The sequence below is a fragment of the Muscardinus avellanarius genome, assembly GCF_963383645.1.
Source record: "Muscardinus avellanarius genome assembly, chromosome: 1".
Taxonomy (NCBI): Eukaryota; Metazoa; Chordata; class Mammalia; order Rodentia; family Gliridae; genus Muscardinus; species Muscardinus avellanarius.
Window position 1 is genome coordinate 182,402,393 of NC_137786.1, and position 72,089 is coordinate 182,474,481.

General features: G+C 39.6%; 5 protein-coding genes across 5 annotated transcripts; 1 reads left to right on the top strand and 4 right to left on the bottom strand.

Moving 5' to 3' along the window:
- Positions 1-267: 267 nt before the first annotated feature.
- Positions 268-1,248, top strand: LOC308260971 (olfactory receptor 2AG1; the record flags this gene model as incomplete). The annotated part of the gene is made up of 1 exon (XM_080692663.1): positions 268-1,248. Exon 1 carries the CDS (start codon positions 301-303, stop codon positions 1,246-1,248), a length of 948 nt encoding a protein of 315 aa, XP_080548789.1. The 5' UTR covers positions 268-300.
- Positions 1,249-7,516: 6,268 nt separating this feature from the next.
- Positions 7,517-8,440, bottom strand: LOC308267965 (olfactory receptor 2D3-like; the record flags this gene model as incomplete). Its single annotated transcript, XM_080702936.1, has 1 exon — positions 7,517-8,440. The coding sequence occupies one exon, from the start codon at positions 8,438-8,440 to the stop codon at positions 7,517-7,519; it is 924 nt and encodes a 307-aa protein (XP_080559062.1).
- A 21,579-nt stretch (positions 8,441-30,019) lies between these two features.
- On the bottom strand, positions 30,020-30,943 carry LOC308267954 (olfactory receptor 2D3-like; the record flags this gene model as incomplete). The annotated part of the gene is made up of 1 exon (XM_080702926.1): positions 30,020-30,943. The coding sequence occupies one exon, from the start codon at positions 30,941-30,943 to the stop codon at positions 30,020-30,022; it is 924 nt and encodes a 307-aa protein (XP_080559052.1).
- A 5,135-nt stretch (positions 30,944-36,078) lies between these two features.
- LOC308267949 (olfactory receptor 2D3-like) lies at positions 36,079-37,002 on the bottom strand (the record flags this gene model as incomplete). Its single annotated transcript, XM_080702917.1, has 1 exon — positions 36,079-37,002. One exon carries the CDS (start codon positions 37,000-37,002, stop codon positions 36,079-36,081), a length of 924 nt encoding a protein of 307 aa, XP_080559043.1.
- A 23,366-nt stretch (positions 37,003-60,368) lies between these two features.
- LOC308267941 (olfactory receptor 6B9) lies at positions 60,369-61,325 on the bottom strand (the record flags this gene model as incomplete). Its single annotated transcript, XM_080702902.1, has 1 exon — positions 60,369-61,325. The coding sequence occupies one exon, from the start codon at positions 61,323-61,325 to the stop codon at positions 60,369-60,371; it is 957 nt and encodes a 318-aa protein (XP_080559028.1).
- Positions 61,326-72,089: the final 10,764 nt, after the last annotated feature.

Below are 72,089 nucleotides of genomic sequence, written 5' to 3' on the forward strand. Positions count from 1 at the left end.
GTTTATTCGCTTAAAGAAGGTAGATTTCTGGGGAAGAGAGGTGCTGAGCCATTTTCTTTAAAGGAGGAAGTCAGCCAATAAACTTGGGAATTTGTGAGTAGATGCATCTTTTATCAAGATACAAATAAAGGTCAAATTCAGAGACCAAAAGGCAAACCCATTTATTAGTGGGAAACGTATTCTTATTGAATTCATACTGACTCTCCTAAGGTGCCTCTGATGTTTTAAAACTAGGGTCCATTTTAGTAAAACTTCACTAAGAATCCATCTGGCTCTAGGCAACGAAAGCAACCACGCAGAATGGAGCACTGGAACTCCTCCGTGGGAAGGGGCTTCATCCTGGTGGGGATTCTGAATGACAGTGGGTCTCCTGAACTGCTCTGTGCCACAATCACAGCCCTGTACATGCTGGCCCTGGCCAGCAATGGTCTGCTGCTCCTGGTCATCACCATGGATGTCCGGCTGCACGTGCCCATGTACCTCCTGCTCGGGCAGCTCTCTCTCATGGACCTCCTGTTCACATCAGTGGTCACTCCCAAGGCCCTCGTGGATTATCTGCGCAGAGAGAACAGCATCTCCTTTGGCGGCTGTGCCCTTCAGATGTTCCTGGCGCTGACACTGGGTGGTGCCGAGGACCTCCTGCTGGCCTTCATGGCCTATGACAGGTATGTGGCCATTTGTCATCCTCTGAACTACATGATCTTCATGAGGCCAAGGGTCTGCTGGTTCATGGTGGCCACGTCCTGGATCCTGGCATCCCTGAGTGCCCTAGGATATACTGTGTATACCATGAACTATCCCTTCTGCAAATTCCAGATCAGGCATCTACTCTGTGAAATCCCACCTTTGCTGAAGTTGGCCTGTGAAGATACCTCCAGATATGAGCTCATGGTTTACGTGATGGGTGTGAGCTTCCTGATTCCCCCTCTTATTGCCATCCTAGCGTCCTACTCGCTGATTCTGTTCACAGTGCTCCACATGCCCTCAACTGAGGGGAGGAAGAAAGCCCTCGTCACCTGCTCTTCCCATCTGACTGTGGTGGGCATGTTTTATGGGGCTGCCACGTTCATGTACGTCTTGCCCAGTTCCTTCCACAGCCCCAAACAAGACAACATTATCTCTGTTTTCTACACAATTGTCACCCCAGCCCTCAACCCCCTCATCTATAGCCTGAGGAACAAGGAGGTCATGGGAGCCCTGAGGAGGGTCCTGGGAAAACACATGTGGCCAACACATTCCACTGTCTAATTGGTCTGATATATACTTTCCAAAATTCACTTTTCCTTAAAGTCAAGAATGACTATTGTGCTATGAATCATATACTAATAGTAAAACCAATATAATGAAGAACATATCTTTTAATAGAGAAGCATAGGAATATAATTGCACTAGTCAAATTCTCCTTAAATCTTCTCTCCATGAACAATTTTATAGGTTATGAATCATTTTATTTGAAATTAGTACCTACTTCCTTTATAATTTAATCTCCATTTCCCCATGTAGCTACTTAGTTAAGAGGTTCTATGGGGTATCACTAACTTGTATACGACCTCCAAGCTTTTTAGTCCATCTTAAGAACCAGCGAAAATAGTTTCAAGTGGGTGGCCTAAGTAAGGCTCATGTATCAATGGGAGATAAGTCTTGAATTTTACACAAATTTTAGACCAAATAATCAATTTTAAAGATCATATAAACTAATAGTCTTGTCTAATGCCCCAGTGCTAGTAGTTTGTAGTTTGCATGTACTTACATGTTCTTGTTTTTCCTCTTTCTAAGAATCAGCTGTTATAGATGTTAAACAGGTATGTGTTTGTGTGTGTGTGTGTTTGAGGGGTTGATTTGTTCATTTGTCTATCTGTGTGTATTTGTATTCGACATGGGGATATTTAGCAGTGCTTAAAAATCAAATATTAAAGAAGTCAATAAAGTAGAAAAAAAGTGAGGGCATTCCATAAGCAAGAGGCATGGTAAACATTTGTGCTTTTTCTTGTTAATAATAAAAACTGAGCTGGGCGTGATGGCGCATGCTTGTAATCCCAGAATTTGGGAGGCGGAAACTGGAGGATTGCAGTTTAAGGACAGTTTCAGCTACTTAGTAAGGACCTTTGCAACTCAGTGAGACACGGTTTCAAAAAAAAATAAATAAATAGGACTAGGGTGTACCTCAGAGGTAGAATGTCCCTGGGCTCCATCCCGAGTACTGAAAAATAAAAAAAATAAAAAAATAAAAATAAAATCTAAAGGAAAAAAAGCCAGTGCATTTCCATTTTTCTAAGCCTGTCTTGAAATGTTCCAACAATTAAAGAGGACCCATATGCTTAGCATGTGTACCTGGTTTAAATATTATACAATCTGTACATTATAATTTGTACATGTATCAAAATATCACATGTTGCCCTACAAATATGTATGCTTTATGTATCAGTCAAAAATAGAGGTTTGAAAAAAAAGAGGGGACAATTCATTTTCTTGGTAGTGTAAGTATACTGCACTACTATTTGTTTCTTTATAAGTCTTAAAATGTTTAGAATATTTAGAATGTAAGCTATGGAAAAAGCTGTGGATTGAGTTTTGAAGCTTAAAAATATCATGGCTGATCCTTAGTAACACTATTTGGGGAAAATATTATTTGTGGAAATTAGATAACTTTTTCTGTTTTATTTTTCCAAAAACAAAATAGCACTAAAAATCTTTTTAAGTTGATCTCATAGAAGTTGAAGATAAAAAAGTTGTTTCCTTAGGCCAGGGAGAGTTGAAGGTGGAGGGAAGAGAGGAAGAAATATTGATCAATGGCTACTGAGTTACAGCTGGGAGCAAGAAGTTCTGATTTCATAGTAGGGTCACTACATATGATGAGAACATACCGTGCATTCCCAAAAGCTGGAAGAAAGGATTTTGAAAGTGTTCAACCATAAGGAAAAGAGAAGTGAGGAGATAATATGTTTAACTTAATTTCAATATTATCCAAGGTATGCATGTATAAAAACATGATATGATACCCCATTAATATTTACAAATTTTGTTTTTTTGTATCAATTAAAAATAAATAAAAATTAGTTATTTTAAAAAAATTATTTTTGTGGCACAGGGTCATTCTAACTCCTAGCTATACCCCTAGTGCCATTTTCTTTTTATTTTGAAAAGGCGTCTTGGCAGGTTAATGAGAGTCTCACTACTTGTTGATACTATCCTCAACTGCAATCCTCCCGTCTCAGCCTCCCAAGTATTGGGATTAAAAGCATTTGACACTATGCCCAGCTTCTTTTTAAAATGTCATAAAATCAATATACTAATAGGCAAAACTTATGTAGTCTTCTTACCCAGAAATAACCAAATATACTTAGATTAATTAACTTTCACTTTTAATACAGTTAAAACTGATTTTATATGTTCATGTAGAACAGAATTTTTTCACCTAGTAGTAAACAGAGATTATTTTTCCCTTGTGTGGCAGTACTATAGGGCAGTATAGGGTCAGTTGTTAAAGCACAGAGGTTAGAATTCAATTTTGTTCACTTATTTTTACAACTTTGAACATGCTACTTCATCTTTTTGAAACTAAGTCTTAAGTCTTAGAAACTGCAAATTGACACTGGTAATAAGACTTATTTCATAGTATTGGGAGGATTAAGTTAGTGAGAATAAATATAAGACATTTAGTGAAGTTTCTGGTATATATTAATTATTTCATAAATCATACATTATTAAATTGCCCTGAAAATGCTGAGTAGTGATGTATTATATCATCTGGATATCTTGTCCTGTAATTTGCTATTTCATCACCATTAAATATGTAAAGTTTCATGTGTGTTTCCATGTTCATTAAATCAGCAATGTCAATATCTTGGGGCTGATGTTTTTTCTTCAGAAAACTTCTTATAAGTCGAATTGTGTAAGGTCAAAAGCAATTCAAAATGCTTGATATTAAAGGGTAAGTTGTTTTTAAATGTTAAGCAGGTACATCAAGTTTTATGTATAAAAGTTAATTTATTAGATATAACATTTAAGTTGATTAATTTGCCTAATTAGTTTATATTTTTATTGGAGTTCTTTACAACTTCAAATTTGAAGACACAGATACTTTATTATACTTATGGTAATAACTTTTTATAATTTGTTATTTGATACTTTAATAGCTCTGTAATGGGTATTTCAAGCAGGAGATATTAAACGTATTTGCATAGTAAAACATTTCCTTCTAATGATTTTACAATTAAAGTGTAATTTTATATTACTTCTTTGGGTAACAATTTATAAATTTTATTTTTTCTCACTCATTTTATAATTTTAAATTATAAAAACTTAATTTACATTGTTTTTCATTAATTTGTCCTACTTCCTTCATCACAGTTTATGTTCTATTAAGCTATATTTTGGCTATTTCCTCAGTTATAGCATCTTTCTCCCTTTTATTCTTTCTGAAGACTTGATTCTATTCTCTACATTTTTAAAAGCCTACTGGCAATATGATTGTTAGTATATTAAACTTATAAATTAATTTGTATCTGGCCATTTTCACAATAGTCAGCCTCACTTCCCAGAACGTGAACTATACTATGCTTTCCAAACTCAGTCTTGTTCCCTCTTGTTAAGTAAATGGCTTATATTACACCTTCAGCCCCATATGATTACCACATCCTAAACTTCAATTAGGACAGAGAACTCAACCACAGACCTCCTTATCTTTCCCTCTTTGAATCTTCCATCCACCTGCATCTGTGTTTATACTGTCTTCCTTCATTATAATTGTCTACCAAAGGCTGACCTCCACTAGCACCCTGGGTCTGAATCTCACTGCCCTTCCCCAAAGAATCTCTTCCTTCTAAAACCCTTTCTTCCATTGTCCTGGATCATAACCCTAAGACTAAAAATGTATTAAGACAACCTTATCATAGAGGACCCTTTCCATAACTCGACTCATTTCAGCTATTGTCACTTTTTTTTATCCAGCTTGTCTTCATAGGAAAAAAAATCATATAAGGAGTTTCTATATCCACATTCTCCTCTGCTGATCTATTACTCATATCTTAACTCACTCCCCAGCAAGCTGTTCTCGTCTATGGATTTGTTCCTTGTCAAAGTCATCACTGAGGTGCTCTCTAGAGTAACTACTTCCGATGTCTTCCTTCAGCTTTTCCATAGCATTGACACAAGTTGACAGCTCTCTTCATTTTGAAACTTCCCTTCTCTTGGCTTTCAGACGCCATGAATTTCTGGTTTCTCCCTTTCCTTATTTCACTTTCTTTACCTTTTGGATCCATTTCTCTTTACAAATGTGAAAGTTCTTCATGATTCTAATATTAACTTTCATTTGTCCTCACTCAAGACTCTCTTCCCGAGTAATTTCATTTGATTTTATAAGTTTAAATACTGTCTATGTGCTGTTGACACCCAAAAACCTGACCACATGCATATATTACAGGTTTGTATATCCAATCAACTATTTTCCATGTCTAATGGGAATTTCAAAAGTAACCAAAAACACCATGTTGATTCAACCCTCTGCCAATTTTCTCTTTCCTCATTTTGTCCCATCTAAATCAATAACATCACCAGCCATGCAATTGACTGTACTAAAATGTTAAATATAAGCATTGTTTTTGCCAGGTGTGGTGGCACACGCTTGTAATCCCTGCACTTGGGAGGCAGAGACAGGAGGATCACTCAGGTTTGAAGCCAGCCTCTCTGGCTTAAGAGATCCTGTTTCCAAATAAAAAATATAAAATAGGTCTGAGAGTATAGCCCAGAGGTAGAAGGGTTTCCAGGAACCACCAATCAATCAATAAATCAATAAATAAATAAATAGCATTGTTTACTCCTTTGCCTTACTGACTCAACTTGCAAATCCTATCTGCTTCACCTATACAAGAGATTCCACATATGTAGACTTCTCTTGGACTCCCCTACATTTGTGCCTCAGCCCAAGTCATCATAATCCATTGCCTGTTGCTCAACAATACCTTCCTATAATAGGTCCTTCTCTTTTCTCTCATGCCCTGCTGTCATCAGTTTTCTCTCAGGTGCACAGACTGACCTCCATGAATAACAAATCCTCAGATCATGTCACTCCTCACAGGAGTGTACACAGTCTTGCTTCTGCCTCTCCTTCATCCACGTCTCATACCTGGCCCCTCTTCAGCCTCACTGAATTGAGCTTCGTGCTGCCTGTTGTTCAGTTCAATTGTTCCTAATTCATCACAATCCTCATAGCCTGTGATGCTTTTTTGTCAAATCTACATGGCTTACTACTTCTTATCATTTAATCTCACCCTAAATGTTAACTTGCCAGCCAGGAATGGTGGTACATGCCTACAATTCCCCGGTATTGTCCATGACTGCTTTTCTGATATCACAGCAGGGTTAAGTAGTTGTTATGGAAACCCTTTGACCCACAGAGCATAAAATATTTGCTATCTGGCACTTTACAGAAAAAGTTTGTGGGTCCTTATGTTAAAAAAAAAAACCTACTAGAAATAGAAGACAGTGTAGGAGATAATTCTTACTCCTTTACGGTAAAGATAGTCTTTCTTTAAAAAAAAAATACAATCTATATATTCCTCCACACCAGTATTCCCCATCTTTCAACCATACCTCCCTTTCTTACTATATTCTTATTTTCTATCAGTGTTCTTATAAATCCTTGCAGCGTCCTCATGAATCCTCTCCTCTTCAACATTTTTTCATAATTTCATTCAGGGCAGATTCGTTAGTATTAAATTCAAGGCCCTGTTCAAAATAGAGTTTTGTCTTTTCAGCCTTCTATTTTGCTATTTTACTACTATACATGTATCCTTAAAGTATCTACCATTTGTTATCCCCTAAACATGTTCTCTTTTCCAGGTCGGAATTATTAAATTTAGAATTGATGGTCATATTATAAATGTAGCCCCATGAAGATATTTTATTTTATTTCTATATACTTAGCTCTTAGAAATATACCTGAGGTATATAAAATATATTCAAAGATATTTTTATAAATGCATGCAAGCTGTAAAGAAAATAAATCAGTTTGTGAAAGCATACTTTCATATTTGTGATGTTTGTTTATATAGTTCTTTGTTTGCTTTTTGACATGTAGTTATAGGCCTACTTGTTTTAGTTTCCTTTTTAAATTATATGAACTTGAGTAAATGACTGTGTTGGCTCCCATATTTATGTTGTTTTCACTCTCCTTCCCTTATATTTTCCATTATTTTCTTCCTCCCTTTTTCCTCCCTTTTTCTTTTTCCTTTTTCCCTCTTTGCATCCTTCTTCTCATTTCATGTTTCTTTTCCTTCCTTTCCATTTGAGCTCTTTCCCATTTTTATCAAGATGCTTTGCTTGGCATTTATTTTATTTTATTTTAATTGGCAAATGATAATTGCTTATTTTCTAGTTTGCTGAAGGGGTTTGAGAAAAAATATGGAAAACAGAAGAAATAAGAAAGTAGAAAAATGAGATGAGAGTGGAAAAAATTTCAAGAAGATCCCTTCTCTTCACATTCCTGAAATGTCAGCCATCACCGTCTCCAAAAAGATTATTTTGCAGTGACCCTCCTGAGAGCTCCTTTGACATCCTTGTTCCTCAGGCTGTAAATGATGGGGTTCAGCATAGGTGTCACTGCAGAATAGAAAACAGAGATCACTTTATCCCTCTCACTCATTAGCTTGGAGTTTGGACGCATGTAAGCAAATATTGCAGAGCCATAGAAAAGAACAACTACAATAAGATGGGAGCCACAGGTGGAGAAGACCTTGAGCCTCCCCTCCCCAGAATGCATCTGGATTACAGTGGAGATGATATTCCAGTAGGAGACGAGGATGAGGGAGACAGGAGCTAGGAGGATCACCACGCCCATTGCAAAGATGGCCATTTCTGTGCTGTAAGTGTCTGCTGTAGCTAGCTTCAGGAGGGCAGGAGGTTCACAGAAAAAATGGTTGATAACATTGCTTCCTTGGTAGGGAAGACGCAATGTGAATGTGGTATCCACCAGTGACACAAATGCCCCACTAGCCCAGGAGCCTGCAGCCAGCTGAACACACACTTGATGTGTCATGATGGTGGAGTAGTGCAGGGGCTTGCAGACAGCCACATATCGATCATAGGACATCACCGCCAGCAGTGCACACTCTGTACACCCAACAAGAAGTAAAACAATGATCTGTGTTGAGCACCCAGCAAAGGAAATGATTTTCTTCTTTGCCAGGAAGTGGACAAGCACCTGGGGCACAGTGGTAGTAGAAAAACAGAGATCAGCAAAGGACAAGTTTCTAAGAAAAAAATACATAGGCTTGTGGAGCCTGGAGTCTATGTGAATGAGCACGACCATCAGCAGGTTTCCCAGCACGGTCAGCAGGTAGAGGACCAGGAACAGAAAGAAGAGCAGGACTTGTGTCTGTGGATCTTGTGAGAGGCCCAGGAAGACAAATTCTGTCACAGAAGTCTGGTTCTTCTTTCCCATGAATGTTTACTCCTGTTTATAGCATGGGAACAAGAAAAGGAATAATCAGTTATTTCAGAAAATCTGAGCAACTTTAGTATATTGCTAATCAATATCCAAAATTGGTCTATTAATTGAAGACTAAGTTTTTGTTTTGTTCATTAAGTCTGAAAATTTAAAGATAACTCTGATTATTTTCTACCCTTGAGAATTTTCATAGTACCAGTGGGGAGAAGTAACTGAGTATGCTGCAGGATCAATTCTGGGTTCGGTAGATGACTTATTCTTGTAGCTTTGCTTACAGTGCATTCTTCCTTATATGTAGGTTTGGAAAACAAACACATTGGTGTGGCTTTAACTTAATTAGATTTTATGCTGTAAACTCTCTGATGATATTTTAAAGCCTATTATTTTTCATATTTACCAAGCTGAATAAAAACTCTAGGTAATAGTTAGAAAAGTAAAGAAAGAAGCTAATAACCCTGTCCTTTGCCAAAATTCTTCTGTCATCCATTTTCAATGTAAAGAAGGTGCTGAGAAACATCAGTGAAGATAAGTGTTCCTTCAGTGGTTTTACTCAGTAACCACCTTTAAATATCCCATAATCTGTATTGTATACTCTTTCATGTCTCTACCATAACACTAATTTTGGCTATCATAACACAGATTTGGCTATCTTAACACTAATTTAATGTATTGGGCGCCCTTCTATTGCTAGGCATTATAAACAGTTTTATTACCTTTACGTTTAAATTATTTTATCGTTAAGACGTGAGGCTCATATTAAATGTAAGGCCATTATTATTTTCAGTAAAGAGATGATGAATAAGGAGTTAAAGGAATCTGGCGCCTCTAAGCCCTCATTATTAATTCTGTATCTGCAATTCCTAACAAAAAATACAATTAAGAGCCAAAAAATAGACTAGATTAAGCAGAAGAAAGAATTTTGGTACTTGGTGACAGGTCCTGTGAATCAACCTAGTGAGCAAAAAAGAAACAGTGAAAAAAAGCATATGGGATATAGTTAAGCAAATATATATTTGCATATGGAAGTAGTAGAGGGAGAAGAGATGAAAAAGGCACAGAAAGTATGTTTAGTGAGATAACAGTTGACAACTTCCCAAGTCCTGGGAAAGATATAAACATATGAACATCTAGATCCACAAAGGTCACACAAAACCCAATTGAACTCAGCCCAAAGAGGTCCACTTCAAGGCACATTATAATCAAGTTTCCAAAAGTCCCATACAGAGAGAATCATACAAGCAGTAGAAGAATAACATCACGTTACGTATAATGTAATCCCTATTAGATCTAATAACATATTTCTCCATTAAAACAAAACAAAATAAAACAAAGAAAGAAAAAAACTTACAGGTCAGGATGGAATAGGGTAATATATTTATTTAGAGTGCTCAAAGGAAAGAAAAAAACAACTTCGGGTCAAGAACACTTTATCTATCACAGCTGTCCATTAGAAATTAAAGAGAAATAATGCTTTTCTCAGGCAAGCAAAGACAGAGGGACCTCATCACCACTAGACCATTCTGTCTTTCTTCTTCATAAACTGGTTATAGTGAAAATCAAACTATCCTCACATCCAGTCCTTGAATGTAAGTCTATAAGATTTTCTACTGCGAAAGTATTAGAGTTAATAATCTAAAACTAATAGAAACAATATAAATCCATGGAAATATAATGGCCATGCATATTTTAAGTTATTTTTCAACATTTTTGAGGGGTTTCTTAAAGAATAATAGAAAGAATTCAATAAATAATGACAGCCAGGTGTGGTGGCACATGCCTGTAATCCCAGTACTTGGAAGGCTGAGATAGGATAATCACAGGTGTGAGATAGGCCTCCACAACCGTGAGACTCTCAATAACCTAGTGAGTCCCTGTTTCAAAATAAAAAGGACTGGAGTATAGGTCAGAGGTATAATGCCTGTGGGTTCATTCCCCAGTATCACACAAAAAAAGAATGAAAAACATTAATTCTGCATAATTTTGCCACACATAAAAAATAAATTAAAAGAAATCAATGCAAACCTTCAATAACTGAAGAAATGTGAGATGTAAAATAAATAATTGAACATACATAAGTGTATATATTAGTATTTCCACAGCTGTGATCCAAAGATATGACAACATAACTTAGAAGAAGGAAGATTTATTTGCTCAGTTTTCTTTGGAGATATTAAAGTTCAGTCCATTTGAGTCCAGGGACCACAGATCTTGGGGCAGAGTGGGGGTGGGAAGTGGCTACAGGGAGACTGCAAAGCTTTGTTCTCACATCATGGAGGCTGGAAGATTCAACTCACGGTGGGTCCAGTGGGTCCCTGAACCCCTCCTGTGGTTATTTCCTCAATCCCACAATGTATAACTGCTATAGACACACTTATACTTGGCAGAATCCTGACATTAGTTCCCTAGTTTGTGGAGTCAGGTAAATTATGGTGAGAAAGGCCAAATGGAAGCCATCAGCACTATCTCTACCTGGAAAAATAGTAAATCAAAAACAGTATCACATACTTGAAGGCTTACCCCCAAATTTCAAAGGAAGGCCTGGGAAGTCAATGCTGCAAGAAAGCCCCTCCCCACAAGATTCAGAAGGGCCAGAAATGTGGACCGACTAAGAGGAAAGGCTGCAGCCTGCAAGACATGGATCCAGGCTGGGAGAGCTAGAGAGGGAGCCATAAGATTAAATACTTGACCTGCTGGATTTTGTTAGTGTTTTGGTCTTATTCCTTCCTTCTATGGCCCCATTCCTCCCCTTTGATGCAAATGTTTACTCTTTGCCATTGTACATTGGACGAATGTAACTTGCTTTTTATTTTGATCTTCATTTTCTTTTACAGGGGCTCACAAGAACAGGAGAGTCTCAGAGGAGACTGAAGTCTGGGACTTTCTGGTGATGCTGGAACTGTGAAGACTTTGGGAACTCCTGGGGATGGAATAATTGCATTTCACATTGTGAAGTGACCACAAGATCTAAGGAGCCAGAGGAGGAATGTAATGGTTTGAAACAGGATACCACCCTAGCCCCCTAGCCCTCACACTGAAAGTGAGCTTGGTTGTAGTCTCGGCAGGGGATAAGTCCACTGTAATATATTTATCTGGCTGGGGGCCCAGGCCAATAGCATGTGGCTGGAGAAGGTGGGTCCCTGGAGCTGCACCACTGAGTATTATATATGGTTCCTCCTTTCCTGGCTTGCCCTCTTGCCCCTGGCCTCCATGATATGAGAACAAAGCCTTGTTCATTCATATTCTCTCTCTCTCTCTCTCTCTCTCTCTCTCTCTCTCTCTCTCTCTCTCTCTCTCTCTCTCTCTCATTTTTTTCTGCTTCCTGTCACTTCCATGCCCTGAGATTTGTGGTCCCTGGCCTCACAGTTTTCCTTGGAGATATCAGGGTTCAGTCTATATGAAGCTTGGAACTGGGGAAGGAGGAACAATTTATAATCCCTACTGGCCTGGGTCACCACCCAGATAAATCCATGACAATAGATTATCCACTGCTGAGACTACCACCAAGTCCCACTTCCAATGTGAGGGTTAGGGGGAACTCTATTTCCAAACCATTACAAGCTTATTCACAATGTAATATCTCGTTATAATTATGAATCCTAATCTAGATCCTATTATTATTGAAAGATTAAGAGACAAAACTAAACTAGCAACATACAGCTACTGTGTTTGATTATTCTCAATTATTTTGACTCTTTGCATTCATTTGTTCTTTGCACACTCACTGGGTTGGAACAGTATTGATAGCAAAATATAAAGTCAAGGCCAAATGTGATAAGGGAGAATGACAGCCTTCCAAGTACATATTATGAAGGACAAAGGCTTTCACAGGTTAATCAGATTATTCTCTGTTTTGTAAAACTTTTTATGATGGAAAGTTTCAACCCTATATAAATTCATAGAGACTAGTACAAAAAACTTTTAAGTACCTAACAATAAGATTCTACTATGTCAATCAATTTTGATCAATAGTTATTTAATTTAATGGAGTTTTATTATAATAAAATCTACTTTATTTTAAAACCCATTTATTAATGAAACTTTGCAAGAAACATTACATTTCATGTAAGTCTGAAATTAGAACCTTTCACCAAAAGTTAAAATTAAAAATATAAAAGTAACCATGTGAGAGGATTCTTAGAAAATAATTCCCATGCCAAAGCAAAATAGTATGTGTACAAGGCTAGTTAATCCATAGGAAAGTCTGTTTACTGTGATTACCTTTGGGAAGTGGGATTCCAGTGGGAACAGGGCAAATGGCTGAGTAGGGACTTTCTCTGTTTTTTATGCCTATGTGTATTATATGAGTCATTTTACAATTTAGCCTACACCTTAAAGTTTAAGTTATTTTAAATAAATAAACCATAAAGAAATTAAAGTAAAATAGAGAAAATATTAATAGTAACAGTAAAAAACAGATTAGTGCAAAAGCAGAAAGACAAATCATGGGTCAGAATAGCAATCATGGCTTTGTAGTATAGTTTAAAGTCAGGTATTATGATTCCTCCTGCATGTTTTTTGTTGCTGAGAACTACTTTGGCTATTTTGTTTTTTTGTTGTTCCAGATGAATTTAAGAACTGATTTTTCTGTATCTGTGAAGAATGATCTTGGTAATTTAATGGGCATTGCATTGAATCTGTAGATCACTTTTGGAAGTATGGCCATTTTATGATATTTATTCTGCCTATCCATGAACATGGAAGATCTGCCAAACTATGCAACCAGCCAAGATGTCCATCAACAGATAAATGGATTACAAAACTGTGGGATATGCACACAAGGGAATTTTACTCAGCTATAAAGAAAAATACAATCACATCATTTACAAGGAAATGGATGGAACTGGAGGACATTATGCTAAGTGAGATTAGTCAGTCACAAAAATGAAGAAATAGGATGCTTTCCCTAATATGCAAAAGCTAGGGAAAAATGGATAACAGGAGGAACTCTAGATGAAGAAGGAGATTCTATAAAGAAACAATAAGGTGACCTAACTGAGATAATAGGAGGGAGGAAGAGGGAAACTCTCTAAAGCACATGATGTACTTAAACAAACATATCAAAGTCAATCAGTAAGCCACTAATGGGAAGGAGGGAGAGGGAGGGAATGGGGTGGGGATTGGGTAAGGGCCAATTGGGTGATGTGTGCATGTATGTCTTCACCATCTTTTATCCCATTAAGATGTATGACTACAATGCACCAATAAACAATTATAAAAAAGAATAGCAACCAGAATTAATAGAGTCTGTCTAAAAGTTACATATTCACTAATATACCTAATAAGACAGAAAAGCACACATTATTCAATAATTCATACTAGGACAATTGACTTTGTATTGCCAAATAAATTTGTCCACATAATTTATCATAGAGAAGACATTATGAAAGAATTCAGAAATCAATTTATTGCCCATGGAAAAACCATACAAATAACCTTAAACATTTAAATTAAGGTGATTATTCATTGATCTTATGAGGAAGAGGACTGACTTTGTCTAACAACAATGGGATAAAGTTTAAAGAAAAGCTATTGAAACATTTTACTACAAAATATTTTAAATATGTAAACAATCACAAAATTAAATTTAAAATAAACAACAATATGGAAAATGGTAATACACAAAGTAGATTAACGATTGATATCTTTAGAATAGTTAGTAAAATAAAGTAGTAAAGAAACAGGTAATTACTATAATATAAAAATATAAATATGAGTTAACAATTTATGTGAAATTTCAATCTCAGGACAACATAACAAAGGCAAATTAAATTAGATGTCTTTAATTCCATATCTTTTACACAATTTTTTTAAAAAGCAAAATATTTGCCAGGAGTGGTGACACACGCTTGTAATCTCCGCGCTTGGGAGGTGGAGACAGGAAGATTGCGCAGGTTCAAAGCCAGCTGTGCTGGCTTAAGAGACCCTGTTTCCAAATAAAAATATAAAAAATAGGTCTGGGAGTGTAGCCCGGAGGTAGAGGGGTTTCCAGGAACCCCAGCACCACTAAAATAAATAAATTAAAATTAAAAAGTATAATATTAAAAACAATAAGGTAACTATTTTTCTGTAAATGTGGTTTTAAGTAATTTATGAGGGGTAATTGCACAATATATAAAATCATGAATATAAAAATATACTTGTGGTATATTTTGGTTTATATGAGGTACATGTCTATAATCCTAGTATTTGGGATGCTGAGGCAGGAGAATTGCAGGTTAAAGGCCAGACTGTAGAACTTGAAAAGTCTTTTCTCAAAATAAAAAGAGCTGGGGATGTAACCTAATGGGTTCAATCCCCAACACCACCAAAAGAAAAAAAAAAACTGTTTAAAAAAATGAAAGGAAGATATACTTTGATAAAGTGAATACAATCTATTTAAAAAAAATAAGTACCATAAAATTTTGTCAAGAGTTATTTTGGCAAAATGATTCAGTGAGGATGTTTATTAAACATTAACTATCATTATAGTGCTTTTTGAAAAAGGCAAACACAGCCCCGAGCTGTGGTTTGTCTTTCTGTGGTTTCAGTTTCCTGTAGTCAACTGCTGTCTAGAAATATTTAGTGGAAATTTCCAGAAATAAGCAATTCAGAATCTTTAAATTACACTACGTTCAGAGTGAGATTTTAAAGTGTTTCTTTTAAGTGAAAAGGTGGAAGTTCTTAACTTGGGAACAAAATCATGTGGTGACATTCCTAAGATCTGTGGTAATAACGAATCTTCCACCTGTGAAATTGAAAAGGAAAAAAAGTGGGCATGTTTTTCTGTCACCTCTAAAACTGAACACTGGCCACAGTGCAGGGTGAGTACTTAAGACAGACAGTGCATTAAATTTGTGGAAGACATAGGTAGGATTCATTACTTTTTGCAGTTTCAAATCCACTGAGGGTCTTGAAAAATATCCTCTGGGTATAAGGAAGAACTAATATATCCTTACATAAATATGGAACATTCAAATGATGAAATACCATGCAGAAACTAGAAAAAAAAATCTGTGTGTGTGTGTGTGTGTGTGTGTGTGTGTGTGTGTGTGTGTGTGTGTATTATTGGAGATCGGAACTAGGGGCTTTCTACCTCTGAGCTACACTCAAGTCCTATGATACTTTTTATTTGCAAACAGGATCTAAGTTACTGAAAGCCTGGCTAAATTTCTGAGAATGGCGTCAAACCTGTAATCCTCCTGTCTCAACTTCCAAGTTCTAGGATTCTAGACATATGTCACCACACCCAGCCCCAAACTTAACTAACTTTTATTTTTGTTTTGCAGTACTGAGGATAGAACCCAGGAAGTTCTACCTCCAAGCCACACTCCCAGCCCACTTTTTTTTTATTCTTTATTACGAAACATGGTCTCACTGAGTTGTAAAGGGCCTCTTTAAGTAGCTGAGACTGTCCGCGAACTGTGATCCTCCTGTCTCGATCTCCCAAATGCCTGGATTACAGCGTGCACCACCACACCCAGCCTCTAATTTTTTATTTCGAAACAGGGTCTCATTAAGTTTCTGAGGATCTTGCTAAGTTGCTAAGGCTGGCCTCGAACCTGTGGTCTTCCTGTCTCAGCCTCTGAAGTACTGGGATTATTGGTGTTCTCCACCACACTAGGTGCAAGTAAAATATTTTATGACATCAAAAAGTGTTTGCAAACCTAGGAACACACCTATAAAATCAGCCAGTAGAGAGGCTGAGAAGGGATTGCAAGTTTGAGGTCAGCCTGGGCAATTTAGTAAAATCTTGTCTCAAAATAAAATAGAAAAAAGGGCTGGAGATCTAGCTCAGTGATAGAGCTTCCTTGGATTAAATATCCAATACCATACTAAAATAAAATAAAAGGTGCAAAATATTTATGATAGAAAAAGTAGGTTCTAAAATAATTTACACTATAATTCTTATTTCATTATTTGTCTCCCCCAAGTTGCATATCTGTATTTTTCTCTCTAAGGTTTACATACTTGTATTTTTGAGTGGTGGGACTACAGTTTGTGGGGTTTTTGTCATCTATTTGTTTTATTTGTGTTTCCATAGCTTCCAAATGTTCTATGACAAAAATACATTGGTTAGTAACCAGAAAGTAAAAATATCTATCAACAAAATTTTTGTAATTCAGATCCTGCTTACATCTTCTCTGTCGTATCTTCCCTTTTTCTTGTCTCTGACTAGTAAGCTCTTGTGGTGTTACCTCATTTAATTTTCTGTGTGATTTTTTTTCTTTTTGGTAATATCATCGGTTCATTCTATGTAGATAAGGATAATAAGCTTGATGGTGATAACATTAATTTTCCACTATGCAATAGCTGTGATTGGAGCCAAGGCCCCAAGATCTCAGCCTCACCCACTTGTTCACTACACAAAAGGTTTTGTCTCTTGTAATATCTAATATTGTTGAAATAATAATTTGTAGTATGAATAGAGGAAGAGTGAAGTCAAGCCAACTTTCATTTTGCTGTACACTAATAGAGACACTCACTGCCTTTTGTGAAACTAAATTTCTTGTTTTCTCTGTTTTTTCACTTGTGAAATCTCTTGGAATTTGTCTTTTTGGTGCCAGCTTATTTCTTTTTATATACTTTTATTGGCACATTGTGATTATACATTATAGCGAGATTCAAAGTGAAACATTCATGTATGCATCACTTGGTGTATCTCTCTCTGCATTTTACTCTGCTCCACCTTCTTTCTTCCTGTACTTATTTGAACTGCTGCTTTCTTCAGTCTTCTTTTTTACCTCCCCCTCTTCCTCCTTCAAATGCCTTCCACTATTTTACTGGTCTCTCTTAATTTATTTGAAGTCCTTCTGTTTTCTATTATCTCTCTAGCTTTTACATATGCGAGAAACCATGATCTTCAAATTTCTGAGACTGAGAGATCCCAGAAATTATGCTGAGAAAATATTAATATTTACTCTTATCAATTACTATTCATATTAATTGTCTAGTTTCATAATTTTCCTGAAAATGACATAAATTTGTTATTATTTTGTGGCTGGGTTAAATTTTATTGTGGGTATATACCATGTTTTCTTTATCCATTCATCTGTGAACAGACACAACCAATTTGGTTTCATTCTACAGATGCAAGATTGGTTCAACATATGTGTATCAGTAATTGTAAATCACCAGGCGCGATGGCACATGCTTGTAATCCCAGCATTTGGGAGGCTGAGAGCAGAGGATCGCAGTTTGCGGACAGCCTCAGCTACTTAGTGGGGCCCTTCGCAACTCAGTGAGACCCTATTTTTTAAAAAAATAAAAAGACTGAAAAAATAGGGCTGGGGGTGTCGCTCAGTGGTACTGTGCCCCTGGGTTCCATCCTTAGTCCTGCAAAAAAATTGTAAATCATCACATAAACAGAACCAAGGACAATAATGCATGATCATCTCAAGATGCAAAAAAAACATTCACAAAATCAACAATTCATATTAAAATCACTGAAGAAATTAGGGATAGAAAGTAGTTACCTCAATGTCATAAATGTAACACATGATAATCCAAAAACCAACATCATACTGAATGAAAAAAATACTGAATGTATTTCCTCTAAAATCAGGGACCAGACAAAGATGTCCACTATCACCACTCCTATTCAAGATAGTACTTGAAATTTTAGCTAGAGCAGTTAGCTTATTTCACTCAATGACCTCTAGGTCTATCCATGTTTTAAAAATTTCAGGATTTCCTTTTTTATTTAAAAAAAAAAACAGTATTTCACTATGGTTCTCCATCCCCTAACCTCAGGAGATACATTTTTAAATGGATGCCTGAAACCATGAACCTTATACATGTGTTTTATTTCTATATGTACATACATATTATAAACTTTAATTTAGAAAATTGTCCTGGGGAGAGTCAATAATAGTAACTAATATTAAAATAACACATCACAATACACTATTCTAGAAGTAATGTGAATGTAGTCTCTGTCTGCACATATTTTACTGCAATATAATACTATAAACATTTAACTGCAATGTACTGACATTTCACCAGCAATTTACCAAGGGTAATTGAACCCCCAAAAGCAAAACAAGGGGGACTACTGTATGTTCATGATGATGCCCTCACACTAACATATTCACTTTCTTAGAGAAATTTGAGTGAGAACTAGGCTGCTAAGACTTTCATCTCTGACTTGGGAGTGGCAAGATCTTGACTTAAAAAACCGCTGGTTTTCATCAACTTATTCAAGTTTATCACCAAGTTGAAGAGAACTCATGAACTCACTGACAGCCACATCAAGCAAGGTGAGTTCAATTCTTTTCAAGACAGGGAAAGGGCTGCACACTGGCACATGCAGATCAGCATGCACACACAGCCTGTGTGGCCATTCCAGTAAGTTTGAATCAGTAAGTTTCTGACCACAGCTCTAGGATGGAGATTCAGGTTCCATCCTGGTCCTGTTAGCTCTGAATGCCCAAACCCAGGTAGATAAGTAGAATGGGGCAGGGCTGAAAGCGTTTCACTGAGACAGTAAGAGGTGTAAGGGAATCTGCTAGCAGCTTCTGATGCCAAAGGAGTGATAGTGGGTGTCCATAGCCCAGGGAGTCATTCTGGTGCCCTCGATCAGGAGCTTGAGAATGTTCAGAAGAGATGCAGATAGGATTAATGAAGAACACATATTCTCTCTAGAAGCCCGGTGGCAGAGAAGCAAGAGAGTGAGAGGCAAAGCTCTCCTGCTTCATGAAAAGAGCAAAATTCAGAATCCTTAGAAAGGTCCCTCCCCACCCCCAGCATCTCACCCACTCTCACCTGGAACATTTACAGGTGTAAACACAGGAAATAAGTGCAGTGATGAGAAGAGCAGGAAGATGGTTTCTGTAGACTGCTACTCTTTCTCCTAACAGACAACTTCCAATGTAGTTTCCTGAAGATGCTGAGGTTGGGGCATCATCATTAGGCTATGAGTTTTATTCTATCTCAACACAAGGTATACCGGTTTTTAAAGGACACAGTTCCAAATCCACGAAGAAACTAGCTTGGAGGAGTCTCCTGAAGGAAGTCTTCAAAACTAAGGTCCTAAGAGCAATTATAATCATGATATTCCCTGGAGTAGTCATTGTTGTTAATATTTTTTAACTTTTCTACAATAAGAGGTCCCTGGAGCATTTTCAAATTATCATCACAAACCAGAATCTCATCTGATATCAAGTATGACACTGAGGCTCTTTGAAACACCATAGGTCTTTATAAGGTCTCCAAGTTCTTTTAATATTTATTTATTTATTTATTTATTTATTTATTTATTTATTTATTATTTTTCTAGTACTGGGGTTTGAACCAGGGCCACTCAACCACTAAGATAGACACCCCAGCCCTAGTTATTTTGAGACAGTGTCTTTTTAAGTTGTTTCGGCTGGCCCAGAACTTGTCATCCTCCTGTCTCAGCCTCCCAAGTAACTGAAATTACAGTTAGGTAATCAGTGTACCCAGTTCATTGTCTAAATTTTTGAAGTAGAGTTTTTTATAATGGAGATAAGGTAAAATACAAATGACATAAGTATATTCTGCATCATCTGGATGATGTCTCCCAAATTAACAATTGCAGAGGATTTCACAACCTTTATGTGCATTTATATTCAGAATGCTATAATCATCTTCCACTAAAGAAAAAAATGCAAAAAACTAGAGATAGGGGTATAGTCCAAAAGGTCCCAACAGTTTACATGAAGGCTTCCCTGCAGCTATTGCAATTCATGAAATCATTGTGGAAGCAAAAGCAGCACACAACATAGGCCCATATGAACAAGCCCAAAGGAGAAGTCTTGGTTTCTCCGCCCATCTCATCCTTTTGAGTCTTTCCCAACATCCATCGCGCTCTCAGGCAAATGACTTAGCATAGATATTTCATCTTCTTTTCCTCCTGTATGTTGTATCTATTTTTCACCTGTACATCATTTTAATCTGTTTGCCCTATCATCTGTTTTAGTGTCTTCCCTGCCTCTCCATTTCTACAACCCTAGCTAAGACCCTCATCTCTTCTCTGGGCTAGAGCTCTATCCCACTGATTGATTTTCTTGTGTCTATGCTTGCCCTTTTACCATTCTTTTTTTTTTTTTTTGTATGTGTGTGGTATTGGGGTTTCTGGAAACCTTTTAACCTCCAGGCTACACTCCCAGACCTATTTTTTATATTTTTATTTGGAAACAGGGTCTCAAGCCAGCTAGGCTGGCTTTGAACCTGTGCGATCCTCCTATCTCTGCCTCCCAAGTTTTTTCATTTTTTATTATTTATTCAACTTGCAAAGTGACTTTTCAAAACATCATGCTATGGATGGCTTTCTATCAAACCTAAAGTAAAACAAACCACCTTTTTAGGACTCCAAATGCTGCTTAAGGATTGAATTGTGTCCAAAATGGATTATGTCCACCTGGGAGCTCTGAATGTGACCCACTTGGAATGAAGGTCTTTGCAGATATAGTTAAAGGGAATTCCTGAGGTGGGGTCATCCTGGATTAAGATGGGCCCCAAATCCAATGGCAAGCATCCTTATAAAAATAGAAGAACACAGACACAGATAAGATCATGTGAAGGTGGAAATGGAGATTGGAATTGTGCTGGCACAAACCAGGGCACCCGAGGAGACAGCAAACCTGTAAGAAAAAGGGAGGCTACTTCTCTTGCAATTTACTGACACCTTAATTTGGGACCTCTGGCCTCCAGAATCATGAGAGTATAAATTTCTGTTTTTTTAAACTACATATTACTTGGTAATTTGCCATGGCAGTCATGGAAACTGGCACAAAAGCCAGAATGAGTTATCCCCTATCCTTTATCTGTTTCTACTATATCTTTTGCTACCACTCTTTTATCTCTCATTAACCTCCAAACACAGCTTCTCTCCATCAGTCTTCAACATCATGTTCTTTTCTTGGACTCTCTTCTACCAAGTATCTCATTAGTTGTTCTTTTCTCAACTTTATTATCACAGTATAAACGCTCATTTCTGGAAGATGTCTATTAAGGATAAAATAGACATTCCTAATCAACCACTTAAAAATGCAACCCATTATTCTTTGAGTGAGTTATTTACTTTATTTATTTATTTATTTATTTATTTATTTATTTATTTGTGGTACTGGAGGTGGAACCCTTCTCTGGGCTACACTCCCAGACCTATTTTATATTTTTATTTGGAAACAGGGTCTCTTAAGCCAGCTTCGAACCTGCACAATCCTCCTGTCTCCGCCTCCCAATTGCGGGGATTATAAGCACCATAACGAGTTTATTTTCTTATAGCATTTATTGACATCACTTCTGTGTCCTTTTAAATTATTTCTTGTCACCCTTTTCTGAAAGGGGGGATAGGTTTTATGAAGGTCATTCATTGCTATGTATTCAAAATCTAGAAGAGCTCTCAATAAGTGTTTAATTAATGGACAAGTTAGATATTCAGTGACTAAATGAACCCAAATTCACTGTGCTACTGAAATCAATATCATGAGAATAAAGCCTATCTGGTGATTTGTCTGTGGAGTAGTGGTGCCACAGAGGTTCCTGGCATGGCACCTTTGATACAGGAAGTATCCTTTTCAATTTTGCTTTTCCTTAGCTAACAATTGTCCTGAGGGAAGCAGTATTTCAGATATCAGAGATATTGACTAAATTATGAGATCCAAAACCTCGTTTTCTAGGCCAGCAGCTCCCTCATATGTTGTGAATTGGCTATGGCACTCGTTTGGAACTCCATAGAAAAGAAAAAGATGTTCATTCTCCCGGTGAAAAATAAGTCTTCTAGCAGGGTGATCAAAGTGTGCACTGCTGATCATGATCATCATGTGATTTCTGACAACTTAAGAAGTATTTGGAAAGTGGATGTTATGTGAAGTGAGATGAGCCAGTCACAGATAGTGAAGGATCATATATTTTCTTTTACATGCAGAAGCTGGGGAATAATCTGGATACAAAAGGAACTTTAGATAATGGGGAGAAACCTAGTGGAGCAAGGGAGATGGTTTGGGGGAGCTAGGGAAGAGAGGGAGAATTAATGAAGGAAGCACTTTCACTGACATTATGAACATAGGTGAAAATACCAATGCCTGTACCAAATTGGGAAGAGGCTTCAAAATGTATTAATGTACCAGTATTAGGAAAGATTTTCAGTTTTTCAAATATATTTTTGGTAGTAAAGAAGCCAGGAGCTTCAGAGAAAGGGACTGCAGGATTCCAGGCATCAAGGAAGATTAGCAAGATAACAGAGATAGTTTCAGGGCCTTTTCCATTATAAAGTTAAGATTTCCCAAGGAAGTGGAAGGATGCCATAAATCTTCAGAAGATCCCAGACTTCGATAATCATGAGAGGATGCCATAAGCGATGATCAATTAACACATTTGGGGGCTTAGGGAAACAGGGCAGACCTGCAGGAAGGAATCCCCCAAATCAAAGACTGGCCCTAGAGGGGGGCGGATCTTTGTGGGTTAGGAGACTGACTATAAGAATACTCTGTGTCCAGAAATCTTAGGTGAATTCGTTCAACACCCCCCCCCAATCTATGTAATTTTGTCCTGATAGTCTCCTTTGGGTATCTTTCCTAGTCCGTTTCTACTAGTGGAGAACAAATCAAGTATTATTTCGTAGAGCCACTTTTATGCAATGGTAGTTGTCTTCAAATAAGCTATTGCCTTTACTTTGATCTCCACAGTTATTTTTCTTTATTATATCTTCAAATGCTCCTTTTCATTGATTTGAGCCTGTTATTTCTATATTTATGATATCTTGTCAGTAGATTGTCAGATCTTTCTTTTAAGAAAAACAGTTTTACTCATCTTGTGATGTTTGGGCATAGTGCTTACATAGAATAGCCATTTAATGAATATAGAAGAAAATAAGCTGAGAAATAAAGCAAAGAAAGGAAAGAATGAGGACATTAAGAGTGAGCTATGCTATCAATCACAATGTCACAAATACTATTTATTTATTTATTTATTTATTTATTTATTTATTGATTGGTGGTATGGGGTTCCTGGAAACCCTTCTACCTCCAGGCTACACTGCCCACAATATTGAGGGCACATCCTCCCTACTTAGTCTACTCAAACACATATAAAAATCTCTGGATGTATCTTTCACAGACACACCCAACAGCAATACTTTATAACTCTCTAAAATCTAGTCAGTTGACTGGGTTTCTTTTTTCTTTTCTTTTTTTTTTTTTTTGTTTTGTTTTGGTGGCACTGGGGTTCCTGGAGGCCCTTCTACCTCTGGGCTACACTCTCAGATCGATTTTTTTTTTTTTTACATAGGGTCTTTTAAGCCAGCGTGGCTGGCTTTGAACCTGCGCAATCCTCCTGTCTCCGCCTCCCAAGCACGGGGATTACAAGCGTGCACCACCACGCCCAGCAATTGGGTTTCTTAATCTGTCACAATAGTGTTACAGTTGAATGTATCTCCTCCAAAATTTTGTTGAATCTTATTGGCTAATGTGATGATATTAAGAGGTGTGACCTTTAAGAGCTTACTAGACCATGAGGGCTCCTCGCTCACGAATGAGATTAAAGCCCTTGTAGAAGAGGCTCTACACAGTGTTTGGTGTGCTTGTCTTCCTGTCTTCTGCTGTACTAGTATCGGGAAGAGGTCCCAAAATGTATTAATGTACCAGTATTGGGAAAGATTGCCAATGTTAAAAATATACCGTTTGTACTAAAGAAAGCCAGGATTGTCAGGAAGAAAGGTCTTTTTACTTCTCTAAAGAGAAGTAAACAAGAAGCCAGGAGCCAGGGAAAGGGTTCTTTACATTTCTAAAGAGAGACAAGCTGCCTCAAGGATGGGAGGAAATCCCAGATCCCAGAGAAGAAATTTAACACATCTTGGGAGTGTAACAAAAGGTGTGGAGGTTTGTGCCCCAAGACAGGGCTGCCCCCCCCTCCCCAGCCTTCGAAGGGGCAGATCCGGCTGGGATGGAGACAGCAGAAAACTGGGCTAAGAGATAGGGCAACATATCTACATATCAAAGGACCTGCCACAGACTTGGTCAGGATAAGAACACTCAGCATTCTGTGGTTTTTGGTAAATTCACTTGAATTGCCCCCCTGTGCCATTCTCTAGATGGCACAGGGCCGTAATTATCTCCTGTATTTCTATCTTTTTAATAAACTTCTTTAAATCTTCAGCAAGAGTTCGGGCTAATGTGTATCTATACTTAGCTCAGGACAAGGATCCGTGGTTTTTCTGTTTTTCTGTTTGTGTGGTTGTGTTGGGGGAATTATTTCTCCCCTCACATACCGAACATATTTCACCGCAACACTGCCATGTGAAGATATCTCACTCATACCTTCTAGAGGAGGCTGCCACAAGACACAGAGAGGCTCCTTACCAGACAGAACAATTGCTGATGTCTTTATCTTTGATTTCTAGCCTCTAGAACTACAAGAAATATATAACTGTTGTTTTAAATTACCCAGTGTATGGTATTTTGTAATAGCAACAGAAAAACTGTGGAGGTGTGCTGCCTTCACTTTGATTTTAGATGAAGCTGCAGACAATCTTAGGCCCAACAGAATTGTGGTCATGGGGCAGGAGTGGGGTCACTACTGGGACTCTAGTACTGTGCAGCCTGCAGTGTATACTGTACAGCCCTGTGGTGGGGCACATGGTGTTGGTTTGAGCACAATTTGGTCAAGATAGTACAGAAACTAAGAGTGAATGTTCATAATTATTTATGGAAACTTTACACTGCTGTGATAATCAAGTACATTGTACCAGTATTGGGAAGAGGTTTCAAAATGTATTAATGTACCAGTATTGGGAAAGATTTCCAATTTTAAAAATATATCTTTGGTAGTAAAGAAAGCCAGGAGTCTCAGGAAAAAGGGACTTTTTACATTTCTAAAGAGAAGTAAAGAAAGCTAGGAGTGCCAGGGAAAAGCGCTTCTTTACGTTTCTGAAGAGAGACAAACTGCCTCAAGGATGGGAGGAAATCCCAGATCCCAGATAAGCAACTTAACACATTTTGGGAGTATAACAAAAAGTGTGGGGTCTGTGCCAGAGACAGAGCTGCTGGAGACAGAGCTTCCCCCCGCCCCAGCCTCAGAGCAGATACTTGGGCTAGGGCAGCATATCTACATATCAAAGGACCTGCCCCAGACTTGGTCTGGATAAGAACACTCAGCATGCAGGGACTTTTCGTGAATTCACTTGAATTGCCCCCCTGTGCCATTTCTGAATGGCATGGGGCTTTAACTGTCTTCTGTATTTCTATCTTTTTAATAAACTTCTTTAAGTGTCCGAGCTATGTATACTTATCCTTAGCTCAGGACAAGAACCCGCAGTTTTTCTGTGTGTGTGGTTGTGCTGGGGGAATTTTTTCTCCCCTCACACACCAAACATGTTTCACTGTAACATACATTACAAGTGGATTTGTCTTGTTGAACAGAAAATGGATGCATTTGGCTTTTGTTGAGCCTGTGTAGTGAGTTGTGTGATGTCAGCTCATCACGCACAATGGGATAGTGTACTGGACCACAGCAGATTTAAATAAAAGTAACAAAAACTGGCTTCTCATTACCAATGTGTAAGAGTGCTGTGAGAAACATCCCCCTCCCCTTATAGAAATAAGATATTAGAATATAGAAATAAGTTAGAGTAAACTTGTGAGTCCCTGCCTTGATAACTGCTTGCTCAAGTTCTTGCTTCTGTAAACAGGCTTGCTTATACTTGCTCATGCCCCATTTGCTTTTATAGTAAAAGTTGTTTTAATCTAAGAACCTGGTTTGTTGTTAGGAATTGTTTTAAGGTCAGATTTGTCTTTTAATATCCTTGTTTTGATGTTAAAGAGTTGTTTTGTTTTTTTTTAAATTTGAAGTGCTTTTGAAGTATTTTGAAGTGTTTAGAGTGTAAAACTATTTTCTTTCTTAAAAGTGAGTTCTAAGCCTGTCAGCGCCTTATCTATAAGCAAACATCTGGCTTTTACAGCCCGGGCTAGAGGTTACCATAGTAACCGAGCACATACCCTGCATAAGAGAGATAGTCATTCCTTGGCGGGCTGTGACGTAGAGAGGCTCACCTTTAAATCTATTTGCTATGATTCAAGTATGTAGTGTGCTTTCTTTAAAATTATTGGTTGTACTTGTTTACCTTTTTATTTGATTGGCTGTATCCTACATTTAGCGGGCTGTGACATGTATAACCACTCCCTTCAGGGGCTATAAATATAGAGCCTGAAGTGTGTTCGGGGTCGACTCTGACCAGTTGCTTTCTGTTAGTGAAGTTGAACGCTGGCTCAGCCAGGGCACTCCCTGGTAGCCACCCAGACAGTTCCTCTAACGACAAGTAGGCTTGTGAAAGAGTTTCGACTCTGGCTTGCCAGTTGGAGCTACAGCACTATAAACTCTGCATGTGATTTGCATCCTTGGTGTGTTCTTTGTTATTTGGGGAAGGGGCGACTCTTGGACCCTAACAAATGAAATTAGAGGTAGAGCTCTAGATAAGATGAGTGATTGTGTCACAAATCAGCTTATAAAATGTGGGAGAATGGGAAATTGGAAAGAAGAATAATGAGATTACTTTTAGGTAAAATACAGAAGTAAGAGGACAATTAAATACCAAATCCCAAGAAAAGATGTCATGGAAGAGGTGTCATAAAACAAAGAACAGAGAATAACCAAGTCTAAGAAGGTTCAGGCAAATCTCATAGGTAAAGAAAACAACCAATTTACTATCTAAGGGGAAATTAGGAGTTGTCCAATGAAAAGACAGGGAAATGGAAATGAACGTACCATATGATCCAGCAATATCACTTCTGGATATCTACCAAAAAGAATAAAAATCAAACTACCAAACCAATTCTTATGTATCTAGCTGCACAATTCATAATGGCCAAACTATGGAACCAGCCAAGATATTCATCAAAGATGAATGGATCACACAAATATGTGATATGTACACAATGGAATTTTACTCAGCCATAAAGAAAAACACAATTACATCATTTACAGGGAAATGGATGGAACTGGAGAACATTATGCTAAGTGTAATTAGTCAGTCAAAAAAAAAATAGCTCTCCCTAATATGTGAAAGTTAGGGAGAAAATGGGTCATTAGGAGGAACTCTAGACAAAGAAGGGGATACTATAGATGAGCAAATAAGGTGACCTGAGGGGATGGGAGGGGGAAGAGGGAAATTCTCTAATGTTCATGAAGTACATTAACAAACATATCAAAGTCAATCACTAAGCCAAACATGAGAAGGAGGGAGGATGAAGGAATGGGGAGGGAATTGAGTAAGGACTAATTGGGTGATATGTGCATATATGCCTCCACCATCTTGTACTCCATTAAGATGTATGACTACAATGCACCAATAAAAGGTTCAAATAAAAATAAAAAATAAAATAAAATAGAAAAAGGAAGAGAGATTAAATAGGTGCTTAGAGATGTTGAATTCGTTATTAACTTTTTAACCAAGATCTAGTCCACTCCCTTGTTGGAATAAAATAAAGTCTTCTCTTGTAAAGTCAGTAAGGGGTTGTAGTTAAATTCACTTATCATGCTGATATGATTGAGAATCTCAAATAATGTGTATGTTTGGGAGGTATGTGTGGGTATAGTACTGGGGACTAAAATTCAGGGCATTCTATTTCTGAGCTATACCCCAGCACTTTTTAATTTTTTTTTTTTTTAATTTGGAAGCAGGGTCTTGCTAAGTTGGTGCGAGCCTTGCTAAGCTGCTAAGACTGATCTTAAAACTGATCCTTCTGTCTCAGCCTCCATGTAAATACTGAGACTATAGGCATGTGCCACCATACCTGCCCCATTAGTTCTTTATAATTCAGAAACTTCAATAAGTATTATTGAATTGATATTGAATAAATATTAGGTTATGATTGAATTGGTTATTAGGACATTGGTGAACCTGACAAAAGGTTATTATTTGAGGTGGAGTAGGAGATTGAGACTGTCCTGGGTTTTCTCAGCTAAAAAGTGGATGATACTACAGTGAGGTAGTGCATGCCTGTAATTCTAGTGCCTGAAAGGCTGAGAAAGGAGAATTGCAGGCTTATCACCAGACTCAACAACTTAGTTGAGGCCCTCTTAGGCTCTCTGAAACTTAGTAAGACGCTGTTTAAAAAAACAAAATTAAAAATAGGGTTCAGAGGCAGAATGCCCCTGGGTTCAATCTCCAGGACAAAAAAAAAGGCCAATGAACTTTAGTGACCAGGTTTTATTACTTCATGGGTAAACAGAAAGTCCTGTTTTGTCCTAGAAAAAGCTGTACTTTTTCTTGCTGATTTCAAGAATTATTTTCTGAAGAAAATATCCCTAAGCAGAAGATAGACCCCAAATTGCCAGTAAGATACCACACCCTACTGCTTTGATACCACACTCTACTGCTTTGCCTCCCTCCTTCTTTCCCTCCCTTCATCGTAATGGACCCCTTCTCTGAGTGTGGAAGTTCCTCATTGTGCTAATATGAACTTTATTTTTTCTTCTTCAGTAATTTTGTCCAGTTGCATCAGTTTAAATGCCATCAACATACTCTTGACACCCCAGAACCTGGTCATGTACATAAACCACAGACCTATATATGTAATTGCTTACTTGCCAGTATAATAGAAATTTCACACTTGATCCAAACAATTTTGATTCATCCCCTCTTAATCTAATCTTCCCTCATTTTGTTCCATTAAATCAGTATCATCACCATTTATACAACTGACCAAATTAAAAGCTTGAACATAAACATCATTTTCTCCTTTTTCTTATGGCCTTCATAAGTAAATCCTGTTGATTTAATCTACACAATATATTCATAAATCCATTGCCTGTTGCTCCGCAATGCATTCCTGAAAGATCTTTCTTGTAGTTATCAGTGCAAACTCCAAACAGTACTAACATATAAGATCTTATCTTATTCTCATTTCATATCAATAATATCATAAATACTTCAATCTTTAGCTTTTCCTTAATTAATTACATTTTAGGAAGATTCTTTTCAATCTAGATGTTTTGTTTTACTTTACTTCTTTATAGCTATTTTTAACTTTACATGTAATCTTACAAAAATTCACTACCACTTATTGTTCCTTAAATTTACTCTCTTTTCAATTTCAGAAACTGTTAAATTTATGATTGGAGGCCGTGTTAAAATATAATACCATTTTTATGCCTATATCTTAAGTTCCATAAATATGCCTGGGATATGTATGTTTAAGGATACATGGTAAATGCATGCAAAAATGAAGAACATTACTCCATTGCCAGAAACACATCTCATAGTTGTGATTATTTGTTGATTTTGTTTATTTTTGACATTTAGTTATATGTGCAGTTGTTTTAATTTCCTTATTTACTTGTATGAGCTAAAAAAGACATGACTATTTGCTTCCCTATTCACTTTATTCTCTCTTTCTTCTTCATCTCCCCCTCTTTCTCCTATTTACCCACTCTTTTCCTTTCCTTTAACTTAATTTCTTTCTTATGTATACCAAGGTACCATACTTTGCATAGAAATTTATTGAACTGATCTGAGAAAAACTGTAGGAAAATGGAAGAAAAAAGTGGTAGAATAAAAGTGGAAACATTTTTCAATAAATTCCTTCTCTATGATCCCTAAAATGTCATAAACAGAGATAATCATCTCCAAAAAGATTATTTTTCAGTGACTCTCCGGAAAGCACCTTTGACATCCTTGTTCCTCAGGCTGTAAATGATGGGGTTCAGCATGGGTGTCACTGCTGTGTAGAACACAGAAATCACTTTATCCCTCTCACTCATTAGCTTGGAGTTTGGACGCATGTAAGCAAATATCGCAGAGCCATAAAAGAGACCAACAACAATGAGATGAGAACCACAGGTGGAGAAGACCTTAAGCCTCCCCTCCCCAGAATGCATCTGGATCACAGTGGAGATGATATTCCAGTAGGAGACGAGGATGAGGGAGACAGGAGCTAGGAGGATCACCACGCCCATTGCAAAGATGGCCATTTCTGTGCTGTAAGTGTCTGCTGTAGCTAGCTTCAGGAGGGCAGGAGGTTCACAGAAAAAATGGTTGATGACATTGCTTCCTTGGTAGGGAAGACGCAATGTGAATGTGGTATCCACCAGTGACACAAATGCCCCACTAGCCCAGGAGCCAGCAGCCAGCTGAAAACACACTTGATGTGTCATGATGGTGGAGTAGTGCAGGGGCTTACAGACAGCCACATACCGATCATAGGACATCACCGCCAGCAGTGCACACTCTGTACACCCCGTCAGAAGTAAAACAACAATTTGTATTGAGCACCCAGCAAAGGAAATGATTTTCTTCTTTGCCAGGAAGTGGACAAGCACCTGGGGCACAGTGGTAGTAGAAAAACAGAGATCAGCAAAGGACAAGTTTCTAAGGAAAAAGTACATAGGCTTGTGGAGCCTGGAGTCTATGTGAATGAGCACGACCATCAGCAGGTTTCCCAGCACGGTCAGCAGGTAGAGGACCAGGAACAGAAAGAAGAGCAGGACTTGTGTCTGTGGATCCTGTGAGAGGCCCAGGAGGACAAATTCTGTCACAGAAGTCTGGTTCTTCTTTCCCATGAATGTTTACTCCTATAAGGAAATAATCAGCTATTTCAGAAAAATGAGTCATTTGGGTATTTTATTAATCATTATTCACAATTGGGATATTTGCTTTTTCATTAGTTTTATTTTTTAATCATTAATCATTTTTATGTGTTAGGAATTTTTTATTCTTCTTCTTTAGCCATTTTGAAATATATCATAGATTGTTTTGCCTAGAAGTTGCCCAACTGTGCTAAAGAAAAACCAAGGATTTTTCCTCTGTTTTTGCTAACCACTATTACATATCCTTTTTGTACAATGTCTTGGTTTCTAGGAATTACTAAGAGAGTACAGTATTTTTCTTCCTGAAATAAGCACCTAGCTGATTTCACTTAACATAATCATCTCCAACTCCATCCAAGTTGTTGCAAATGACAGGATTTTATTATTTTTATAGTCTCATAATATTTTGTTCTGTAAATAGACAACATTTTCTTTATATATTCATCCACTGAAAGGCATCTGAGTTGACTTAAGATTTGGGCAATGAATAGTTCTCAATAAACATGGAAGCTCAGTTATCTGTTTGGTTCAAAAATTATACCTCCTTTGGATATATATCTACTAGCAGAATTTCTGTATGCCATGGTAGTTCTATTTTTAGTTTTTAAGGAATCTCCATACTGTTTTTCATTATCCCTATAATCATTTACATTTCCACCAACAGCATCTAAGAGTACCCTCTTCACATATTCACCAGATTGTTATTTGATGATAGCCATTTTAACTCAGGTGAAATGATACACCATTGTGGTTTTGATTTGCAATTATCAGATTATCAGTGAAATCCAGGATTTTTCATATATTTATTTCATGTCTTATTTATTTATATTATATATATTTTTACTGGTACATTTTAGTTATACATCTTAGTGGAGTACAAAATGGTATAGTCATACATGCACACATCACCCGATTAACCCTTGCTCAATTCCCACCCCATTTTTGCCCCTCTCTCTCCTTCTCATGTTTGGCTTAGTGATTGAATCTGATAGGTTTGTTAATGTACATCATATACATTAGGTAATTTCCATCTTCCTTCTTCCCATCCCTTTCATTTAGGTCACCTAACTTAGCTGGTTCACTTCAATTGTGCAGGTACTCCTCAATCTAGTTTGTGAAATAGAAAGAAACGGCTCTCTCAAATAAGAACAGCTCAAGGAAGGAAAACTACAGGCCTATATTCTTGATGAACTTGGATGCAAAACTGCTAATCAAAATACTAACAACACATATTCAAAACCACATCAAGAAAATCATATACTGTGACCAAGTAGGGTTCATCCCAGGGATGCAAGGCTGGGTCAACATATGAAAATCAATCTATGTAATTCATCACATAAATAGAACAAAAGACAAAAATCACATGATCATGATCATTTCAATAGACACTGAAAAAGCATTTGACAATATCCAACATCCATTTGTGCTAAAAGCACTGCAGAGAATAGCAATAGAAGGAACATACCTCAAGATCATAAAGGCAATCTACAATAGGCCCACAGACAACATCACATTAAATAGGGAAAAATTGCGAGACCTCATATACTCACTGCTAGCCATGTCTGGAAGAGAGGTGTGTTCACTTCCATTAAGGACAGAAAAAAGGCTATCCACCCACACCTGAAGATCAGTATGTGCATACAGCCTTGTGTGGCCATCTAGAAACCTCCAAAAGTTCTTCTCTCCAGGGTGGAAAACTCAGGCTGTATCCTGATCCTGTAAGCTCCCAATGCACAAACCTAAGTGGCTAAAGAGAATGAGGAAGGAAGCCTTGAAAGGGTTGCACTGAGACAGGAAGGGGCAGAGGAGAATCTGCTGGCTTAGCTTCTAGTGACAAAGGAAAAGCAGTGGGTGTCGACAGTTGATGAAGTCACTCTGGTGACCTCAGGCAAGAACTCAACCAACCTCAGAGGAGATACAGAGAGAATTCACGAGAAGCGCATTCTCTCTAGAATCCATGTGTAAAAGAGAGAGGACAGAAAAGTGAAAGGCAAAGCCTTCCTCTATGAAAAGAATAAAGGTTCAGACTGTTTAAGAGGGCAACTTTTCCTTAGCATTTTACTACTCTCACCTGGCACACTGGCAGGTTTAAACACGAGAAATGAATGCAATGCTGGTAAGTATCAAGGGATGACAGGTGTGATTTCTGCAGCCTGATACTCCTTATCCTAATAGGAAGCTTCTACTGCAGTCTTATTCTATATCAACATAATGAGTACCTTTTCATTAAAGAACACAGTCCCAAATCCACTAAGGAACCAGCCTGGATGATTGTCTTGAAGGGAGTCTTCAAACCTGAGATCCCAAGAGCTGTTATAATCAGGGCATTCCCTGGAGCAAAAAGTGTTAACTTCTGTAACCTTTCTACAATAAGAGATCCCAGGGGCATTTAAAAAATAATAATCTCAGCCAGACATAGTGGCACACTCCTGTTATTCCAGTATTTGGAAGGCGGAGACAGAAGGATCAGAGGTTCAAGACCAGCCTCAGAAACTTAGCTATACCTTATTTCAAAATAAAATAAAAGGGCTGGAGTTCCTTCTTCCTCAGCAGCATCTCAAACAGAAACACCTGCATCTCATCTAATGACAGTGATGTTTCTTGGACTATTCTGTGGCCCTCTGGGGTCCACAAGTCTTTGTGTAAAAAGTCTTCTCATGTTCAGTAGAGACAATTTTTTAAAAATACTTACAATTTGCCACTGGTTTAATCCATGAGTGCAAAATCTGTTGATAAAAAAGATCCAGCTGTATATTCCTTATCATCAGGATGGTATACCTCAAATTAAGAACCATGAGAGGATTCAAAACTTTTGTCTGGCCGGGCGTGGTGGCTCACGCTTGTAATCCCAGCATTCGGGAGGCTGAGACCTGGAGGATCGCGGTTCGTGGACAGCCTCAGCTACTTAGTGAGGCCCTCTGCAACTCAGTGAGACCCGGTTTCAAAATAAAGAATAAAAAATAGGGCAGGGGGTGTAGCTCAGAGGTCGAATGCCCCTGGGCTCCATCCCCAGACCCCGAAAAATAAAACAAAACTTTTGTCTGCTTCATACTCAAGCTGTTCTAATTGCATTCCACCATCAGGAAGAAAACACACTAAGGGCCCATGGTTCCATTCAGTATGCCCCAACAGTTTCAATAAAGGTTTTCCTGTAGCTATTGAAATACACAAGAGCAGTGTGAAAGCAAGTTCAGCACACCAAACAGGACCATATGAACAAGCCCAAAAAATAAGTCTTGGTTTCCCTACCCAACTCATCCCTTTTGAGTCTTTGCCATCGTTCATAGAGTTCTTGAGCCAAAGACTTAGCAAACATATTGATATTGCAGTCTTCTCTTTTTTCACCTACACATTCTATCTGCTCGCCTATATTACCATCTCCTCTGCCTCTCCTTTTCTACAATCCTAGTTCAAGGCCTCATTCCTGCACTAAAGCTCTATCCCACTGATTAGTTTTCTTGTGTCCATGATTTTCTTCTTAACCACTCATTCTCCATCTAACACTCCAAGTGACTTTTTAAAACCTAATATCAGGGATAGCTTTCTATTGGATATATAGTAAAATAAATTGTGTCTTCAGGACTTTCAGAGACATTGAAGGGCTGAATTGTGTCCTCCTAAAATATATGTTCAACTGTAAGCTCTGAATGTGATTACCTTAGTAAAAGGAGCTTTGCAGATTTAATTAATGGGAAATCATGATGTGGGTTCACCCTGGATTAGGGTTGGCTCTAAATCCAATAGCAAACATCTTTATAAACAGAGGAAGCCACAGAGGTGGAGGGAAGGCACTGTGAGCATAGCATCAGTAATGTGAGATATGCTGCTAGAACCAAGAGACCCTAGAAGCCATCAGAGGCTGGGAAGGGTAGGTAGGACTTTTCTTTAGATCCTTAGAAAGAAGCTTGGTCTGCTGATACCTTGATTTTAAATGTCTAGCCTCACCTCAAAAACTATGAGAGAATAAAGTTTCATTGTTTGAAGCCACAACGTTTGTGGTAATTTGTTAGTCCCACAAAAGTGGTACAAAAGCCCTATTGATATGACCTTTACCTGTTCTATGATATCTTCTATTACCCCCTCTCTTATCACTCATTAACCTTCAAAAACAACTTCTATGTGTTAATGCCAAACATCATATCTCCATGTAAGCTCTAGTCTCTTCTCTCTAGATGGATCTTCTTCCTCCAAATCTCTCCCTGATTGTTCTTTTCTTCTCAATAATTATTAATGAGCTAAAGATGTGGCTCAATAGTAGAGTGCTTGCCTACTATGCTCAGGGCTCTGGGTTAGATTCCTCCCACAAATTTTGCTGGAATGTGAGATTCTGAACCTTTTCTATGCCAACAGCTCTAAAATTTGGGGTTGAATTGGCTATAGCAGTAGTGTGGATCTCTCCAGATTAAACATTTTTCCTAGTATCATAGCTTCATGGCAAAAGTGATGACACTTTCTCACAGAAAATTATGGAATCTAATTCCTCAACATCTGTCAGGATTTGAAAAGTAAAAAATGACTATGGATCATGCTTTCATGAAATGAAATTGGCAAGTAGTTGTAGTGTTAAGAGCTAAAGGAAATAATCCCGGGTTACAATGGATTGATGCACCAATAAGAACTATAAATTAAGAAATTGTCCATTATTTTAAAATATTTTAATATATTAGACAATAACTGCTACAAAACAAGCAATCTGCAGCCGTAGAGAATAAACTTTAGCAATAATGCAGTAGACATTCAAGGAGACATTCGAGGAGATGTAAGAATATCTGTCTAACATTTGCAGGTGACTCAGGTTAGAGATGATTCAGAAGAAAAGCTGAGCCAGGCATGATGGCTCATGCTTTTAATCCCAGTACTTGGGAGGCTGAGAGAGAAAGATCACATGTTTAAAGCCAGCCTCAGAAACTTAGAGAGGCTCTCAGCAACCTAGTGAGATTCTGTTTCCAATTAAGAAATAAAAATTGGGCTGGAGGTGTAGCTTGGATATTGAAAGCCTCTGGACTCAATCCCCAGGGCTGTAAATAAATAAATAACTCTTAAAATGTTGAACTTTTTCTACACCCCTGAATGTATACCAGTATAAAGATCATTGCCTCTTGATGGCTCTATCTCCTAATCACTTTCTTGAATGCCTCTTTCACATCTTTGTTCCTTAAGCTATAAATGAATGGGTTCATCATGGATGTTATGACTGAGTAAAAGACTGAGATCACCTTATCCCCTTTATTCATCTTCTTTGAATTTGGCTGCATGTAGGTAAATATCGTTGAACCATAGAAGAAGATAACAACAATGAAATGGGAACCACAGGTAGAAAAGATCTTAAGTCTCCCTTGACCTGACCGTATTTGAATCACAGTGGAAATAATATTACAATAGGAGAAAAGAATGAGAGAAACAGGACCTAGGAGAATTATTACACCCATTGCAAAGATAGCCATCTCAGCTTTGTAGGTTTCTTCTGAAGCCAGCTTCAAGAGTGCAGGAGGCTCACAAAAATAATGGTCAATTACATTTTGTCCTTGGTATGGGAGACATAAAGTAAAGGAGGTATCTACTATAGACACAAATACTCCACTAGCCCAGGATCCTATGACTAGCAAAACACAAACCCTCTGTGTCATGATGGTGGAGTAGTGCAGGGGCTTGCAGACTGCCACATAGCGGTCATAGGACATCACTGCTAGAAGTGAACTCTCTGTGCACCCCATGATTAGGAAAAAAAACATCTGAACCGAGCATCCAGCAAATGAAATTGTCTTTCTTTTGACTAGAAAATGCAATAGCATTTTGGGAACAATCGTTGTAGAGAAACAGAGATCAGTAAATGACAGATTTTTAAGGAAGAAGTACATTGGTGTATGAAGCCGAGAGTCAATGTGACTTAGGAGTATGAGGAGTAAATTTCCAAACACGGTTAGCAGATAGACGATGAGAAATACTACAAACAGAAGAATCTGGGTCTGGTGATCTGAAGAAAGACCCAGCAAGATGAATTCCGTCAGGTAAGTTTTGTTTTCTTTACCCATGGATGGTTATCCTTTCTTACGGATTAGCAGTCAAGGAAACGTTGACTATGATGGAGTACTAAATTCAGAAAGTGAAATTCTCATTGTAAGAACAAATGTGTTTGATCTTAAACCTTAGGAAGATTGAAGATACTGGATTTTCTAATTTTCCACCTCTATGTTGCTTCTGAAGCTTTTTAGTTGGTAGGCACACTTAAACCTTCATGTGCCTTTTCAGTGATCCTAGCTGGCAGAGTGCTGTCATTCATAGAGTCACTGTCAATAGTTGTGTGGATAATACTGGGGAATACCTTCTTAGAAAACTACATTGTATTAATCTAAAACAAGAAAAAGAATGCAAATATACTTAATTTATATGCATTTAAAATATATAAAAAATAGGCCAGGCATGGTAGCACATGCTTGTAATCCTAGCATTTGGGAGGCTGAGACAGGAGGATTGTGGTTTGCAGCCAGTCTCAACTTAGTGAGGTTCTCTGCAACTTAGTGAGACCCTGTTTCAAAATAAAGAAAAAAATAGCTCAGAGATTGAATGCAACTGGGTTCCATCACCAGGCCATATATATATATATATATATATATATATATATATATATATATATATATATTAGAATGGAAAGCAGGGTGTGGTGGTGCACACTTGAAATCCCCGTGCTTGGGAGGCAGAGACAGGAGGATTGTACAGGTTCAAAGCCAGCCACGCATGCCGGCTTCGGAGACCCTATTTCCAAATAAAAATGTAAAAATAGGTCTGGGAGTGTAGCCCGGAGGTAGAAGGGCTTCCATGAACCCCAGTACCACAAAAAAAAAAAGAATAGAAAGCCCCAGTTGTGATTTATTTTGTAGTTTCCTGATCATAAAACAAACTTTGGATTTAATTTCATCAAATAGCAAATCCCAGATTCAACTTTTTTGTTTTCTTTCCAGTGTATTCTCTACCATCTTTCCAAGCAAGAGATATCAATAGGCTATTTTCTGTTGTGTTATAATCCACAGTCCTTGTTCTTTCCTAAATTCTTCACTGGATCAGAGGAAGAATCCTTGATTGTAAAGGTGGTGGTCAAGTTTAAGCCATAAAGGTACTTCACTGTGGAGCTTGAACAGTAAAGGGGTGGCCAGACTTAGGCAGCACCACACACTATGTGGGACACTCACGGAGACTGAATGCAGCCACAACAGCTGTCTGCAGAGCTGTAATGTCTTATCTGGCATAACAGTGGGTGCCCTCACTCATGCCACAGGTTAATTCAGATGTTCAGTCAGTTGGATGGGTTCATTGGTAGAATGGTCTGAAGCTCTGAAGTCATGCAGGAAACAATATCCAAAGTCTATAGTCTGCTGTACATCTGCAACAAACAAAGAACATTCTGACTTTCTAGCGGACTCTCTACCAGTTTTATTTAAGTAAACCTGAAAGATTCAGTGAAGGCAGCTGTTGGCTGGGACTCAGCTGCAGTGTGATATTCTTAGGCAGAAATGAAGTACCAATCTTAGAATGGCTCTTTAGAATCAGGGCTGAGTTAGAGCAGAAAGTCGGCCATTCTGGCAGGATCATCTTAAGATTGGGATAAGTTAAAGACTGAAAATATGTAAGGGTATTTTGCTCACACTTAAGACCCTACATCTAGCTGGCAGTACTGGATAAATGCAAACAGAACCATTGTGGCTGGATCACTGGCTCACTGGTTGCCAAGTGTGACTTACTGGAAGACTACTGGGTGACAGGTTTCTATGAAAGAATGTGCCCCAGATTGGATGTGAATTCAGTCTAGCTCAATTTACAGGAGGCTTCCTTGGTTTTGAGGGGCCAGGAAGACAGAGCCAGGAATTGCTTTGAAGGATTGACAAAATAAATGAAGAAGAGATTCCCTATTATTAAGTTTGAGATGATACCAGAGGGATGGTAATAAACTGTGACATCATTCACTGAAATAATCTCTTGCTTAAATCAATGCATTGAAAACTGTAATTTATAACATATTCATGGGCAATGAACTAAAATTAACAGATCACCATCAGTATTTATTAAAATTGAAAAAGGAAAGTAAATATATCTTGCAATGATATAAGCATAGTTTCAAGAAAATATTTTTGCAATATAAGTGTGTGTGTGCTTGGTTATAATGTAAACTGTATTTCATAGTAAGGGTCATTATCAAAATCTTTTATTTTTTGAGATACTGGGGATGGAACCCAGGAACATTCTACCTCTGAGCTGCACTCCCATCCCTATGTTTTTATTTTTCATTTAGAAACATGGTCTCACTGAGTTGCAAAGGACCTAAGTAGCTGAGGCTGTGTGCGATCCTCCTGTCTCAGCCTCCAAAATGCTGAGGTCACAAGCTTGTGCCACCACACCCAGCTCAAAATCTTTAAAATACTATTACTACAAGTAAAAAGTTCTTAAGGATATAAAATTTTAAAATTAATTACTGATTTCATTTTCCACTAATTATTGTTATATAGATTATACTGCTTTATTATGGTAAATTTTATGCACGGAAATGTATGTGTTTCGATGTATAATTTGGTTACCTTTGACACATGTATATAACAATATACATTTTAAGGTATTTTTAAGTATACATGATTATATGTTTATAATCCTCTCTCCCTAATATGACTTTTAAGTCTCTCCAGGTTAGTAGCCTTATCTCATTTCATTTATTTCTTGACATGTAGAAAATTTTCAGGTAATACTCACTGCCGAAACGACTAAATAATGGATCAGTAAATAATGTAACATAACCCAAAATGAACAGATGTCTCCTCACACACAAGCACTGTCACACACATACACCCAAGTATTCCTAAGCACTACTCATACTATTTGAAGCATACTAGAAGCCAGGTATGGTGGTGCACACCTGTAATGTAATCTCAGTACTTGGGAGACTGAGAAAGGAGAGTGACAGGTTCAAGGCTAGCCTCAGCAATAAGGCTGGGGGCATGTATTGCAGAGGTAGGATGCCCCAGGTTAAATCACCAGTACAAAAAAAAAAAAGCAGAGTATCAACTTTAGAAGTCATAGCTGATAGTCCTATGGGAAGTAAAGGCACAAATAGTACCTCCTGAATTGCTCATGTCGAGGAGAAGCCATTATCAGTATATTTTAGTAAAAAAAAAAAAAAAGGAACAGACACAAACTCTAAGTTTTCCATCCCTTTGTTTTTCTCATCCTAACCACAGAGAGTATTCAGTAATGCCTGAGGACTGTGATACTACTGGTGCTTGTACCCACACAGCCAACATTTCTGCTCACCTAGGGCTGGCTCTCTCCCTACTCTCAGGCAATGGGTGGCCAGTCACTGTTTACATCTTAGTCAGTGCCCTGTGTGTCCAGTGGGTCTCACCAAGTAGAGATCATGAGAAAACTAAAAAAGAAAGAGGACACTAATATTAAAAGGATTGAATGTTCAGAAAATAGGAAAATTCTGACATTTGGAAAGGAATGTGTAACTTAAATAAATGATCCTTTTGGTTCCTCGGGATTCAGCACCTAAACTTGTTCCCTGAGTAAAAGGAGAAAAACTTTTGGAGAAAAATTAATAGAAAGATTTTTGGTTGAGAAGTCTAGAAAAGAAAGGAAAAAGAAAAAATTCCTTTCTCAAATAGAATGTCAGCTTATAAAAATAAGGATTTGGCCTTCTCTCAGAACAGACTCAAGATTTATGTTTTTTAAGAATCTTATTTCCTAGTTTCCTTCAGAATCATTCTCCTTACCTGGAGGCCTGGGATGAGTTTTTTTCTAGAGACGAGGAACTACAGATGCGGGAACCTCACAATGAGTACAGCATATATCCAGAAATCGTAGCTATAGATATGGAATTAAGGTCTCAGTTACTCAGCCTCCTCTCTGGACCACTGAACATGACCTGGAATTTGCAGTAGACTCCATTCCAGACTTTCGCTGTGTTCTTGGCTAAAGTAAACACTTACTTTTCAAGCATCAACATTAAACATATTCTTTTTCTATGAGGAATTTTTAAAAGGTCCTGAGGTGATGCAAACAAGATATTCCCTAGGGTTATTCTCAGAAATAACTGGCTTTATTACCTCTTCACACAATGAGATGCCTTGGGACTTTTTTTGTTTATTTATAATCACAGATTGATTCCAAAACCCTCCTTTAATTTCTAGTCTTCCCTTAGACGATGAAAAAAGTTTTGTGTGGTCTGAGTTACCCAAGAAGCCACCCATACCTGTCCCTTCTCTGTTTGACAAAGTCAAGAGTAAAAAGTACATAAAAGGAGGCATCTTTGCATCTTTACCCTTCAGGAGTCATAAAACTATAAATTTTCACACTTTTTCAGTAGTTCTCCAGTAAAATGAATTTAAAATTATTGTTCACTTGAGGATGTCATAGCCACCATTAAATAATTTTAAATTGTATTATAAAACACTTCTGAGAAAATTTCTTTAAAAAACAGTACTTGGATCATATGTCAGATGTATGAATAGATCCTTATTTTTCTAGGGCCTGGCATAAAGAAATGGAAATGGGAGTGTTTCCTCTTCTTAGGGTCCTTGCCCAATAGCTCTCGATGAATGAAGTCCAAGGACTAGCAAAGGCTATAGAAATATGAAAGTTAATTTTTTGTGTGTGGTACTTGGGGTAGAACCCAGAGGCTTTTTACCTCCGGGCTATACTCCCGGACCTATTTTATATTTTATTTGGAAACAGGATCTCACTAAGTTCTTGAGAGCCTCACTAAGTAGCTGAGGCTGGCTTTGAACCTGCGCCATCCTCCTGTCTCAGCCTCCCAAGCGCGGGAATTACAAGCGTGCGCCACCACGCCTGGCTGAAAGTTAATTTTTAAGTTAGGGAAATATAAAGGACAAAGAGCCCCACCCCCACCCCAAGGTTAGATTCTAGAAAAAAAGTGACTTTGAAGCCCTTGGGGAATGGGGTTTAAAACCTTCTTAAGTATTTCTATCTATTCTTTTAGAATTGGTCAAAATTTGGTTTTGGGGACCAATGACTTTTGCCCAGTGTCAATCCTTAATTTGAATGATTATCTGGCCAGAGCCCTGATTCCCTGATTCCTGTTTACCTCCTCAGAAAGGAGAATGCAGATGGCAGCTTTAATTCTTCCTGTTCATCATGTGCATTAGGGAATTTCCCTCTTTCTCCCCTCTCATCCCCCTCAGTTAGGTCGCCTTATTTGCTCATCTATGGCTTCTCCTTCCTCATCTAGAGTTCCTCCTATGACCCTTTTTCTCCCTAGCTTCCACATATTAGGGAGAGCATCCTATTTCTTACTTTTTGTGACTGACTAATCTCCCTGAGCATAATGTTCTCCAGTTCCATCCACAAACATAATTTTGTTCTTCTTCATGGCTGAGTAAAATTCCATTGTGTACCTATCCCACCGTTTTGTAATCCATTCATCTGTTGATGGACATCTTAGCTGGTTCCATGGTCAAAAGAATGGCAACCAAACTACCAAACTAATGCATGCGTATCTATATTCACAGCCACACAATTCACAATTGCCAAACTATGTAACCAGCCAATCTTGTTTAATTTTCTTTTAAACAGGCCTTCATTAAGTTGCTGTTCCTAGCCTCCAATTCCTGCTTCAGCATTTCTAGTAACTGGATTACAGACATGTGCAACCATAGCCAGCTCATTAATTTCTTTATGTTGTTGTTATTTAATTAAAAAGAGATGTTCTCTGTTTTAGAGATAATCAAATTTGTTTTTTATTTTTTTTCATTTTATTTATTTATTTTTATTAATTTATTTTTTAAATTGGTGCATTGTAGTCATATATCAATCACATTGGAGTACAAGACTTGAGAGGATATACAAGCACACATCATCCAATTAGCCCTCCTCCAGCCCCCATCCCATTCCCTCCCCCTCCCTCCATCGCAAGCTTCTTTGGTGATTTACTTTTTGTTTATGTACCTCCTGCGTTTTAAAGAGGCTCTGTCCTCCAGTATTACATACCCTCTGATTGGTCACATTAGTTGCTTCACTATAGGGCCCTTTCTATAGCTCACCCTCTTCCTGTTGCCCTTTTCCTCCTAGTTATTGCTGATTAAGAGAAGCGTCTGATTTATATTTTCTGTGATATTTCTCTGTGCATGCTGCGTTGCAAGTACCGATCCCACTCTTGATGGTCCCAGTAGTGGCCTGGCTACTCAGTGGACTGATCCAGACCTCGCTGGCTCAAGCAGCAGCCTTGCCTCATGGGAGGCCCCAGTTCTGGTTTCGCTGGCCCCTGCACCGGTCTAACCCCTAAGCTGGCTTTGGTCCCGGCCTTGGAGGCCGCAGGAGTAAACTTGCCTCACGCCAGGCTCCGATGCTGGCCATTGGCCCCTGCACTGGTCTAACCCCTTGGCAGGATTCCAATCCCGGCCTTGGAGTCCCCAGCACCGGCCTAGCCTCACGGCAGGCTCCAATGCTGGCCTCGTTGGCCCCAGCACTGGCCTAACCCCTCGGCAGGTTCCGTTCCCAGGTTAGGAGGCCCCAGCACTGGCCATGTCTCACGGCAGGCTCCGATGCTGGCCTTGCCTCACGGCAGGCTCCGATGCCAGCCTTGCTGGCCCCAGCACCGGTCTAGCCCTTCGGCAGGTTGTTAGCCTGGCCTCGGAAGCCCCAGTACCGACCTTACCTCACGGCAGGCTCCGATGCCGGCCTTGCTGGCCCCAGCACCGACCTAACCCCTCGACAGGCTCTTATCCCGGCCTCGAATGTCCCAGTACCGGCCTTGCCTCACGGCAGGCTCCAATCCCGGCCTCGGAGGCCTCAGCACCGGCCTTGCCTCACGGCAGGCTCCAATGCCGGCCTTGCTGGCCCCAGCATCGGCCTCACCCCTCGGCAGGCTCCAATCCCGGGCTCGGAGGCCCCAGTACCGGCCTTGCCTCATGGCAGGCTCCGGTGCCGGCCTCGCTGGCCCCAGCACCGGCCTAACCCCTCGGCCAGCACCGATACTGGCCTTGGAGGTCCCAGCACCGGCCATGCCTCACGGCAGGCTGCGATGCCGGCCTCACTGGCTCCAGCACCGGCCTAACGCCTCAGCAGGCTCTTATCCTGGCCTAGGAGGCCCCAGTATCGGCCTTACTTCACGGCAGGCTCCGATGCCGGGCTCGCTGGCCCCAGCACCTTCCTAACCCCTCGGCAGGCTCTTATCTTGGCCTCGGAGGCCCCAGTACCGGCCTTGCCTCAAGGCAGGCTCCGATGCCGGCCTCGCTGGCCCCAGCACTGGCCTAACCCCTCGGCAGGCTCTTATCCTGGCCTCAAGGCCACAGTATCGGCCTTGCCTCAAGGCAGGCTCCGATGCCGGCCTTGCTGGCCCCAGCACCGGCCTAACCCCTCAGCAGGCTCTTATCCTGGATTCAGAGGCCCCAGTACCGGCCTTGCCTTGAGGCAGTCTCCGATGCCGGCCTCACTGGCCCCAACATCGGCCTAACCCCTCGGCAGGCTCCGATCCCGGCCTTGGATGCCCCAGCACTGGTCATGCCTCATGGAAGGCTCCGATGCCGGCCTCGCTGGCCCCGGTACCGGCCTAACCCCTCGGCAGGCTCTTATCCTGGCCTTGGAGGCCCCAGTACCGGCCTTGCCTCAAGGCAGGCTCCGATGCCGGCCTCGCTGGCCCCAGCACCGGCCTAAAACCTCGGCAGGCTCCGATCCTGGCCTTGGAGGCCCCAGCACTAGTCATGCCTCAAGGCAGGCTCCGATGCCGGCCTCGCTGGCCCCAGCACCGGCCTAACCCCTCGGCAGGCTCTTATCCTGGCCTCGGAGGCCCCAGCACTGGCCTTGCCTCACGGCAGGCTCCGATGCCGGCCTCGCTGGCCCCAGCACCGGCCTAACCCCTCAGCAGACTCTTATCCTGGCCTCGAGGCCCCAGTACTGGCCTTGCCTCGAGGCAGTCTCCGATGCCGGCCTCACTGGCCCCAGCACCGGCCTAACCCCTCGGCAGGCTCTTATCCTGGCATCGGAGGCCCCAGTACCGGCCTTGCCTCGAGGCAGTCTCCGATGCCAGCTTCGCTGGCCCCAACACTGGCCTAACCCCTCGGCAGGCTCCGATCCCGGCCTAGGAGGCCCCAGCACTGGTCATGCCTCATGGCAGGCTCCGATGCCGGCCTCGCTGGCCCCAGCACCGGCCTAACCCCTTGGCAGGCTCTTATCCTGGCCTTGGAGGCCCCAGTACCGGCCTTGCCTTGGGGCAGGCTCCAATCCCGGCCTCGGAGGCCCCAGCACCGGCCTTGCCTCACAGCAGGCTCCGATGCCGGCCTCGCTGGCCCCAGCACCAGCCTAACCCTTCGGCAGGCTCTTATCCTGGCCTCGGAGGCCCCAGTACCGGCCTTGCCTCAAGGCAGGCTCCGATCCCGGCCTCGGAGGCCCCAGAACCGGCCTTGCCTCATGGCAGGCTCCAATGCAGGCCTCGCTGGCCCCAGCACCGGCCTAACCCCTCAGCAGGCTCTTATCCCGGCCTCGGAGGCCCCAGCACCGGCCTTGCCTCACGGCAGGCTCCAATGCCGGCCACACTGGCCCCAGCACCGGCCTAACCCCTGGGCAGGCTCTTATCCTGACCTCGGAGGCCCCAGTACCGGCCTTGCCTCATGGCAGGCTCTGATGCCAGCCCCGCTGGCCCCAGCACTGGCCTAACCCCTCAGCAGGCTCCGGTCCCGTCCTCGGGGGCCCCAGCACTGTCCTTGCCTCACGGCAGGCTCCGATGCTGGCCTCGCTGACCCCAGCACCGGCCTAACCCCTCAGCAAGTTCTGGACCCGACCTCGGAGGCCCTAGCACAAGTCTTGCCTCATGGCAGGTTCCAATGCCGGCCTCGCTGGCCCCAGCATCGGTCTAACCCCTCTGCAGGTTCCAATCCCGGCCACGGAGGCCTCAGTAGTGGCCTTGCCTCACAGCAAGCTCTGATGTCGGCCACTGGCCCCGGCGCCCGCCTAACCCCTCAGCAGGTTCCGATCACTGTCTCTGTGGTTATTATTTCAAAGGTTCCAGGTGTAATGTATCAGATCTCTGCCTCCCCTGAGTATTGGCCACTGGCATTGCCACTGCCTCCACCGTTTCAAATCCTTCCAAGGCTCTTTGTCCACTCTGAATGTTGTCCAGTGTTCCTAAGCATGCGTGATGGTAGCATTCGACATTTGGTGTAATTTCTCCAAAAAAATAAAGTTGGTAAGATCCAGTTTCTGCTTCTCCTGAATACAAGTCTCCACCACCATCGCGGAGAACTCTTTGAACACCGCATTTCTCCTTGGTCTCCGCTAAACTCTCTCCTTATATGTGATGTCTGAGATTCTTAACAATATAGAGAAATAGCAGTCCTCTTTCACGGCGAATTTTTCCATAAGTTCCAGTGCATTTAGATAAGTTTTGTCTGCATCTCCAGTGTCCTGGCATCCATAACGGCTTTCTTACCTCCTCTCCGATATTTTTCTTTATCTTTTTCTGTTCTGGGCCCAGTTTCTCCAGGGGTCTGGCGTGCTACTCGCAGTTCGGCCCAGGGCCCAGAGTCCCGCGACCCGGGCCCCAGCTGGCGTGCCCCGCGCGCGACCCCTGCCCAGAACCCAGCATCTTACTGGGCCTGGTTTCTCCAGGGGTCTGGCGTGCTACTTGCAGTTCGGCCTGGGGCCCAGAGTCCCGCGATCCGGGCCCCAGCTGGCGTGCCCCGCGCGCGACCCCTGCCCAGAACCCAGCTTCTTACTGGGCCCGGTTTCTCCAGGGGTCCTGCGTGCTACTCGCAGTTCGGCCTGGGGCCAGAGTCCCGCGACCCGGGCCCCATCTGGCGTGCCCCGCGCTTGACCCCCGCCCAGAACCCAGCATCTTACTGGGCCCGGTTTCTCCAGGGGTCTCCAAATTTGTTTTTTAAAAAGTAAGGACGAAGTTGGGCATGGTGGCGCAGGCTTGTAATCCTGGCGCTTGGGAGGCGGAGACAGGAGGATCGCAAAGGTTCGAAGCCAGCCTCGCTGGCGTAAGAGACCCTGTTTCCAAATAAAAACATAAAAAGTAGGTGTCTGGGAGTGTAGCCCAGAGTTAGAAGGGTTTCCAGGAACCCCAGTATCACAAAAAAAAAGTAAGAAGTAAGGACACCAGTCATATTGGCTTGGGAACAACTCAAATAAATGACCTCATTTTAACTGACTACCTGTTAAAGATACTGTGTCTACATAATGCCATAGTCTTAGCTACTAAAGGATTTTAACATATTTGGGGGGGGGACATAGTTTAATTCACAATAGAATCAAAAGCCTTTCTTAACCAAAGTCAATTTTGTAATAGTTTGAGTAGAAAAAGTACCTGTCAAAGACTCTGCATACAGCTGACAAAAGGTTTCTGCAATGAAAAGGAAACTTTACCTAAAGAGAATTTTCAACTAATTTAATCACCTGTGAAACTTCTTTTGCCCTCATTTTTGGCAATTTTACTTACATACTTACTTACTTATTCATTTGCTGGTTCACTGTCTCAAGGATGTTCAGAATAACCATTGCCTTTAGCGATCATCCTCTTCTCTGAATATTACTCAATAGTAGACCATTCAATCTGTCCTTGAATGCCATTCTTCTGATTTTGAATAAAGCAGCATGGTTATAATTGGAGTGTAATATCCAATATGCCACAGAATAGTAAAATGTAAATACATGCAGCTTGTAGTCTTCAATTTAAAGACTCTGAGCTATGAACAAAATTGTCACTTCTACTATACTATGTTACCTAGTTTTATGTATAGTATGCTTAAAATTTTAAAAGGTTTTTTGCAGGCATGATGACACATGCCTATAATCTCAGTACCTGTGAAACTGAGACAGGAAGATCGTGGGTTCAAAGCCAACTTCGGCAGCCTAGTAAGACCCTATTTCCTGAGGTATAGCTCAGAAATAGAATGTTCAATTGGTTCAATTACCAGCACTCACGTGTGTGTGTGTGTGTGTGTGTGTGTGTGTGTGTGTGTTACTAGGGATAGCACACAGAGATGCTCTATCTATGCCTGGGGTATAGTCCCAGTCCCAGACCTTTTTATCTTTTTTTTTTTAATTTTAAGACAGAGTCTTGCCAAGTTGACCAGGCTACCCTACAAATTGCAATCTTCCAGCCGGGTGTGGTGGTGCATGCTTGTAATCCCCGCGCTTGGGAGGCAGAGGCAGGAGGACTGTGCAGGTTCGTAGTCAGCCCGGCTGGCTTAAGAGACCCTGTTTCCAAATTAAAAAAAAAAAAAAAAAAAAAAAAAAAGGTTGCCGGGCGTGGTGGCGCACGCTTGTAATCCCCGCGCTTGGGAGGCAGAGACAGGAGGATCACGCGGGTTCGAAGCCAGCCGCGTGCGCTGGCTTAGGAGACCCTGTTTCCAAGTAAAAATGTAAAAATAGGTCTGGGAGTGTAGCCCGTAGGGAGAAGGGCTTCCAGGAACCCCAGTACCACCAAAAAAAAAAAAAAAAAAAAAGGTCTAAAAAGGTCTGGGAGTATAGCCCGGAGGGAGAAGGGCTTCCAGGAACCCCAGTACCACACACAAAAAAAATTGCAATCTTCCTGCCTCGCTCTACCAAATCACTGAGATTATAGGAGAGCACCACCATGCCAGGTAGAATTTTTTTTAGGGTATAATCTAGCATTTTATTTAGATCTTCATTAAACTGTTGGAATTGAGAACCAGACATATGTAATAAATCTCCAAAAATAGATCCTGAAAGGCACTTTCTGCTTAGGGCCAGCAGTCATGGAATAAGCTGTAAACAAGCTGGCTTCTCTGTACCACACCAGCCAAGTCAGCTTTCTCCACGGCCAGCTGCGTCATCTTTGCCCTTCCTTCCATAACACCAGCCAGACCCCCTTGTAGGTCCAACCCAAGGTTTTTCTGTAGGACACCTTGGCCTACCTGGGAATGCTGGAAACATGTTGTTAAAGGAATCATGGTGTTGAGGGGAAAAAAAAAAACTTTTAAAAGCTGCCATCTGAAGTGATGGATTCTCTGTACTTACACCATACCCCAGAATACAATAAATAAGCAATTAGAAAATGCTCAAGTATGGAGGGATTTCCTCCTCCCCGCCAAAAAGCACTGCTCTCTGAAGGAAGCTGGTTTCTCTGTAGCTACACCAGCTGTTCAGAAAGCTCATTGGACCTGGTTTTGAAAATAAAACAAAGTTAAAACCCTGGGAGGAATTACTGTGCAGTGTGGAGTACTCAGTCTTTCTTATAAAGAAAAAAAGGTTATCTGGTACCAAAGTGTGCAACCTACAGACCCTCAGGTGCTGCCCTGTGGCTTCTCTGTATGACATCAGAAGGGTGCCAAGTGCCTGTTTTTCTAGACTAGAGTTGGTGAGGTTTGGCTAGTGCTGAAACCATGAATAGGTTTGGTTTATTTAAATAAAACCTCATTATGTACGTCCTCCAAAGACAGCTGATAGTGAAGATTCTGATTTGGTGCTGTTAGAGGTGGAATTAAGAGCATAAGCACCAGGGAGATGGTTTAATGGTAACTGCCTTGTTTAACGTCAGGCTAGAGCTCCAACTGGAACTTGCGTTGCATGCAAGATTGGTTGGAAAGGGAACACTCCCTGACAAAGTACATAATTAGAAGTGGATCAAGTTATAGGGAGGATAAGGAGGGGCTTCACATTCAAAGTAGAGCTCAAGACATTACAAATTCATGCTGATGGGGCCGTGTCGTTGCCAGACGGGAGGCTATAGTGGAACTACAAATACTTTACGTGCACATTACAAGGACATTTTCAGCATCTGGTGGGACTTGGAGGGTTGGGGGATAGGGCACAAAGGTTCAGTTCCAAAGGATTATTTACTACAGTGTCTGTTTCTAGGCAGTTACATGGATCACCTATGCTCACTAAGTTCATTATAACAGTGAACAAAACACCTAGGGAGAGAATAGAAAACCCAACTTATAGTCCCCACAAAAGCTAAATTTCATGTCATTAACTAGAGTGACTGCAACTGATGAGAAGCTGAAAGAGGACAGGAAAATTTGGGATGAAGGGCCCTTTCCCTCAGAGCTTAAAGGCTTCTCTGTAACCTATGCCAAAAAGTCTGGGGGAAAAAGGCTAACACTCAATATTTAAGCTTTTGGGGCACTTCCCATGGGAAGCTGTCCCTACCAAAGTGGCCATAGGCTGCAGTCCTCTGATAAATTGGCTTCTTCAGATCCAGATCCCTGACAATGACCCCAGGGCGAAGATCAAAGTTCTTCACAATCTCCAATAGCTCTCTCTCACTCTTCTGAGAGGTGCCATAATGGAAAATGGAGATAGAAAACCGTTGAAAGACTCCAGTAGCGTAAGAGACCTGAACAAGAACCCTCCTGCACAGACCTTTAGCATAAGCAGCTGAGCGGTCCACCTTGGTGTAGTCCTTCCCTGAGAAGGCACCTCCGCCATGAGCTCCCCAGCCACCATACGTGTCCACACTGATTTTCCGGCCAGTCAAACCAGCATCACCCTGAGGCCCACCGATGACAAATCTGCCACTTGGCTGTAGGTGGTAGATCGTATCCTCATCAAGGTATTTTGCCGGCACGACAGCGTTGAAGACTTTCTCCTTTAGGGCATCCCTCATCTCATCCAGGCAAACCTCCTCATCATGCTGGACAGATATGACGATTGTGTGGACTCGGATGGGAATCACAGCACCTCCATCTTGCATGTACTGCACAGTCACTTGGGTTTTTTAATCTGGGCGTAACCAAGGCAAAGTGCCATTGAGGCATAGTTCAGCCAGTTTGGCATTCAGCTTGTGCGCTTAGACAACGGTTAAAGTCATAACTCCTCAGTTTCATCAGTGGCATAACCAAACATTAATCCCTGGTCTCCCGCACCAATGTCTTCCTGTTCCGGTCAAGATGAACACCTTGGGCAATATCTGGTGACTGCTGCTCCAAGGCTACCAGCACATTACAAGTCTTATAGTCAAATCCTTTGGAAGAATCATCATATCCAATGTGTATGATGGCTTCACGAACCACTTTCTGGTAGTCAATGGCAGCTCTAGATGTAATTTCCCCAGCAAGAAGGAGCATTCCAGTTTTAGCAACAGTTTCACAAGCCACTTTGGCATCTGGGTCCTGCTGAAGGTGCGCATCAAGGACAGCATTACTGATTTGGTCACAATCTTATCTTGAAGGCACGGCCACATCAGCCACCTCCTTAGCGTGCTCCATCGACCGAGGCCACTGGAGCAATGACAAAGTGAAACGTCGCGGCCGCCCGCTCCCCTGTTCGCGGGGAGGCCACATGCTACAGACACGTGGCCGCCGCGGCAATGCGGGGCACGCGCCCGACGCAGAATATTTTAAATATTAAATATTAAATATTTTAAATATTAAAGTAAAAGAAATATGAAAAGTAAACCCATTAAAAAAAGAACAAAAAATGCTCTTCAGAGGCAATAAGATGACTCACTTGTAAGTTCCATTTAACAAGCAAAATAGAAAATAAATAGAACACAGAATTTATATAATAAAGATATAATAGTTCTATGAAAAACTTTTTCCTAGCTTTATTGAGATATAATTGGTATGCGAAAATTGAACATAATTAATATATTTAATTTAACAAAATTAGCAAATTTATACACTCATATTACCATCAACACAATCAAGGTCATACATGTATTTATAATTTTCAAAAGTTTCTTTTTGTTCCTTTGGGGTGTGTGTGTGTGTGTGTGTGTGTGTGTGTGTGTGTGTGTAAGTACATTTAATGTAATATCTACCCTCTTTACAAATTTTTAAGTGCACAAAACCCTATTGTTAACTATAAGCACTGTGTTGCACAGCAGATACTTGGAACTTAATAATCTTTTATAACTGTAACTTTATACACATTTAAGCCCATATTTTACTCTCCTCAGCCTCTGGTAACATATAAACCTTTAAAAAACAGATGAGATAGACCAGAAAATTAATGTAGGCTTCCAAATATAGATCATAGTTAACTTGGTGCCGGGCGTGGTGGTGCACGCTTGTAATTCCCGCGCTTGGGAGGCTGAGACAGGAGGATCACGCAGGTTCGAAGCCAGCCACGCTGGCTTAAGAGACCCTGTTTCCAAAATTAAAAGGTATAAAAATAGGTCTGGGAGTGTAGCCTGGAGGTAGAAGGGCTTCCAGGAACCCCAGTACCACCAATAAATAAATAAATAAATAAATAGTTAACTTGTAAGAAATGCTTCCAGGGCTGCTGAACTAAATAAAGCTTTTAAAAGGCATTTTGTTTAGATTGATAAATAATACATATATATATTTGATACAATGTGATGTATTGATATAAGTATGCATTGCAGAAATGATTTATTTGCAACCATTACAATATTAGAGTAGACTGAACTTGATGGTATAGTTATTTTTTATCAGTGACTCTTATTTTTATGTTTTTATTTTACTTATTGCCATCAATTTTCTTTCATCTTGAAGAACCCCATTTTGGAACAGTTTCAGATGTTATCATGAGTTCTTGTTCTTAGCTAGTTTAGAAAAAATAACAAGAACTGCACTGCAGAAAGTTTAAGCAAAGTTTTACTACTACACATTAGAAATGACGATAGATCAATTAAAGCACTACATCAGAGGTGACACAGTGAAATACCTTGAGAATAAGACATTCTTGGGCAGGGTGAGAAAGTGGGGTTTGTGTCCACTTTCTATATATGGCTAACCTTATTTGCCAACATCATTTGTTGAAGAGGCTATCTTTTTTTCCAGTGTATGTTTTTGGCCACTTTGTCAAAAATCAATTGGCTTAAGTGTGCAAATTTGTTTCTGAGTCTTCTCTTTTACTTCATTGGTCTATGCATCTGTTTTTGTGCAATACCATGCTATTTTTATTACTTTGGATTGTTAGTATATGTTAAAAACAGGTACTGTGATGCCTCCTGCATGGTTCTTGTTGCTGAGAATTATTTTGCCTATTCTGAGTTTTTTTGTTGTTCCAAATGAATTTAAGGACTGATTTTTCTATATCTGTGAGGAATGACCTTGATAATTTCATGGGTATTGTGTTGAATCTGTAGATCACTTATGGAAGAATGGGCATTTTGATGAAATTTTTTCTGCCTATCCAAGAATATGGAAGATCTTTCAATCTCTTAATGGGAACCAAACTACAAAACTAATGCATTTGTATCTATGTTCATAGCCACATAATTCATTATTGCCAAACTATGGAACCAGCTAATATGTCCATCAAACAGATGAATGGATTACAAAACTATGGAATAGGTACACAATGGAATTTTACTCAGCCTTGAAGAAGAACAAAATTATGTCTTTTGTGGATGGAACTGGAGAACATTATGCTAAGTGAGATTAGTCAGTCACAAAAAGTAAGAAATCGGATGCTCTCCCTAATATGCAGAAGCTAGGGAGAAAAAGGTCATAGGAGGAACTCTAGATGAGGAAGGAGAAGCCATAGATGAGGAAATAAGGCAGCCTAACTGAGGGGGATGAGAGGGGAGGAAGAAGGAAATTCCCTAAGGTACAGGATGTACATTCACAAACATCAAAGTCAATTAGTCAACCAAACATGAGAGGGAGGGAGGTGGTATAAAATGGGGTGGGAATTGGGGAAGGGCTAAATGAGTGATGTGTGCATGCATGCCTCTACCATCTTGTTCCCCATTAAGATGTATTACTACAATGCACCAATAAAAATTAATAAAAACATAAGGCACTGATGTCTTTGAACATATAAATTTTTATATAAGAATTTATTATCTCCTTTTTCCCATCCTGCTTAGCCAATAGTTGGTTTTTTTTTTTTTTTTTTTACCCACCAAAATCTGGCGCAGCCTGCCAGTTGTCTCTGCTGTGTAAGCCTTTTTTGTTAGCCTTCTTTGTTCACCTTCCAAGGTATAGACATTTCTGACATCACTAATCAAAATGTGTTACTTGGTCAGCAAGGTCAGGGGGCTGCATGGTAGAAGCATGCTTTGTTTTCTATTTTATTTTTCTTCTTAAAGTTTAAGACATGTATTGTTCACCTGTGTCCTCAGTGAGTTCTCAGCTTTTCCATTACCTCTAACTGCTAGAAGTTACTTTATTATGCTGAAAACGTGTTTATAATAAAGAAAAGAAAGATACAGGAATATAGTCTTTTAAAACATGGAGGAAACCTATTGTAGCTTTGCACACTAGCTTTGTCTGGGAAAGCTCTTTCTGGGCAAACCGTCTGATGTGGTTTATGCAAAGGCTTGACTGGAGTCCTTGGGCAGACAGCCTGGTGCCTGGATCTGAAGGGTTTAGCCTGGATACTAGATCCACTAGGTTTGGTGTTTTGACTGCATTTGTTGACATAGGCTTGGAGCCTGGGGCTACAAGGGCAGGCCTGGATCATATATCTTCAGGGGGACAATCTGAGGCTTTGATACACAAGGGCTGACCTGCCATGGGTGAGCCTTAAGCCTATGTTTGTAGGGACTGGTGAGGTGCTGGGATGGATTAGGCACCCTGGCTCACTGGAATGGGCCTGTGTCCTGAATCTGCAGAATTGTGTCTGCATTCTATATCCACAGGGACTGCTCTAGAGCTTTGGTTTATAGGGTTGTTCCTAGAGACTTAGTCCATAGGGAATATCCATCTACCATGGTCTATTGGGGTGGGCCTGAAAATGGGCTTAAAAGTTGAGTTACCTGGAACCTGAGTTCATAAGGACTAGCTTACAGTCTGGGGCCAGCCTGCTGTTGAGGCTGACATAGAATGTGAGATGGTAAAGGCTGGCATTAATCCTGAAATTTTAGGTATTTTTCTGCTCCCTGAAGACATTGGTGTTGGCCTGGGACCTGGGACCATTTGGACTCACATGCAGGCTGGATCTGCAGGTGCTTGACTGCAAGGTGAAACCTCAATTTTGGCTCAAGTTTTGGGGTTCTGGGGTTCCTATGGCTTGAGCCTATGAGGCTAGTCTGGCATTTGTGTCTGCTAGAATGTCACTGAACTCTTGATCTGCTAACGAAAACCTGAACTCTGCATATATTAGAGTGTGGTACTGCAGGGTACAACCTGGACCTGGATAGACCTGGAACCTGACCCAGTTAGGGTAGATGATTTTACATCATATCCTGTCCCTCTACAGGTACACTGAGCTGCAGACAGGCTGTTAAAATGCTGCTTGCTCTGCTGCAAGCAGTCAAAGCCAAGGGCTCCTGGGGCATCATGAAAATGGGATGAGATATTCAAACACTGAGAAAGTTAGAAAGTTACAGACCTTGAAAATTAGAAAAAGAGTTAAAGAAAAATCAGTCATCCTCTTATTTAGATGTTGATAAAGCACACCAAGCAGCACCTACATTCAGAAAATGGGGGGGGGGGATAGAACAAAGATAAAAACATGGGCCAAGAACTGTGGGCATGACAAATTATCTATCTATCTATCTATCTATCTATCTGTCTATCTATCTCTACTGGGGTTGAATCAGGGCCATTCTGCCTCTAAGATACACCTATGGATCTTTTTTGTTTTTTAGAAACAGGGTCTCATTACATTGCTAAGGCTGTTCTCAAACTAGCAATCCTTCTCTATCAGCCTCTCATTTACTGGAATTATAGACCCGAACCACTGCTGCTCTTCTTCCTCCTCCTCCTCTTCCTCTTCCTCCTTCTCCTTCCTCTTCTTTTCTCTTCTCTCTCTCTCTCTCTCTCTCTCTCTCTCTCTCTCTCTCTCTCTCCCCCTCCCTCCCTCCCTCCCTCCCTTCCTCCCTCCCTCCCTTCCTCCCTCCCTCCCTCCATTGTGGTGTGTGTGTGTGTGTGTGTGTGTGTGTGTGTGTGTGTGTGCATTTGCAGTACTGAGGATTAAACCCAGGGCCTCATGCACAATAGACAAGTACTTCAACACTGAGATACATGACCAGCCTCTTATTTTACTTACATTAGTTTATTTTGAGACAGGGCCTCACTAAGTTTCCCAGGCTGGCCATGACCTTGTGATCACCCTACCTCAGCCTCCCAAGTAGCTGGGATTACAAGTATGTACCACTATACCTCTCTCTGTCTTTTTATTTTTCTTTTGTGGTACTGGGGGTTGAAACCAGGACATTCTACTTATGAGCTACACCCCTAGCTCTATTTTTAACTCTTTACTTTGAAACAGGGTCTCACTAAGTTGTTGAGGGCCTCACTAAGTAGCTGAGGCTGGCTTCAAACCTGCAACCCTCCTGTTTCAGCCTCCCTAGTACTGGGATTACAAGTGTGTACCACCACGCCTGGCGTGTTACTAATAACTTTATTTGTGCATTGTAATCATACATCAGAATGAAGTATAGAATAATAGGAACATACGTGCACACAACTCTTGGGGCACTTTACTCTGGGTCCCATCCTCCCTCCCTCCCCTTCCCTGCACATGTTTTTGAGATAGAAATTGCTATACATCAGTAGCATTATTTCAACTGCTACATTCTTTCTGTCTCTGTACCCCCTCTCCCTCCCCTCTACACTCTTCACCATTTCATGGGAGTCTCTGCCTCTCTATCTGATGTTACCTTTGTTTTCCAATTTTTGTCTAGCTTCCACATGTGAGAGAAAACATACAGCTTTCACTTTGGAGACTGGCTAATCTTACTTTGCCTCTTTATCATTTCTATTCCCCTCCTTTCTTTTTTCATTCTTGTCTTCTTTCTTTTCCCCTTCCTACATTTATTATTAGCTTTACTTGTAGTGTTTAACTTTTTAGTTTATTTTATATTACCTCTGCCCATTTTTTCTATGGTTAGTGGTATTGTAGATATATTGCATTAATGGGGTTTTATTATATGTCTATATCTGGTTTACTTTTTTATTATTTTTTGTGGTACTGGGAGTGGAACCCAGGGGCTTTCTACCTCTGGGCTATACTCCCAGAACTATTTTTATATTTTATTTGGAAACAGGGTCTCACTAAGTTGCTGAGAGCCTCACTAAGTAGCTGAGGCTGGCTTCAAACCTGTGTGATCCTCCTGTCTCAGCCTCCCAACCGCTGAGATTACAGTCATGTGCCACCATGCTTTTAAGTTGTTGCTAATATTTATCATGTTCTTCTCTCACAGCAGTGCTAGTAATCAAGCCTAGCACTTTGAACATGTTCAGTAGGTTCTCAGCTGATAAACTACATCCTCAGTTCAGTTGAGAGAAACTACACTTTGCTCCAGCCATAACCTAGTCCTGCTCAAACTTTTCTGGATACTTCCACTCAAAGAATAAGGAAAACAAAAGCCTCCACCTGACGATCTTGTTCCAAGTAGGCACAGAGGGGAGAGGCTGAAGACCCATGACTGAACATTCATACTCTCCCTTAGCAGCAACAATATAGAATAATACAACTGTTGTGATGCTGCACCCCTGAGGGATCTAGCATAGGTCAGTCTCACACCCTTGTAACTACATGGCACTGACAAGTCTGGAGGACTAACCACAGAGAGTACATCCAATATACTCTACTGTCTACAACATACCTGTTTTAAGAGTCCCTATAAGATATGTTGTACATATAAAATAGTTGAGAAGAGAGCAAATACTCTACATTCCAGATACACATAAGGGAGAATCAATAGGACTAAATATTTAACCAAGGGCATCATAGAGCAACATTAATTAGAGTTAGTTATGAGGCTTATTCTGTTCTTTTTGCTTCATTTATAATTAAAGCAATAAATTATTGCTTTATAATGTTTAAACATTGGTCTTAATTCCAATTAGGCTTCCCTGGATGTTACAAACTAGTTGTATTTCTTCAGAAACCAGTTTTATTCCTTGATTGACGGCCAATGCATTCCAGAATATACAACAGGTTGCCTAATCATGAAAGGCCCTGCAATTACAGCAATTCTGATAGAAGATCTCAAGGCTCCAGTGAGATCTTACTTCTGTATTCACAGTGAAAACGAATGAGAAACCCTGGATGATGGAGGTCCAGCCATGCTCAAGTTAGCAGCTCAACTTCCATGAGACAGTTAAACCCTGTCCTAGACCATAGAACCACTGTAGCTCTGCACATATCCATGCTTCCATCTATGGGTCCCCAGCTACTAAACAAACATTCATGTTTCATGCATCATTACCAACATGGCAGCAAGGATGCCTGTACTCTGAGCGCTGGTACCATATTGCCACAGAGACGTATAAAATCTAACATCAAAATCACAATGTGGGGGGTTGAGAAAAGTGTAGAGATTTTATGTGGTTAAAGTTGAATAGTTATCAGCTTAAAATAGTCAGTTATGACTATAAGATGTTTTGTATAAACTTGGTAGTAACCAAAAAACAAAAACTTATACTATATACACTAAAGATTTAAAAAATGTAAGGAATTAAAGCATACCACTACAGATAATCATCTACTTACAATAGAAGACAGCAAAAGAAAAGAAGAGGGAGGAGGGAGAAGAGGAAGAAAAGGAGGAGGAGGAGGAGGAGGAGGAGGAGGAGGAGGAGGAGGAGGCAGCACAGGACCTGTAACAGAAAAGTTTACAAAGGTAGTAGAAAGTCTTATCTATCAGTGATTATATTCAATGTAAACAGATTAAATTTTGTAATTGAAAAGCATAGGGTAGCTTAGTGGACAAAACAGGAGGCAACCTATGTTGTAGGCAACATATTTTGTAGGCAACATGTGTTGCCTACAAAAAGCTCACTTCAACTTTAATAACAAACATTGAAAATGAAGAGATTAAAAACATTTAATGAAATGGAAACCAAAAGAGAACAAGAGTAACTACTTGAATTTAATAAAATAGGTTTTAAATCAAAATTGTGAAGTGACACAAAGAGTTATTATTTAGTAATAAAGGGGTCAGTTCAATAAGAAAATGTAACAATTACATATGTACCCAACTTTGGATCACCTATATATAGAAAGCTATTTTAAACATTTATTGGGCTAAGTGGAGTAGGATGTGTGAAAAATAAATATTAATATATTTGAATGGCAGGTTAAAAGTAATAAAGTCCAGGAAAAGTTAATATATATAACTTTGAAAAGGTAGGTTGAAAGATTCTATTAAGTACTATATGCTTTAATTTAGTCATTATAAAATAATAGAAGAGAGATAGGTTTTCTCTGGTTCAGTAGGAATATTTGAAATATATATGTAATCCCAGTTTGTAAAGTATCTTAATCCATATAATAGGAAAATAAAGCAATCTCATCTGAGGTTATAAAAATGTAAAATAAAAAGGACATGCAATTACAAGTAAATAAAATAAAAAGCAATGCATACATGGTATATAAGTCTGTAGTCTAAATAAAATATATGAGCTGGACATGTTACATGCCTGTAATCCTGGTACTTGGGAAGCTGAGACAGAGGATTGCATATTTGAGTATAGCCTCAGCAACTTAGCAAGACCCTGTTTCAAAATACAAAATAAAAAGTCTGGGGATATAGCTCAGAGGTAGAGTGCTCCTGGGCCCAATTTCCAGCACCAAAAAATAAAAATACATGAAATTTATTTTTGTATAAATTTTGCAAAAGAATATACCTGTCAGTCTTAAACTCTTAGTGGACCATAATTCAAATATTCCTACTGAACCAGAGAAAACCTATCTCTCTTCTATTATTTTATAATAACTAAATTAAAGCATATAGTACTTAATAGAATCTTTCAACCTACCTTTTCAAAATCAAAAGAAAAACAAATAAGATGGATATTCTAGGAAACTGGGGAAAATTCTATCTAGGCCAGTTGTTCTCTAAGCAAAAACACTTGGTTTTGTGTCAATGTCAATGCTTCCTTTTACTGGGAAAGGAATAAGCTTTAATAGAAACTCACTAGTTTTCCTACAGTCTGGCCTCTGGCTACTTCATAAAAAAATTATATGTAGAAGCTTCAAAGGAAGAGAAATCAGTATTTTCATTTTCTCAAAGCCATGACAAATAATGCATACCTTGCTTTATAGTTTCTTTTAGAGTGTGCAGAAAGTTCATCACTCCATCTTCCAAAACTTTAAAAACAATTAAAATGAGATATCATTAAGATCAACCGGTTATGAAAGAAGCCAGTCCCCAATCCCATTTGAAGCAACAAATAGGCCATACCCATGACAATGTATACAGAAATAATCTCTCTTTTTGCACTCCTTCTAAGATAGAATTTTTAAACAAACAAATCAAAATTTAATAACTTATCAATGAAACTATAAAAACTTATAGATAATAACTAATTATTTCTTAGTATGTTCCTCATGAACAATAAATTTATTGTATGACTATTTTACTAATATATATCTTTTAGCATTTCGACTACTTCATCTACTACCTTATAATAAACATTTTTAATAAAGATGTGACAAAAAAGGGTTTTCTTTTATCTTTTCTCTCAGATCACTGAAAATTGTACTTAAGTATTATTTTTTACAATTATAGACTTTCCTCTAAAATGGGTTAAAGTCAAATGATAATAGAAAGGAGGCCTTAATCTCTTCAGCAAAAAGAATCTCTCACAAAAAGGGCTCGACCACTTGCGATGGTTTTTCTGATGGCATCCTTGACCTCCTTGTTCCTCAGGCAGTAGATGATAGGGTTGAGCATGGGAGTAAAGACTGCATAGATGGCAGAGATCAATTTGTTAGAATTGAATGAAGCAATGGCCCGAGGTCGGACATACATGAAGATCACAGCTGTGTAGAAGATGACCACCACTGTGAGGTGAGAGGCACAGGTGGAGAAGGCCTTCTGCTGCCCAGTGGCTGAGGGTATATGCAGGATGGTAGAGACGATGAAGGCATAGGAAAGGACAGTGGCCGAGAGAGGAAACACAAGGATGACAATGGCCAGTGCAAAGTCCACTTTCTCAGCCATCGATAAGTCCATGCAGGCCAGCTTCAGGATAGGTGACACATCACAGAAAAAATGATTCAAGATATTATTGCCACAGAACGTAACTCGGGAGATGAAGTATACCTTTGCCATGGAGATGGTGAAGCCACTGACCCAGGAACTGATGGTCAACTGGACACAAAACCCTGTGGTCATCATGACTGGATAGCGAAGAGGCCAACATATGGCCACATAGCGGTCATAGGCCATGGCAGCCAGAAGCACACACTCAGTACAAGCAAGCGAGATGAAGAAATAGAGCTGGGTCATGCAGCCCAGGAAGGAGATGGTGTTGGGATGAAATAGGAACCCAGCCAGCATCTTGGGGACTGTGACAGATATATACCAGGCCTCCAGAAAGGACATGGTTCCCAAAAAATAGTACATGGGCTTGTGCAGAGACCCAGTAACCCATACAGTGAGGATGATGATCAAATTCTCCAACAGCACAAACAGGTAAGTAATGAGGAAAAGGAAGAAGAGCAGAGTCTGCAGCCAAGGGGCACTAGGGAAGCCCACCAGGATGAACTCATTAATATTAGTGATGTTTTCCTTCCGCATGGCTGGTCCACCGAAAGACAAAGGATATAATAATGACACACAACAGAAGGGTAGGATCCACATTAGCAGCAAGGGGCCTTCAGGCTGCAGGTACTGTTATTCAATTTTACTCTAGTTCCCTCATCTAGTTCTAGATGATTTTGGAATCCCAACAGGCAACAAGATCCTCTCCAAAAATCAGAGATCAAAACAGGACCCCAAAACAAAGAACACAAAGCTAAGAATGTCAAAGCAGAATCATGAGGTCAGATTCAGGGTTGAGACTTCAGGATTAGAATCAGAACATGATCTTCAGGTAGTTCTAGGAAAAAAATATTTTCGTTGTCAACACATTCCTAAATTTCAAAGGCAGCTGGAAAATAGACCACAGTAGTTGGAATAAGTGTCAAGAATAATACAGGAGGCAGAGCAGGAACCAGGGAGCTTGGAAACCTGGAGAAAATAAAAGTAACACATTACTCATTGGGGGTGGGGGAACCTTCCTGGTCAGCAGAATACTTGACTCTGGCCAATGCTCAGGTGTTTTTAAACACTCTGCCAATGATTCTCTGCCTATTTTAGAGCTATAGCTTAAAGTTGAATGAATAAGGGTCTACCCTTTTAGAACATTTAAACACATTTTGACTTTATAGATGGTTCCTATTAATACTACTAATAATAGTTTATATATTACATATGCACATAAAATAATTATAGTAGTCTCTTTATGTTCAAAGCATACATTCCAAGATCCCCAGTAGATCCTTCAAACCATAGACAGTACCAACCCTTATATATATTGTTTTTTATATTCCTACATATCTATGATGATGTTTATAATGAAGGCACAGTAAGAGATTAACAACTATATCTAATGATTAAAGCAGAATAATTGTAAAATATTACTGAAATAAAATTTATGCAAATGTGGTCTCTTTCTAAAAACTTCTTATGGTACCATAGGGCTCAGGAAAATTGTCAAGTCATTTTGTTTTCTTTGTTAACTCAAGAATTTTCACCTTGTCACTTTAAAGATGCATTCTATGGCTTTTCTTTGTTATATTGTAATTGCCAGGATCACTAGTCTTTTAATTTGGGGTCAGCATTATCTAAAATAAGGGTAACTTGAACATCAGCACTGCAAGTCATCTTGATAACTGAGATGACTACTAAGCGATTAACATAGTGGCATACACAGCATGGATATGTTGAAAAATGTTCCAAGCAGTGCAATACAAAAATTATCATAATACTCAACAGTGGTATTCAATTTAAAACTCATAAGCTTTTTACTTTCATTACTATATTACACTCCTTCTTTTCACAAATATTGAATACCTAAGTGATGAGCACTATTTGGGACATTTTAAATAGCTTAATTAATAAAACAGAGAAAAATGGGCAAAAAGTCCTAATCCTAAGTACTTAATACCTAGAGGAGGGACAGAGGCAATAAATAAAGATAAACTAAGTAAATAAATGTAGTAACTGATAAGTTACATGGAGAAAATAGATATGCTAAGGTAGAAAATACAGTAGTGCAGGCAGTAGCCACAGGTTGGTATTTTAAATAAAATGGTAGGGGCCAGCCGCGTCCAGCAGAGCCATGAAGAAGGGAAAAGCATCAGCCATATATTCTTTGATGGGATAGCTTTCCAGACCAAAGAAATAGGTCGTTTAGGTGAGCCACACGTGAGGGACAACAGAGAACCCAGTATAATTGGAGCAGAACTAAGAGAGGATAAAAATCAAGTCATAAATGAGGGAAGAGAGAGATGGTGAGATGATCATTGTCATCCTTCTAAGCAATTGTAAACACGTTTGCATTTACTCTGAGAGGGTTGGGGTGACTTTGGAATGTTCTGAGTGAGCAGTTGGGCTATTTAAGAATTCTTTCGACTGGGTGTGGTGTTGCACACCTGTAATCCCAGTACTTGGAGACTGAGGCAAAAGGTTTGAAGGCCACCTCAGAAATTTAGAGAGATCTCGGCACTAGATAGACTCTGTTACAAAATAAGATAGGGCTTCCTAGCTACATCCAGAGCCCTTTTTATTTATTTATTTTTATTTTGAAGCATGATCTCACTGAGTTGCAGAGGGCCTTGCTAGATTGCTGAGGCTGGACTGATACTGTGATCCTCCTGGCTCAGCCTCCCAAGTACTGGGATTACAGGCATGAGCTACCATGCCAGGAAATTCCTTTATTTTTAAGGCTCCTGATGACTCTTGAATGCTGAGAAGGCTGGTAGGAGCATTGCTTTAATCGTTGCCCAGAGCTCTGCCTACGCTGTTCTGTGTACAGGAGTGAGGGCCACAGGGACTAGTCTCCCACATTTTCTCCTTGCTGAACACTCACCCACTTTTACTAATTGTCATTTGTCACCCTCACTCCTCATCTCTGCTCTTGCTATCTCCAAGTCTGTATAATCTCCAATAAGAATAATATTCATAACCTACTGGGAATCTTTCATATGGAAGAATTTGTACTGGGTCTTTTCCCAGTACAAATTATATCACTTTTTCCCAGTACATTATATCACTTAATTCTCACAACATAAGGTAGATATTACTAGTCTGGTGTTAGATAACTGGATAAAAAATTTGGCTAAATTCACACAAGCAAAACGTGGCAGAGATGGAATTTAGACTGTTGGTCTCCAAAGTCTATACTTTTCCTACTCTGCAATAATCTTTCTTTAAATAATGCTTCTCACCTCTCTCTTTTCTCACAGTCACATTCCCAATTCATACCATATAGTTTATATTGAGGATATATAGATTGTTCTTCCATCTCATCCACCCTCCTGATCCCTCATCTTGATCCTTATAGTGAAAGCAATTGTTTTGTTCAGGTCTTTTCTGCCCAAACTTGTCACCTCTAAATTTAGCATTCACATGTAATCTTAGCTTTTATAATCAAAGTTTCTAAAATGATATCGGTCTAGTCGTTTTTCACAAACAACTTGTCTCGCAAGTCTATATAACATTAGGGCCCTCTAATATTTGTGATGCCATTCAGTTATCCCTAGTCAAAACTGCCTGTGTGCCTAAAGTTTCAATCTACATAACTCCTCACACTGCACAGAGACTCTGATCCAGTCACTGACCAGCTATGCTCTACCTCTTTCTAATTCTGAAAGTATTGAGAATAGAGTTTTGTTCAGTTAGAGAAGGGGGCTCACCTGATGATTTAAAAAATTGATGAGAATTATTTGGAAGGTGCTATAGATTGAATTTCCTCAAGAATAAAAAGGAGATTAGATGAGAATTAGGGGGACAGTACAAAAAATGGAAGGAGTTTAACTAGGTTGGTTAAAATAAAAATATGAATGTGTGATTAGAAAGTTTGAATCCATCAGTGGCTACCTGCAAGTCTAAACTCTACATTATAAAGTGAATGTTCCATGATCTGACCTCCACATTCCTCTGTATTTTAAACATTGTCCTTTGTCAGATACTCACCCTAGCTTAAAACACACTAAAGGAATTGCAATTCTTAAGGGCAGAGTCCTGTTCAAGACTCTGTAGTTGCACATATTGTTTTCTACCTGAAATTCTTTCTAATTCTTGATACCTGGCAGGTACCTAGTCAGGTTTCATTCTCAGCTGGGGTTATAGCTAAGTGGTAGATTGCTTGCCTAGCATGCATGAGGCCCTAGGTCGAATCCCCACTTCTGAAACAAACAAAACTAGGAAGATTTCATTTTATATAACAAACCAGCCCTAACTACCCACTTCTATCACCCACTTCAAACCTATAATCTGAAGCTCCTTCTCAGTACCACCTCTGGTGTTATAACATTTTGGACCTTATAATTTCATTACATTATTGTTTTACTTACCTGTTATTACTATTAGATTTATAATGTTATCCTATTTTTGACTTGTTGGTTTTATCTCTAGTATCTAGAACAGCTCCTGATACATGTTTGGCACTTGAAAAGTAAATAATTTGTGATGTTTAGGACACTTTTCTTCTCTTTAGGATTCTTGTGGTATAAGTCATCTTCACTGAGTCGGGCTTACAGGTGTTGGTTCAGTTGTCCAGTGGTCAGATCTGTGCAGAGGTCTCCTAGAGAACATTAAACTGGTGTCTTTGCCTCTCCACCTGAAAGGAGTTAAAAAGGGTGACATGTAAGAAATGTAGAGAATAAATAAAGTAGAGGCTTTGGAATAGCCTACACTAAACCCAAGAGAAAGGTTTTTTCTATGAAGCACAAAAGTCTCACAACTTTCATTCTTGTCACTTAGAAAAGACTCTAAGGTCCAGACAGACTACAGATGATTAAAAAAAGATTGTTACCAGTAAAAAGAAAATTGAACATCACCTGACTTTGTAAATGTGACAAGAATCTTAAATCCAAAATTCACAGGGTACTTCTGGGCCCGTTGGGTGCCCCTGTTGCATAAAAGCCAACGGTGAAGGAGATTTTCCTGTTCGTATATGGTTTTCTGTTTCATCTGTTCACTCTGTGTGTCTCTCCATCTCTCCCAGTCATCTCATTCTCACTCTCGCTCTTGTTCTTCTTTTACTCTTGATCTGTTTCTCTACCAAGGCTAGCTTGGCATGTTAACTCTCCCCACAGTCTCAGCCAGACAGAAGTTAGAGCTGGATGGGCCCAGGTTACAATGAACCTGCTGTTCAATGAAGATAACCATTCTTTAAAAGACATGTCCTTGGGGATCTGATTCACAAATGCTATGGGTTTCCGAAAAGTAACAATGACAAAGACGTTAGAGAAATTTCCCCAGCGGTCTTCATCAGTCAACAGAGAAAATGCAAGGTGATTTTCAGGTGGAGAAAAAGAGAAGAACAACAATAGGTTTCTGGCAAATGAATGCTTAAGAGGAGGAATAGTCATATCCCTAGAGATCTTAGAGGAAAAGCCTAGATCCAGCAAAGGAAAGTAGGAGACAAGACCAAGGAGTCATGTAACAGACAGCTGATTTTCTGCTCTAAACCAGGTTGCAACTTTCTGCTAGTAAGACCTTGAGGGCACTGATTAGATTATGGGTCTGAGGAAAAGAATGAGGAGACTGCTCTGGCTTTTCGAGGTCTGGGAATTAGGCCATTGGAATAAGAACTTACCTGTGTCTCAGATCTGGTCCAGGCCTGGTCATAATAAGGTGGCTGAGGATATTTATCTAGTTTGTTGCAAAAGGTGTCTTTATTTATAACATTATCCCTGCATATAACTCTCTTTCAAAATAGGAAGTGAGGTAGCAGCTGAAAGTTAATGAACAATATTTGAAGATTATTTTCAGTTCTCTGCTAAAGGTTATTCTATAAGAGATAAGACAAGCAAACATGAATAAATTGATAAGGAGAATTTTGGTAGCATCTACAGCATTTGCATAAACATGCTCTACACTAAAATTAATAAGCAAGAAAACATTTTAATTTTTGAAAAATTTTTAGCTTTTTATTGGTGCATTGTAGTCATACATCTTAATGGAGTACAAGATGGTGGAGGCATACATGCACACATTGCCCAGTTAGCCTTTACCCAATTACTGCCCCATTCCCTCCCCCACCTCCTTCAAAGCTGAGACTAATGTTACTAAGTCATGTGCCTGCTCCATGGTAAAGACTTCAAATGTGTGTTATTTAATTTAATTTTAATTTTTGTTACTGGGAAAGGAACCCAGGGGCATTCTATCTCCAAGCTACACTACCAGCCTTATTTTGTATTCTTTATTTTTGAACAGGGTCCAACTGAGTTGCAAAGGGCCTAAGTAGCTGAGAGTGTTCACGAATCACAATCTTCCTGTCTCAGCCTCCCAAATGCTGGGATTACCAGCATGCAACACCACTACCGGCTTGTGTGTTATTTAATCTAACCCTTCCAACAACTTTCTAAAACATCATACTACTAGCCCCAGTTTTTTAAAAAAGAAAATAAAGGCCCAAAACAATAATTTCCTAAGGTGACTGTATTATCAACGTTCTGTTACAAGTATAATCCTCTCTAGTTAATTGAAGCAGAAAGGAAATTTGGTGCATGCACAACTTTTGAGAAGACTGAGGAGAATGTTTTATGCTGAGCCCCAGAGAACTGTCAGCCCCAGAACCTCCTGTTTCAGCCACAATAGAGAAAGTTGCTGCTGCGGCTGCTGCTGCTCCTGCTGCAGGGCTCCTGAGGAATCCCAGGTTCCTGGCTTCAGAACTTTTGCCATCATCCCCATCTGCTCAATGGATGCCCACATCCTACCTCCCTCTGTGTGTGGCCTGTGTGGGAATCCAAGCCTCACATCAATTCTATTTGACAGAATGATCACTATAACAACAAAAAAATGCATTGTATATTTCTAAATTGTTTTTAAAAGTAGGTTTTAAATGACTTCACAACAAAAAAAATAGCTAGACAAGATTTTAGATCATTAATTAGACTGACTTAATCATTTCACGTTGTAAATATATCAAAATATCACACTGTACTGCATATTATGTGTAATTATCATTTTCCAATTAAAATAACTTTTTTTGTGTGGTACTGGGGTTCCTAGAAACCCTTCTAACTCCGGGCTATGCTCACAGACCTATTTTTATACATTTTTATTTGGAAACAGGGTCTCTTAAGCCAGCACAGCTGGCTTTGAACCTGTGCCATCCTCCTGTCTTCACCTCCCAAGCATGGGGATTACAAGAGTGTACCTCCACGCCCAGCAATTATTAAAATAACTTTTAAGTATAACAATAAAAAGTCTCATATAAAGAGGAACTCTTTATATGAAATCTTATAGTAAATGACAAAAAATATGGGCACAATATTTTTAACACTTGCATTTGAATTTTCTATGTTAGTTCAGACATCTCAGAATCAATTCAATTTGACAGTGCCATCATAGATGAAAAGAAAGGTAACAAATTATTTATGGACAAATGCTTGAAAATTTAAACATGAAACAAAAGGTTTTGTAATCATTTCAAGTTTTGAGATATATCATACTTAAGCAGAAAATTAGGTTTGCTTATGCTAGATTACTGATTTCCAAATCCAAACATATGAATTTTAGAAGTGGTGTATTTATTTCAGACATCCCCATAATGATTTACTTCCACTTGGTTAATATTTATTGAACCCCATATGAGTCAGGATCCCAGAAAGAAACAGAAAAAAATGTCTGCCAAAGTATTTGAGTATAATTAAATGTCACAACCATGCCGGGCGTGGTGGCGCACGCTTGTAATCCCTGCGCTTGGGAGGTGGAGACAGGAGGATTGCGCAGGTTCGAAGCCAGCTGTGCTGGCTTTAGAGACCCTGTTTCCAAAAATAAAAAAGTATAACATAGGTCTGGGAGTGTAGCCTGGAGGTAGAAGGGCTTCCAGGTACCCAGTACCACAAAAAGAAAGAAAGAAAGAAAGAAAGAAAGAAAGAAAGAAAGAAAGAAAGAAAGGAAGGAAGGAAGGAAGGAAGGAAGGAAGGAAGGAAGGAAGGAAGGGAAAAGAAAAGAAAAAGAAAAAAATAAAATAAATGTCACAACCATTCACAAAGGTTAGGCAAAGTGATAACAACCAGCAAGGGATATTGAGCCATGGAAGGACTTGCAGAACAGTAACCCAGTGACAGGTACAGCCTGTATTGCCGAGGTCCTAGCCATCACTATAGACACAGAAGCCAGACATGGAAGAAGTCTCTTACATTCCTTTTTCTTCACATCCTCCAAATTCCTGCTGGTGCTACCAACTGGCCCAATCAAATTGGAAGCCAGAGGCCAAGAAAGCAAGGAAAACACAGTCCAGAGAATCAGTTCCTCTCACCTCCTTGGAGATGGAATGTGCAACAGTAAAAGGAGTAGTACAGAAAGTAAAAACTGAGGGTCAGGAATGGGAAATAATGATAACCAGCATAAAGGCCTGTAGTATCAAGCACTGCAGAAAATACCATAAATGCAAATATGAATTCGAGTTAATTCCCCCTCTAGAGAAATTCATAATATAGTGGTGAGGTCAAACACATAAGCCAATAACTGATACTTGACATTCAGAATGAAACAGTGCTGCAGGCTGACTAGTCAACTCACCTGGTACCTAATTTACCTATCCGTGACCATTATTCACCTGTTAGAAGCACTGCAAGCTGAAGACCTAGGACTTGCAGAAATTGGAAATGCCATTATAGGAGTTATTTAATATCCATTTAGTTTTATAAGAGAAAAATTTTAAATCACATTTTGAGTGATAGAGATAAATTTGCTTCCTCATGTGACTCCTTTCTTTCTCTTGTCACTTTATGTTCCAAATGTGCCAACTTTTAATTTTTTAAGTGTATTGTGACTCTTGGTCTTTCTTCTCTTTTCAGCCTCTGGCCCTCAGTACTACCCACCAGTTTTCATCTGTCTTCAGTATAAACCTAAATGCTATTATGCTATATAATTTTCTCTGAGCATCTTAGCCATAAACTACCATCCGTTTTTATACCACCCTGAAATTGTATCATAATATAATTGTTCTTTTATTACTACTAATCTCTAAACTATGCAAAGAAATCATTTTTATCTCCTTTTTTATTTACTATTATATCCTCATAGGTTATCACAATCCCAGCATGAAATAGGGTACAAAAATACTAAAATTGATGACTATTATTCAATAAATGAATAAGTTAAGCAAGGCAAGAATTGGTTGTTGTTGTTGTTATTAGATCATATTAGGGTGACCAATAGCATCAGAATTGATGTTTTATATTGAGTATAAATAAAATAGAAGAATTATTTGGTGTATGTGGGGAGGAAATAGATATTATTGAGGACCATAGATGCTAGAATTATTCCAAAATGATAAGAATAAATTTTACTCTTATTTCATTTAACTCAAATTAAGAAGTCTTAAGTAGTATGGTAGCATAAATAGGGCAATTTGTCCAGGTATGTTGAGTAACTGTGTGGGTGGCTTAGATCAAAATGAGTGAATAATTTTAGAGTCTACCTAAAAAGGCCAGGATATGTAGTCAGAATAGCTCTTCCTGATTATTTCTTCCCTATTTAGTCTCAACTTGATGAAATTTTGCATAATTCTCCCTGGTATACTATATTTTCTTATCCATTATCGTATACCTCAATGATAACTGATAATCTCATCTGTCTTAGAAAAGGCTGCATTTGTTTTTCACAAAATTTTCATGGCAGAACTGTATGTAGGACCCATCTTATAATGATATATCAAGAATTTCAGCTTTACAGACCTACATTGAGGTAATGATATTTCATTAGGTTGTTGATGGTAGTCATCAAACGCTGCAAAAAGTAAAGAACAAAAAAATAAGTGTCTGAGAAGACACATTTCAACTGCCAAAGTGAGAGTAATATCAATTCTTTCATCTCTTATGAAACTATTGATCTAGCCACTGAAATGAGAAATGGTCTGTAATAGCCCTATAAGAAATCTAAAACAGAATAGGGTTATAAAATGGCCAATATTATTAATGATATATTTTATCATCAGTCATCCAATGAAATCACAAACACCATTATCACTATAACACTATCATCAGTTGTCATCACATCTATAGACATATTAACAATTTGATTGCTTTTCTCCAAACATCAATATTTCTTAACCAATGTGGCTCTAGAGCTACAATAACAGAATCTTAAATACAGAAAAAGTCTAATACAATGAATTCTAAAGCTTGACTTCCTCAGTTTAAATAATAGCTTTGATAGTAATTAGGTTGCAATCTTGCACAATTCATTTAACCTCTTTGTCAGTTTTCTGATTTGCAATATCAGGTGTCTGATCATAACTAATTCATAAAAATGTTACAAGTATAAAATGTTTATTATGAGTTAAAAGCTAAGAAGAGGAGCTTGTGTGCATTAAATGTTTATTTGTGCTATATGATGTCAAAGTACTTATAAACAGACAGTAGTATTAATAATATTTAATGATAGTAGTGACAAATTTTATGTTCTGTTACTTCTTTATTTTATTTTATTTGTACTCTTTCCATGCTATTATTTCCTTAGAAATCCAGGTCTGTGGCAAAGTACTAATAATAAACAAGACTATAATAAATGCCACAAGAATGACATCCTACTTCGGGTATTGCCTCTTCCTCAAGACCACAGGTATCAGCTGGGCAGGAGGCACTGGCCACCCCCCAATGTCTTCTTGATAGCATTTTTCATTTCCTGGTTCCTTAGACAGTAGATGAAAGGATTGAGCATGGGTGTGAGGACTGCATACACAGCTGAGATTAATTTGTTGGAATTAAATGATGCAATAGCTCTGGGTCGAACATACATGAAAATCATGGCTGTGTAATAAATTATGACAACAGTGAGGTGAGAAGCACAGGTAGAAAATGCCTTCTTCCTTCCCTGGGTGGAGGGTATACGCAAAATGGTGGACACAATGTAAATATAGGAGAGAACAGTGGTGATGAGAGGGAAAACAAGAATGACAATTGCCAAAGCAAAGTCCACTAGCTCAGCGGTGGACATGTCTTTGCATGCCAGTTTGAGGATTGGTGAGATGTCACAGAAAAAGTGGTTCATGACATTGGAGCCACAGAAAGCAACATGTGAAATGAAATAGACTTTAATGACAGAGACCATGAAGCCACTTACGTAGGAGAGGGCCACCAGCTGCACACAGTAAACGGTGGTCATGATCACTGAATAGCGGAGAGGATGGCAGATGGCCACGTAGCGGTCATAGGCCATGGCTGATAGGAGCACACACTCTGTGCAGGCAAGGGAGATAAAGAAGTAGAGTTGGGTCATGCAACCTGTGAAGGAAATGCGCCGTCTCTGCAGGAGGAATCCATCCAACATCTTGGG